General features: G+C 36.1%; 6 protein-coding genes across 9 annotated transcripts; 3 read left to right on the top strand and 3 right to left on the bottom strand.

Annotated features, from left to right (window-relative positions):
• Positions 1–5106: 5106 nt before the first annotated feature.
• On the top strand, positions 5107–9432 carry LOC113296002. 3 transcript variants are annotated; one of them, XM_026544343.1, is made up of 13 exons: positions 5107–5564; positions 5676–5768; positions 6072–6156; positions 6456–6539; positions 6777–6893; positions 7046–7453; positions 7537–7949; positions 8050–8149; positions 8272–8331; positions 8413–8499; positions 8631–8759; positions 8938–9027; positions 9128–9432. In XM_026544343.1, the coding sequence occupies exons 2-13, from the start codon at positions 5692–5694 to the stop codon at positions 9134–9136; spliced, it is 1659 nt and encodes a 552-aa protein (XP_026400128.1). In that variant the 5' UTR covers positions 5107–5564; positions 5676–5691; the 3' UTR covers positions 9137–9432. The 3 variants fall into 3 exon arrangements, with proteins under 3 accessions (XP_026400128.1, XP_026400124.1, XP_026400116.1); XM_026544339.1 differs by having other exon boundaries at positions 6087–6156; positions 8938–9432; XM_026544331.1 differs by having other exon boundaries at positions 8938–9432.
• A 220-nt stretch (positions 9433–9652) lies between these two features.
• Positions 9653–12993, top strand: LOC113295992 (plastid division protein PDV2-like). 2 transcript variants are annotated; one of them, XM_026544323.1, is made up of 3 exons: positions 9653–10048; positions 10896–11563; positions 12552–12993. In XM_026544323.1, the coding sequence occupies exons 1-2, from the start codon at positions 9833–9835 to the stop codon at positions 11553–11555; spliced, it is 876 nt and encodes a 291-aa protein (XP_026400108.1). In that variant the 5' UTR covers positions 9653–9832; the 3' UTR covers positions 11556–11563; positions 12552–12993. The 2 variants fall into 2 exon arrangements, with proteins under 2 accessions (XP_026400108.1, XP_026400103.1); XM_026544318.1 differs by lacking the exon at positions 12552–12993 and having other exon boundaries at positions 10896–11772.
• LOC113348883 lies at positions 12112–12570 on the bottom strand. Its single transcript, XM_026592783.1, has one exon. It carries the CDS (start codon positions 12568–12570, stop codon positions 12112–12114), a length of 459 nt encoding a protein of 152 aa, XP_026448568.1.
• Positions 12994–27946: 14953 nt separating the features above from the next.
• On the bottom strand, positions 27947–28760 carry LOC113331822. The gene has a single exon (XM_026578465.1). The coding sequence runs from the start codon at positions 28650–28652 to the stop codon at positions 28134–28136; it is 519 nt and encodes a 172-aa protein (XP_026434250.1). The 5' UTR covers positions 28653–28760; the 3' UTR covers positions 27947–28133.
• A 15866-nt stretch (positions 28761–44626) lies between these two features.
• On the top strand, positions 44627–46143 carry LOC113348877 (uncharacterized protein K02A2.6-like). Its single transcript, XM_026592776.1, has 3 exons — positions 44627–44736; positions 44833–45319; positions 45670–46143. The coding sequence occupies exons 1-3, from the start codon at positions 44627–44629 to the stop codon at positions 46141–46143; spliced, it is 1071 nt and encodes a 356-aa protein (XP_026448561.1).
• Positions 46144–51851: 5708 nt separating this feature from the next.
• On the bottom strand, positions 51852–53008 carry LOC113331814. The gene has a single exon (XM_026578455.1). The coding sequence runs from the start codon at positions 52756–52758 to the stop codon at positions 51964–51966; it is 795 nt and encodes a 264-aa protein (XP_026434240.1). The 5' UTR covers positions 52759–53008; the 3' UTR covers positions 51852–51963.
• Between the last annotated feature and the right edge of the window lie 19081 nt (positions 53009–72089).

Genomic DNA, 72089 nt, shown 5'->3' with positions numbered 1-72089 from the left:
TTAACAAGACCCCTTTTTCAGATGCTTATGTATTTTGTGTGGAATTTCAAGCAGGTGGGGGGGGGGGGGGGGGGGGGGGGATTGTACAATTTGTACCAAGAGATTTTGCAGGGAAAGTATGATTCAGTTGAAGAACTTGGGAAAACCACAAGTTGGATTGGGGAAGAATTCATGGAGAAGTTGAAGTAACTAGAAGAAGAAGATCTGATTAGCGGACGTGCAGTTAATGCTGTTAGACGTAGAGGGTGGGGGGGGGGGGGGGGGGGGGGGGGGGGATTGTACAATTTGTACCAAGAGATTTTGCAGGGAAAGTATGATTCAGTTGAAGAACTTGGGAATACCACAAGTTGGATTGGGGAAGAATTCATGGAGAAGTTGAAGTAAGTAGAAGAAGAAGATCTGATTAGCGGACGTGCAGTTAATGCTGTTAGACGTAGACAGATTGGAAGACGCAAAAGGCAGAAGTTCCAAGCTTACTTTTCGTAGAAAAAAAGGTGAGCCGGAAGCTCTATAGTTGGTGCTGGAGTCACATTCCAAGATGCCTTGCATCCGCAAAACAACCTTTAGATATAAGGCATTCGCAAAACAACCTTTAGATATATTTTAATTACTTTTGGCTTCACTAGAATATGAAGGTCTGACAAAGTTCCGTATAATGGTGTAATTGTTTAAGAACTAAAATTTATGTTACTGATGGTTTTAACGGCCGGATTTGCCTGGACATATTATGATATATTTACCTTAAAAATATACTGTTTTTCTTATCACCACATTTACACAGATGTTTACTTGCTACTGTATTCAAGAATTTATGGAGAATATTATGTAACTGATATTTACTTACTACTGAAATTTCTCTTTGATTGTACATTATACTGATGATATTAGATTTTTACAAAATCTATATCTCATAGTTGCTTATACTTTTGCTTTTGAAACGCGGAGCTAGTAGTTAGTGCTGAACCTATTATTATGAATGGCAAGCTGCATAACAATACGAAAAAGAAAAGAGCCCTTTGTTCTATTTTTCAGAATATTGGTTGAAGTTGTATAGAAAAAGGTTAGCTAGAGTGGAATTCACACCGGTAATTGTTGTCTTGAAGTATACAAGTTTCCCAGCAATTCTGTCTTCCATATGGGGTGTGTTGATTCTGTAAGGGATATATTGTTCTCATCCATGGATTTGGTGAAGTAATTCCTAACTATGTGCTTTATGAGTGTAAGACTTACAGATATTGCAAAACAGACGAGGCCTAGTATAAGCCTCGTAGAAAGTCCGAGAATATTACAAGCCTCAAAGGAGAATTGTTAGGAGACCTCCTATGCTTCTTTGATTCCGACTATTCTAATACTTATGTAGCTTGGTCTCTCCCACTTCATATCGTGGTGAGTAAACTTCAGATTTGATTATGAAAATGGAAGAAATAGTCGAACCTGGTGTTGCCATGTCGTTGAACACCAGAGTCCATATCTGGAATACCCATCATTGGTTCTTGGTTGCAGTATGCTGCGCTTGTAAGTACTGAAAACAGCGCTCCTAGCATTAATTTGAACTTGACGGTTCATTGCAAGCATTCAAATAGATAGGCAAGTAGGTTGGGGCACAATATATCCCTGAGAAAAACAAATCTCCGAACACTGACCTATAATGTTGACATGCGACTCAACTAACTCATGGCATATTTCAAATCTCAGCAAAAGAATACAAAGCTGAAAACACCTAACATATAAACCCACACAACACATGAACCTCCACAGAAGAAACTTGTCTAGATAAACAGGAATAAACTTACTCTGGTCTTGAAAAAATACCACCGACAACGGAAACAAGCTACAGGCATGAATCTACTGAGGCTGATAATAGAGAGACGGACACTGCCAATTACTGCAAGACAAAATTGGATTCATGCAGAGGTGCGTGGGGATGTCATTCTTTTATCTAAATGCCTTTTCTTTTAAAGTTAAGCTGTTTTATGTCTGATTCTTCCACGAGCGATTCTACCTTTATTCTACTCCATAGTAACGGACGTTTTTTCAGTATATCCATAGCACGACGACCAAGGCATTCTTCTGCTCTCTGACATTTTACTATCTTAGTGCTCTTTTTCTTCACCTTCTAAAAAGATGTACAAAATGTTTTGGATCTTTTTGCTTGAAATTTTGGGTTTGTTTGTTAATGCGGCGTGGTAAAGCTGCCTGTTTTCTTCCGCTATCTTGCATATATCGGTCCGAGAAACCAAGCTATTATGTTTACTGGAAATGTCTGCTTCACTTCTGTTTTCTGTTTCTGTCTTATCTTCATTTTCAGACTCATCCTTCTTTAGCTTTCAAGGGATAAATGACTATACAATCATGATTCCTAAGCAATAACCATACTCATTGCCGCATCATTTTAATTTTGATTTGGGTTCCAGTTTTGACTAAATTGTTTTGCATCAGTGTCAAGATAAAACGATAATCCCAACTTAATGAAAAGCAATGCAGAGACAACATGAGAATGTGTAATCCTAGTCTTGGATTCTTTCCTTGTCTTAATAAAATTGTATTCTTCAGTTTGGCTGCATCTTATGCAGCCATGGATATCCGTGGCTTTGTTTTTATATGCATCTTATAAATTTGTTCTAATAAGCTAATGATATTCAAATTGGAGGTTAGTCGCATGGAGGATTGAACCACACAACAACACAAGCATGTCTGTCAGATTTCATCTTCAACTTGGTTTTTACTCGAGAGTGAGAAATATCAGATTTTTATATTGACAGGGCTGGTTAAGCTAATTCTTGACTACATTTCTCTCTATCTGATTCTCTTTTTCTATGTTTGTCTGCAGAAAAAGTTAAAAATCAAAAAGGGAAGAAGCTTTTGTAGCAGTAGTCGCCATTGGAGACAAAATGAGGGACCAAGTGACTTACCCATCTTACCACACTAAGATTTGTCCTTGTTCTTCATTTCATTGGTTTCTGGTTTGGGAAAAAAGCTGAAACCTTTTAACATTATTTTATTAAGGGGGATTCTAAGACAAACGTTAATCCATTGGACACTGGAAGACAATTCTCACAAAGTCTTGTTAAGTTGGGAGGTGGTGGTGAGTGTGACACTGGAGTGACTGGAGCAACGGCATTAGCCAAGAACAAGCAGCCTAAAACAAACAAATGAAACCCCACAAAAACAAAAACCATGTTTTGATGCAAAAAGCCTTCGATTATTTGTCCCTTAAATCAACTTTCGTCCCTTTTGAGGGAGTAAATTTTTGATTGGGGTATTATGTCGATGGGGTATGGGGGGCGAATAGAGAGGTGCCATTTGTCTTACTTGTTAATTGTTTCTAACCGAACTCAACTTCTCATCGTTCAAAGAAAGGGCATTTTCGTTGTTCACCTCTGCTTCTCTTCCACCATCTCCATATTTTTCACCCAACTTTCATTACCACTTAACTCCTGCTAATATATTTCCACGTCTGTATTCCACGGTTCAAGTCTTGTTCATTGAGAGATCAAAAATAAGTCAACAGTACAATCATAAAGTGGGTTTGAAATGCAGTAGCACATTTTGAATCATAGTTTATTATGATCATCAAGTTTTAGGGTTTCGATTTGTGAAGTAGAAATATATTCGTTATGATTGACCGAGGGTCAATTTTCTAAAATTAAACAAATATGGGTTTGATTCAAATTTGTTGAATTTCTAGGATTTGGGGTTGGATTCTAAATCCTTGAATGGGGTTGAACGTGATTTGGGTCCCTGATTTAGATTCTGTAAAAGATACTATGATCTTTAGTAAACCCTTGATGGGGTTAAACATGATATTTTGATCCTAGGTTCTGTAAAATACTATGATCAGTTAATGGAGAATTATGTTTCAATTTTTTGTTTTGTTTTTGGGAACAACTATAGAACGTGTTTTTGGTTTACAGTGCGAAGATATCATCATCTTTTTCGGCTAGTGATTGGTGTTAGTAGATTCTCTGATAACTCAAGTAGTTCACCGGAGAAGAAATCTAAGATCCGAAAATGTCCTTTCTTTACACGATGAGAAGTTGAGTTCTGTTAGAACAGTTGACAAGTAAGATAGATGGCGCCTTCCTATTCATCCCCATACCCCATCGACATAATGCCCATCAAAAATTTACTCCTTTTGAGGTGGGTTTTTCATTCTCATACAGACCCTAAATATTGTCGGTGGGACCAAACAATGTAATCTATTATCAGTGCTCATACATTCATTTGACACCAAGAGCTCCTGCGCCTTTCTTCCACCGGGAAATCTTACATGATATTATGCGACACTAATACTGTTCGAGTTAAAGTGTAACCAAAGTACAAAAGCCAGGATTTCAGAAAACAGATTATTATCCTAGGAGTACTTGACTGTATGGATAAACTCACACTAACCCATCAATTTGGGATTTTACACAAAATACGCACAAACATTCATTCATCAACGGCAAGCTATTTGGTCAGTACTTGTGTTTGTTGTTGACGTGTGGGACAATGGCTCGTCTACACCTTGAAACGCAGTGCCCAAAACTGCCGGAGAAAGTATAAGATTGTTACTATGTGTGGGACTATAATTTTTTAACTATTAGCTACTGATACAGTGATACTTGGTAGTATCAAGGATTTAAGGGTTCCACAAACATACAGCTATCTAATCTGATGGGCTGATGGGTTGAGAAGAGACAGTCTTGCTATAATGCAAGGAATTTTAAACTTTAAGAAGAAACACTGCATGTAGCCGCTTAATTTATAATCTACCCGGAGCTGGGCAGGCAGTTGCCCCCAATTGCCATATATATTTTCACATAAAAATCCAATAACCTTGAATATTAGCTTTACCAAACAAGCACCTGCTCATATTTATTTTGTGTCAACACCTATCAGGCTGTTTTGTTGTTTGACAAACATTGGAAATGACACTCGATGGATTTTGGCAAATGAGCATTTAAAATGGACAAAAAGAATAAATTAAATCAACAAAAAAAAAATCCCTAAAAAGATAAAAGGAAATTAATATATTATATTAATGTGGGTAAATTGTATACCGAGTGCACTTATAAATTCAGGCAGAAACACAGGAAAGTTTTTGTACTTTTTTTTGTAGTGACATATGGGCAGGGAGGAAGAGAGTGATAATAATTGATAAACAAACAACTCCCACTATAACCTAAAACTAAGCCATCTATGTAGTAGTGAATTTGAGTCAAGAAGATTTGTTTGTTCAACCCATTGTTTTCATCTTCATACCTTTACTAGATCCTCCTCCCTCAACCAAAAAATAAATAAAAAAATAACAACATTTTTTCATTCAACAATCTTTCATTTTTACCATTTAAAGCTCATTCAAACTGGGTTTAATGCACTGAAAAAAGCAGTTACAGAAAAAGAAAAATGAAGAGTTACTCGGAAGAATAAGAAGAGACATTATTCTGAAACTGTATATTTCCATGAAAATGGGGTTGTTTATTCTGTGGATAAAATTTGAGAAACCCAAATATTAGTTATTATTGGATTGGATTGGATTTGCTGGTGTTTGGTTCATTCAAGTCTTCCACCAACCCTTCTTGGTCAGTATATCATTGTTTTCTGTATTTATCTATTCTTGGTTGGTTTTGTTTGGTGTCTTTGATTTTGACACTCTTTTTTTTTTTTAATCATTTTGATGATGATGATCATAGATTGATTTTTTCAACAATGGAGTTTGAAGAAGCCAGTAACATGAAACCTTCTACTTCAATGGGAGGGATTTCAGTACACAATCGTTCTAAGAGGTAATAATAGCATTTATTGACTTTCCACAGTAAAAAATTTATTCAATCTTTTGATAAACCCTGAAAGACTTTTCCTTATTGAACAATCAATTTGTTTCCTCAATTTTGCCATTTTTGCTGGTTGTGGTGTGATTTTTACTTTAATCGAACAAATGTGGTTTTGAGATGAGTTAAAATTAGAGCACTATCAACTTCATAAGAATAATGAAATTAGGTGGTGGTCTAATAGGAGAGATTGGTTATTATATTCTTACTTAAGTAGGTATGTTTGTCTGCTTTATTGTGATACTGATATTTTTTTAGTTTTGGCAATGACAGTGATCATTATGAGATAGTCAAGGAAGATAACTTGAATATCTTACTTGTAGCACCTCATCGTCTTAAGCTGGTAAGTCTCGATGTTCCTTTTCGGTTTGAACCTACTTTCATCTCCCTAAGTTTAGAAACTATATTGAGAAATTTCCATTTGGTTAACCGTTGGTATCAAGTTCTACTGTTTCTGGATTTTTCTTGTAATTGTGTAAGTGGTGTACTAGAGAATACATGGCAATTGTTTTTTATTTAATGCAAACATACATTTCAAGTTCTAATCCTTGTTAATGGTCCCAAAGTAAGCTATGACTGATACTTCTGAAGGAATTTCTTAAGTGTTGCTAATTTTGGCTTCATTTGTTCACGTTTACGAAGGATATGGGACATATGAGGGGAAATTGTGAACCAATGAATAAGGAAACGCCTAACAACAAGCTCCAGATTTCGCTGAAACAAGAGGTAATAATAAGATCTACAAGTTTAATTAAGTTTAGTTTCTTTATAGAGCTTTTGGATAGATGATGGTTTGCGTCTCAAACCCAGCTCTTTCTACTTTTCCAGTTTTTTTTTATTGTTCACCCAGTTGCTGATTTACTTGTTTTTGGTTGAAAGTATTTCATCTAGTCAGAAGCATATGTTGTTTGCTATTCTCAGGAATTTCATAGTTTCGTCTTCTCATTTTTGACTTCTATGCAGATTCTACAGCTTGAGAAACGGCTACAAGACCAATTTGTTGAAAGGAAGGCACTTGAAAAGGCACTTGGATACAAGTCCTCCTCGCAATATACTTTGGATGAATGCTCAATTTCAAAGGTAATTCCTAGCTGTATAGCTTTCATCTTACATGTGCAATCTGAATTTACACTTAATATGTGTTTCTTTCTTAACTTACATTTGCTGTTATTTATTCTTCATAAAACTAACAGTAATCGTACCTACTTTTTAAACTTTCGTTGAGCGGTCAGCCTGCCACTGAGCTGATCAAAGAGATCGCGGTATTAGAACTGGAAGTTGTGTATTTGGAACAGTATCTTCTCACATTGTACCGGAAAGCGTTCGATGAACAATGTTCAATCTTATCTCCATCTACCAAGGACGAAACATTAAAATCACCTAAGGTCTCCAGACTTGGCCTCACACTGAAGATGGAAAATCTAGAGGTTCAATCTAGTCGATTTCGATCACCTCGAGATTCAGTTACCAAATCACAGAGAAATCATGTCGAAGTCACTGAGAAGCTATTAGATTCTGGTATAGACCGCAGCCAATCTTCACTTTCGCAACATTCAACTTTTTCGACTAGAACCTCTCCTCCAAGAAAAAATCATGCCAAATCATTACAATCATGCCATTCACAACCTCTTTATCTTGAGGTATACTAAAGCTCTACAAGTATTTGGTTAAAATTTGTGTAGTTAGCCAACCTAATTTTTTATTTCCGATGTCTTATCTACAGAATGCAGAGACTAAGACTTCAACGTCGAACATTATCACTTTGGCAGAACACCTTGGTACTCGTATTTCTGATCACATTCCTGAAACTCCTAACAGGATCTCAGAAGATATGATTAAGTGCATGTCCACTATATATTGCAAGCTTTCAGATCCTCTTACAATGAATAATGGCGTCTCCTCTTCTCCCATTTCATGTTCATCTCCTATAAGCTCATTTTCTCCTCAGTATCAGTATGATATGTGGAGCCCACGGTGCAGGAAAGACTTTTCTTTCGATTCACGATTAGATAACCCTTTCCATATCGAAGGATTAAAAGAGTTCAGTGGCCCTTACAGCACAATGGTTGAAGTGCCTTGGATTTATGCGGATAGTCAAAGGATGAGTGATATTGATCACTTGCTTCAAAATTATAGGTGCATATTTAGTTCTTATACCGAGTATCAAGTGAATTTTACTTTACTTGAGCATGCATGGTTCAATACTCATGTCTGTTTTTTTTCTTTTCTTTTTCAGGTCACTTGTTACTCGTTTGGAAGATATTGATCTTCGAAAGATGAAGCACGAGGAGAAGCTTGCTTTCTGGATCAACATACATAATGCACTAGTGATGCATGTAACTATTTTTCTCATTTCGAAAATATTTTTTTTTGTTTCATCATGCCCTACCATTCAACCCTTGTTCTTACTTTTTTCTGGTGGATGGTAATTGTTTTTTTGTTTATATTCATGCTTCAGACATTTTTGGTCTATGGGATTCCACAAACTAGTCTGAAAAGAGTATCGTTACTCCTCAAGGTGAGCGGAGTCACATGTATCTCTTTCTGAAAAGAAAATGTTGTTTTCAATTCTTTTCTCATGCACCGCTTTATCATGCAGGCTGCATATAATATTGGGGGTCAAACTATTAGCACAGACATGATTCAGAATGTTATTCTGGGATGTTCGGTGCCTCGTCCTTCACAGGTTGATCCCATTGCTTGAACTTTTGAACTTGGCAAGATCATTTATTATGAAGCTATTTTCTGTTTTATGTATTCTCTCAGAAGCTTGTTTTTGGTCAGTGTGATTTACTGAATTACTAGTTTTGTGTGTAGTGGTTTCGGACATTGTTTTCTCCAAGGACAAAGTTTAAAGCCGGAGATGATCGGAATGCATATGCAGTTGACCAGACAGAACCTCTTTTACACTTTGCACTGTGTTCAGGAAGCCACTCCGATCCCGCAGTATGTTTTTACACCTTTATCTGTTTCTAGCTTGAGAATACTTTATACCGTGTCAAATGAATCTCAACAGCTTAAAAGACTGGGTGTAGATTATTATGATCATATTCTAGTCTTACATACCCATTTATCTTCTACATAGTAAGCGGTCATCTTACTATATTTTTGTCATTTCCATCAGGTCCGTGTGTACACACCCAAGAAGGTGTTTCTTGAGCTAGAATCTGCAAAAGAAGAGTACATTCGTGCTACCTTTGGTGTACGAAGCAAGGTACAGAAAATCCTTCTACCAAAGATCGTAGAATCGTTTACGAAGGATTTAGGTTTATGTCCAGTGGGTTTGTTAGAAATGATCCAAAAATGTATGCCAGATAATTTAAGGAAAACCATGAAGAGGTATCAACAACAAGGAGGGTTCCCTCGCAAGAGCATCGAGTGGATTCCTCATAACTTCACTTTCCGGTATTTGATATCAAAGGAGCTAGCGAAATGATTGAATTTGCACTAATTTATCCTCCACAGTAAACAAAATACCAAGTGATTCTTCATATTTTTCTTCTTTAGTCTCATTTCTGTAAATAAGGTGGATAGAACAGCATCCTGCAGGTTGTATATGTAAAAAAACACAGTTTAAGCGGCTATTTCATCTAATGTGAAGTGTCTATGATTCAGTAAATTTAGAGAGTGAGTTGTTATGCCGCAGTTAGCTTCTGTTTGCAAACCATCTCCATTTCCCTGAATCAACATTCCCCTCTTGAGCTGAGCACAAGAGGCTAGTGTAAGTAGAGTGTAAGCAAACTTTTGGGTAAAATATGTGGTCCCATTTATGTCAGATATCCAAAATTTGGAACCAAGTGTTTTGATTACTGATGATGAGATTACCCAAGCACCTGACTATGTTTTGGCGGGTTATTGAAGACATTTTCAGACATCCAATCCCTTCTTCTTCTATTCAATGGAGCAGTGAGAAATTGAGAAATCCCCAATCCCTATACCCCAGAAAGCTAGCTAGGCTGAGAGAAAGAGAAGCAATAATTTTTCTTTGAAATTGAAGTGTTTCTTCTATCTAAGAACTAATGGAGGGAGATGAAATAGGCATTGTATTAGGTAGAGCTTCTGAACTTAGGTTGAAGATAAGAAAATGTGTGAATAATGCCATAACGAGGCGAACTAACAACAACCAAGAAGAAATAGAAGATAATCTTGGTGGTGGTGGATTTGCTGGAACAGAGAGCCTTCTCAACATTACTGATGCCCTAGAATCACTTGAGGAACAGCTTACTTCCTTTCAGGTTCTTACTCTCTTCTTCTTTTCCCCGGTTAATAACTCTTTCTGCCATGTCTTGTTGAAGTTAATTGAGTGGTTGGGTTGCTCTCTTTTGATTATGGCTTTAAAATAGACCTTCAATTTCACTTTTAGATTGTTGATGAATGTGTTGAGATAGACACTAATCTATACACTCTCAATTTCAAATGTTTCTGCATAGAACATAGGCAAATTGAAAACTCATGGGCATCATTTGTTAGTTATCTGTTCTTTGATAAGAAGCTTAAGGCCTTTGGTGTTGCTAGATACAACACCCACAGAACCAGTTTTTATGTCACTTTTGTGGCAAGGACAATCTTCACTGACCTCTTAAATCTTACTGTTTCACTTCATCTTTTCAATTTTCATTTGGTTTGGTTTGTAATGAAGCCAGGATATGAATGGGATTCTTGGGCATATATATTACTGACTTATAATTTTCACCTAGTAATGGCTTAGTCCCATTGTTGTTTCAGTAAATACACTGTTATAGGGAGAGAAAATTTTCAGCAAAGGGACGGTGTTTTACTTCCTGCAGATGATAAAATTGTTCATATGGGTAGACCGCCTTCACTGTTCAAGTTGAAATGCCTGACACCCCCTTATAGATGCTGTAAATAGGTTCTTTATGGTTGGGCTTTTGCTTATTTTTGTTAGCCTTGGTTGTTTCTCAAGCTATTTTTTTTTTTTGTTTCTTTTTGAAGGTTTTGAAATGTTTAAATTTCTGATTAAGAAAAAAAAAAAAAGCCCCGTTGTTGTTGAGTTATCTTCATCTTGACAATTCATTTTCCTTTTTCTTCACTTAAAATTACAAACTTGTTTGGATATGGCAGGCGCTGCAGCAACAACAAAGGTACGAGAAGGAAGCAGCTCTAGCTCAGATTGATCACAGCCGTGAAATTTTACTTAACAAGCTCAATGAGTACAAAGGGGATGACTCGGAAGTGATACGTGAGATTACTTCCTTTGCTAGTGAAACAGTTGAGCACAATGCAGATCTTGTACATCCTCCATACGGTAGCCGCATTCCCCACACCCTGAGCTTGGGTAATGGTTATCCTTCAAATGTTCCTGCTACGCGTACAAACGGCCTAAATGGAGTTACCAGCATTAACGCAATCCACCGGACTAAGAAGCCGAATAAGTTAGAGAAAAAGCAAAGCCAATCCTCAGTTAAAAACTCACCAACAGGTCTGAGACTTATGTTCAATATGGCAGTAAAGACAGTGCTCACTCTCGTAAGTGTTGCATCTGTTTTAACCTTTGCTGGTTTTGAGCCAAGTATCAGGAAAAGGAACACAGTGCACAAGGTTCTGTATTCCTCACAAAATTCAGCAGCAGAGGAGGAGAAGACAAAACCTACAGGTCATTGCCCACCTGGGAAAGTCATGGTAATGGAAAATGGAAAACCTCGATGCATCGTGAAAGAGAGGGTTGAGATACCCTTCGAACCGGTTGTTACAATGCCAAACGTCAATTATGGGTGTGGATAAACAAATGGTTATGTATCTGTCTCATCACCTAGTACAAGTTTCTGTTTGTTTACCATGATGTGTGTGTCTAAAGTCTCATCGTGGATAATCTTTTCCCTTACATTCAAATGTAATGCACCGATTTCCTAGATTCAGTCTAGTAAGACCAGATACAGATACATTGCTCGTGTTCAACTTGTGATGTTTGGGTATTAGTTTTAGCATTCAACCAGCAAAATCATTAAAGCGAAAACTAGAATAGAATGACATCTTGTAGACGAATATGCATAACCCCTTGAAAAAAAGTGCAGTCCTACATATAAAAATAATTTTCTTGTACAATTAGATCAAAAGGTTGCAACAACTCTCATGAGTTTTGGCTGGTTTCTAGAAGCTGATAGCCAAACTAACAGTTAAATACTCATGGCATGAAAAGTACCTAAATTTTATATAATTATCAGTGATTACATAACATTGCATGTGAAAACCAAGAAAAAGAGATCATATCTGGGTCCTGTCATTCAGACCCATTCGGATTTTATTGTTCTCTCTTTTAACTTATCTGCTGCTTTGATACTCAAGAATTCTTTCCCCTTAGATTACCACGATTCACCCGAGAACCCAATTTAACGTTAGCGTAAATAGCCGGAATCTTGTTACCTCCTGATTTGTGAACTGAAATTAGGTCCAGCTTGGGTCTGGGAAGTACAGAGCTTGCTTTAATGGCTAAGGCACATAATTCTGATATTGTAAGTGGTTGCCTAGAATGAGAGAGTGGCAAGAGAAAGTAGACTTGACCCATTTGTAACTCCTCTGTTTCATCCATCTTTGGAATGATCATGTCGACGTACATAGTTTCAGAACTGCAAAGGAAACAATTTGGATTTTGTGAAAGAATATGTTCTGCTCTGATTGGTTGCTTGAATTCTTGTAATCTGCCATCAGTGTGGATTACTTTTGCTGTTGATTCAGAACTCATAATTCCTCCTCCACTTGGTCTCCTCCTTGTTGTTTCAGATGAAGCACAGACACCCATTAGAGAGAAAATGGTGAAAGTTTGATTGGAGAGAGGGAGATGAAAATTCTGATGCTTTGTTCTGCAATGTAGTTGATTGGGTGCGGCAAATGTTGTGATGCTTCTTAAATATATATAAGCCTGGAGAAAGAAAGTACTCGTCTAGGTCAACAGTCAAGGTCAAGACAAAAATGTCTTTAGAAATTGGTGTGGAAATGAAATCCCCTCAATGTTACTGATAATCAAATCAACAAAGTATAAAGTGCCAAAGGGTTTCCTTTAGGCCAAGAGAAAAATGACTCTGGGAAGTTTACTGAATATGGGTATTTGGTTGGACCCATTAGGTCTCTGATGAGTGAAATGGGTGATGCATTTTCATTCTTTTATTAACGTGTAAACTCGACTTTTCTCTCGCAAGTCTTCTATTCTTTCTTTTTGCCATGAAATTGGAAAGGGAATGTAGGTGTTGTTTAGCACATTAATAGTAATTGATTCAGTTTCCTCCTTGGATACAACTGTATTGAAAGATCACAATGGTTTTAGCCTCACAAGGATCAAATAATAGAGCAGGATAAAACCACTGATGTGGCTGTCCTAACGGTGGTAGTGGATTGCAAAAAGGTCACATCATTATAACCAAAAGTTTCTTGTTCGGACATAATTCCAGTTTATGGACGTAGTTGTGATCAGATCTCATCTACTTATCATTATCAACAACCCCTTATGTTTTTCTTTACGCGGTTTATAAATCAAGCAATCCAATTCAGCTTTGAAACATTCTTCGATCCAAAGCTTTCTTAAAACGACAACCGGCCAACATACGGTGTATTGGCATTCTAAATTCGCATATGGCAGTGGCAAAGTCAATACTAACTAGGTTTTGTTATCTTGTGCACCCGTTCACAAAATTATTAGAAAGGGATTTTAATAAAGTGACACACTTCCAATTTGCAGTTCAAGAAAATGCCACCGTTTTTTTCAGAGTTTATTTAATGCCACACATTTGACTTTTTCCATCCAAAAAAATTGTTACCATCAGTTAATGCATAGGTGGCAGTTATCCAGCTTAGTAAAAGACATATACACCCTCAAATTCTATCCTCCTTACACTCGATCAGCCATAAGAACAATCAACACCATTTTCAGATCAAGCCCATTGCAATGAAAGTGAACTTCGAACACTACTTGCCACCCATTGATTCTCATGTCTTCTAATTCGCAAGAACAACTGCCATTAAACCCAATCTCCGCCACCGTCTCCTGTAATTCATGACCACCATTTGATCAAAACCAAATTGGGCAAAAACCCATCTTCAGATTACATCAAAACCCCCGATTTAATTCCTTGGTTGCTGTTTGAAGAAGTCCTGTATAGGAACGGTAGGCATCCACCATTTGATACTAGCACTCCCTCAATCGACTGAGACTCAGCAGAGAACGACATCCCAATTTATTCAACTCCACGAACTCAAATCATTGCTTCAAATTGAAATCGACCCACCAATCACAACAGCTCAATTCATGTTTAAATCCCGATTCAAACCATCTGCCACACTTGTAAATCCCAATTCAAAAAATTGAAATCGGCCATTGCTTCAAATTGAATCGGGATTTAAACATGAATCGACCAACCAATCACAACAGCTCAATTCATGTTTTTTCTGTGGATACAACTCAATTCTTCAAATTAATACTCAAACCATTGCTTCAAATTGAAATCGACCCACCAATCGGGATTCAAATCAAAGACATCCTAAGTTATCTTTTCTCCACAGAAAAAACCCTAGCTCTTCGATTTATCTTCAAAATGGTTTCAGAACATTAATTAAACTTCAACCCCTTTGTTCTACATCTGACAGCAACCCTAACTTCAGAACTCCTATGTTCGATCTACAGCAGCAACTCATCCTCTTCATCCCGTGCTCAAACAATCACAACAACATCACCGGCAATCAACTCTTAGCGTTTCTCTTAGTTTCGGATATCATAATCACAAAATCTTCTCACGGAAACACGAGAAGAGAAGAACAGGGGAAAGAGGAAGAAGAAAGAACTAACGGGGAAAGATGGTGAACCCATGACTAGTATAATAGGGTTTTCAAGGGTAAATATGTAAATGGCGACAGATTATTTTGACCGAGTCAGCGAAAAAGACCAAGTGTGTGGGTCCTGGCGGAAAAACTAACGGTTGTGGCATTTAATAAACTCTGAAAAAAACGGTGGCATTTTCTTGAATCGGGATTTACAAGTGTGCCAGTTTGTTAAAAATCCCTTATTAGAAAGATAGTGCATTATCTTATAAAGATAAATAAATGTTGATTTGCTGTTTTATCATAATTTGTGCTCAATTAAGTCTTTGGGTTCGTTATAAGTTGCCAATAAAGTGGATGCATCAGCCACACAAATAAAAGAGTAGATAAACATCCTAGTAGGAGTACAGTACATGATCCTTAAAACAAGCAGAAGTAATTCCGGTTATGGTAAACCTCGAATGCCCCGGAAATATGAAAGCAAGCTGTTGCTACTACTCTGAGCTCCAATGACTTTGGTGGCCTCTACTCATCTTAATTATTAGTTAATTGCTAAGTTTAGATCATAAAACCATTAGACTATTCGATTGTCAACTTCACTTGTACTTAAACTTGAAATTCTACTAGTTCACCACAACGCAAATTAGGGAGAGGGAGAAAAAAAAATAACGCGTCTGAATTCTCTTTCCGCTTGTCTAGAGAAAAAAAAAACGCGTCAAAATTGATTATTGATTGTTAGCTACAAGATTACGGTGTGATTAGAAAATAGTACATCTCCTGCATTAGTTTCACGTGTGATTACGTTCGTTTTTTGTTCGCCGATGACATTAATCCAGAGTCCACAATAGCGTGATCTGGAAAGCGTGATCTCCCCGTACCCCATACATTAATCTATACTCGTCAAATCTTTAATTGTACTGGATTATCACATTTTAATAGAAAATGAACTTTGCTTGATTTGTTGTTTTATTATTTTAAAAACAAATGAATGGTGCAGCCAAGTTTTGAATTTTTTGGATGGAATAGGATAATGCCACCAAGGTTCTTGGAGAGGGTCAGTTTTATAATCAATTCTTCTTTCGTACGCTAATAGAAAAAATATGAATTAAGAAAGTCAGGTTATGGCCGATCAAAGAAAGAGACAGGTTATGGCTGATTGCTTGTGAACTTGTTAGAGCAACACTATGATGGTGTATTTTTTGGTTACGTTTCTCACGGTCAAAAACGGAGTAACTAAATACAACTCACAGTCATGTTAAACACAACCCTGACTAAATACAACCCCATAAAATATGTAAATACACCCTAATTAATTGTATAACAGTTTTTTTATATCCAAACCGAACGCTGTTGAATGTTTTAATCAAAAAAATTAGGTCAATTTAGATCGCACCACGTCCTAAACATTACCTCCGCTGACAGCACCATTATCATCGTTGCCATCTCCACCGACAACACAACCACCACCTGAACTCTTCCCTTCACCGTAGACACCACCGTCACAAATCCGCAATTAGAATATACTAAAACCCTAAACTCAATTGTGATTAACTAATTACCTTGATTCAGTGCTTTAAAAAAAACAACCTTGATTCGGTTATGATTAATTTTGAACAACACCGATCTTAATCGAATCAAACAACAAATCAGTAAAATAATTAACCACCCTTTTAATCAAACAAGAAAAAAAAACAGTAACCACCCTTATAATCATAGTGAAGCAACTAAATTCAGAGAAATAATTGATAGTTGTGAGCTTCTGGACCTAGGATTTACTGGTTATACCTATACTGGAACAATCGTAAAAATGGTTTTCATTTCAGAGAACAGAGGTTAGATAGGGCTTTAGTAAACTCTGAATGGAATACTTATTTTCCAAACTCAAATATAACTCATATGAAACCCCTAACCTCTGACCATGTTCCCGTCTGCCTAAACACTCATAATATTTGGAATGATGGTTCAACTCCTTTCAAATACTTTGGAGAGTGGATGGAACATTCCGAATGTAAGCCAATAATCATTTTGGATTGCTATAACACTAATGCGCAGGAATGTCATGCCTTTACTTTTGTAAACAAACTAAGAAATGTTAAACACACTCTCAAACCTTGGAATAAGAGTGCCTTTGAAAATATAAGAACCAATATAAAAGAACACCAAATATGAGTTTGACCAAACCAACAAAAAACTAAATTACTTGGGAAATCCAAATGATTTGGCCAGACTAACAAATGAATTTAAGAAATGGTTCTTAATTCCAGAAAAATTCTGAAAAGATAAAAGCAAAGACTAAAATTTATCTTTAGGAGATCGCAACACTAGATATTTTCATAATTGAGCAAAGCAGAGATTCAGAAGAAATAGAATAGACACTCTTAGATAGGAAAATGGAGAATGAATTAATAGTAGAGATGAAATAACAAACTGCATAACAACATACTTTAAAGATATTGCTACCACTGTGAATTCGTGTATCAATATGATTATGATAGACTTAATTCCTGAATATGTAACTGATGAGGATAACAATATGCTAAGTGAAATTCCAACTATAGAAGAAATCAGGAAAGCCCTTTTTAGCATGGACCCGAACAAAATTCCGGGGCCAGATGGGTTTTCACCCATCTTTTTCCAACAAAACTGGGACATTATAGGGCATGATCTTACTCAAATGATTCAATCTTTCTTCAATACTGGTCACATTCTAAAAGAAATCAATGTAACTTTCATTTATTTTATCCCTAAAACTATCAACCCGATTACGCCGTCTGAATTTCGGCCGATATCAATAGGGAATACTATTTACAAAATCATTTCAAAACTGATGGCCAATAGAATGAAAGGGTTGTTAAGCAAGATAATCTCGCCTTTCCAATCTGCCTTCATTGTTGGAAGGCAGATCTCAGACAATATAATAATAGCCGATGAATTGATTCATACTATGAGAAATTATAAAGATGAAAAGGTCCTAATGGGGTTAAAGATACATATGTCAAAAGCTTTCGATAGAGTAGATGTTAGGAAAACCGTGAGTTTCCTATCTTTGGGCCTTTTTCCCATTGAGTGGGTTTCCTAATATGGGCCATATAGAATTTAGGAAAGAGTTTAGTTTCCTAGTTGGAGACTAATACTTGGTGGCCAAGTTTGTGTTCTCTATATATAGGAGTAGATTTGTAGGTTTGTAGACATTCAACCTAGAAGAGTGGTAAAACGTTGTGCTTAGGTTTTTGGTCTCTTTGGTAGGGAGGGTCGTGTGCTACCGTGAAGGTCAATATCGGTGTGAGAGAAAAAACTTGTAGAGAGAGGATTTTGGTGTTCTAGGGTTTAGGGTTTGGGGTTTTTCCCTAAACCTAGTTTCTAGTGTTTCCATGTTTCTCTTCTGTTACTAGCGACTATGAAGACGGTGTAGAAGAGAAGGCACGAGGCTGGTTTGGAGAATGGTTAGAGAATTGGTTTGTATGGTTTCTTCGATGGTGTTCTCGGTTATGTCTTGTTAACTCTTGGGTCTTGTCTTGGGTTGCGGAAAGAGCATGTAATGGTCTTTGATTTAATGCAAGTTTTCTGGTGGTGTTGGCCGTGGATGTAGCCTGTAAAGGTGAACCACGTATATCTTGAGTTGTGGTTGTGTGTGCTTCTTTATCTTCTGTCTTTCTTATTATTTCTCCCATATTTTGGTCCAAATCACCAATTGCCCTTTGGGATCCTGTGATTCCGCTGCGCTAGGGTGCCAATTTTCCCAACAGTAGAGTGGAACTTCCTTATAGCCATTATGAAATAAATGGGATTCTCTGATTATTGGTGTAATTTGGTTTTACAATGCATTTCTACTACTTCTTTTTCGATTCTTCTTAATGAATCTCCGACTAAATTTTTTAAACCGACAAGAGGTCTTAGGCAAGGAGACCCAATCTCCCCATAACTATTTCTATTTTTTATTGAAGCTTTATCTAGAATTATATTGAAAGCTGAAACCCCAGGGATTGATAAGAGGTATTAAAATCTGTAAAAATGTCTCGTCTGTAAGTGATAGACGCATTTATATGTCTATTTTGTCCTTAATGTTTCGTATTGTTAGTACTCGTTTTCGTCCTTATTATGGTGTTTTGTGTGTTTGTAGGTATTTTTTGGAAATAAATATTGTTGGAAAATTCAGCTCGAAAAGTTGCTCGGAGCACCCCGGAGGACATTTGCTATACGGACCCCCACTTTTGCTATGTGTCACCCACGGCTATGTGTAGCCCATTTGTCCACAACACCCATTTTTGTCCACAGCATCCATTTTTTATTCGGCACCCAGGACGTTGGATAAGGGCTACCCATCTTCTTCATTTTCAAATATGAATTTTGGCGGGAATTTTAAGTCCATCAATGGCAGAACTAGGGTTGGGACTTTAAGCTTGCTGCAGTGAGACTAAAGGGCTATAATCAATTGGGTGTGTTATTATGGACTAGACATGGATGGTATAGGAGTTATTTTCGATCTAGTTTGGCTGGATATTCCGCGAGGAGAAATCAGGACACCAACAAAACATGTTCATGGCAGCGTAATTTAGGGTTTGCATTTTGGTCGTGAAACAAGGAGACTCAATGGCTGGGATTTTTCGGGATGAATTGGACGTACCAAACATGATTGGTATGCCAGCCGGATTCGTCTAAATTTGGCTACAATCTCGCATGGAAGCAAACAGAGTACACAAGTTCTCCATGGGTCTGTGTGTTGATAACATATTCTGTGTGTGTTGGAGTGTGATGAATCGAGACAGAGGCATTGAAGAGTGAAGAAAAGATAGTGTACGAATAATTGACAGCTGCATATGCATGGCGCAGGCAAGAATGGAAAGAAAAAATAGATTTTTGTAATAGTCAATACACCCTGTAACATCTATAAACCGTTGAAAAACTCTATTTTCTTATATAATCATTTTGTAAGCACTTTGTAAGCAATGAAAAATCATTTTGAGCGTATTTCCAACATGATGATGTGTTAATTCTCCCACAACCAAGACAATGAGGAAGCTATTTACGCATGAATAATTGGTAATCATTTATTTTCTCTAATTTATAATTTATAATTCACTCAATCACTGCTTTTGCAGAGTTTTTTATTATTTGCATAATTTTCTTCATTAGTTGTGATTCAATTTGATAGGTTATACTTTGTTTAGATAATCTATGCATAAGGGATACAATTAATATTTGAGAATATGCCTGATTATATGTGAATTAAGAAATAAGGGACTTAAAATATAATTAGATTGTTGGGTTATTTACCATAATTTATTCATGTGTAATAGTGAAATCAGTGTCTTGGTTGTCTTTAATATCTTGAAATCAATCTTGTATTAAGTTTTCTCTATTTTAAGTTTTATTAAGTCTAGAATCTTTTACCTTCACATGCCTCAACGAACCTATTACTACAACAACTTTGAAAAACCATCAATTTTTGGCGTCGCCGACACGGGCTTGTCTTTAGGCTAAAGTTTTTAGATTATTTTTTCTTTCTTTTCTTAGGTTTTTATTTGTTTTTATTTATTTTTTTTGTTCTTCTTTACGTTTTTGGGTTTTTGTCTATTCTTTACAGAATTTGAAATTTGGAGCGAAAGAAAATTTTTCCAAAGCTTTTGGTGAATACTTAAAGACTTGGAGTAAAAGGCAAAGCGAAAGGAGAAGTTTTTTTTTATTTTATAAAAAAAGAGAAAAAAAAAAGAGATATCTTTTTAGATTTTTTTTTAGACTTTCCTTTTATTTTGCACTTTATTTTTGGACTTTGGACTTTAGGCTTTGGGACATTATTTTTAAACCCTACGGAAGGGTAGTTTAAATATAAACTGTGTGCAGAAAAGGACGATGATTACGATATCATCTCGGCCCCTCGGGTTCGTACACTGACATTGGAGTCGGTGGCCCGAGTCGACCTCAACGGTTCATCCCCCGTATGAAACGGGAGGTAAGAATTCTAAACACCCGCGAATCCCCTGTCAGCGGGTTTACTGGATGATTTTGTATGCATATATGTTGAGGACTTTAAATCGGATTTAATTTTCTAGTAAAGGGCAAGGCCTGGCTAAATCAAGATAAGGACTCGGATTTCATCACCGTTTCCTTCTTGCCCGCCTTAGGAACACGTAACCTACGCGAACCTAAGCCTTAAAATTTGGACTAGAACGAGATCGATAGGGTAACGAGCTTAATTGGAAAGTCGTTCGAAAAATATTGGTTACTCTTTTGAGCATACTTTGAAGTTCATAATGGTTTCTGTGAGTTGAATACGCCGCCTTGTAATGCCGGTGAGGCCTTGGGTATCAAAGCTCCACGCAGCTTCCCTCGTCTCTATTCAACTTACTTTAACTCGGATTGATTCCAGAGGGGTTTACTCAGATTGTAACGAATTCCTTTTCGAAAGAATAGAAGCTGGTTTAGAAACAATCTAAGTGGAGCCATCATGCTTTTTGTTTGCTAGATAAAATAGGTTTGTTGTGGTCGAGTCAGCCTTCTTTGTGCTTGTTTAGAATTCCCTTGCAGTTAGGATGTCAAACTGGTATTATAGTAGGCAATACAATGAGTACCCGACTAAGCATCTTGGACAGTATCCTTTTTATGACCATAGTGTGAATAGTGATTGGGAACGCGAAACTTTTGAAGGTTATGGTCCATACCATTGTGATCCCAATTATTATCCACATACCCACAGGTCATACGAGCAAAAAAATCCTTCTCTTTCTCTAGAAGAGTCTCTCAAGAGTTTCAATGAGTCAACACAGAAATTTCAATTATTTATGAAAGAGACTTATAATATTCCGCTCCCAGAAGAGTCCGTGGAGCAGTCAACTAAGATATCTCTAGAAGATTCCCTCAAGCAATTTACTGAGAGTACAAATAGGATTGTAGAAAAATTTGCTCAAGATAGCCTTAAATACCAATATAGTGTTCCCAATACCACCCTTGAAAATAAGGATAGTTTTTATTCACATAATCAATATGACGAGGTTAGAATTGGTAATACTACTTATTTAAATGGGGTTCGATCATTTTTATGTTATTATAATGATGATTATGATGAGGATAGTATCAATGAAGAACATAAAATATGTAGGCATAGTGATCAGGAATTTGTTACTCCGATTGAGCTTTATAATGATAGTGTTGTTTATAGTACAAATCCAAATAATTTTAATAATTATTCACCTATTCAAAAGGATGAGGATTTGACTAGAAATACCCCCGTTTTAGACGATGTAGTATTTCCTTTTCACGAAGCCAACGAAGGTTTAGAGGAACGAGTTTATTTTGAGTCTAACGATTTAGAAACAATAGTTTTAGACAAAGAAAGTGAACTCGTAGAGATGAGTGAGGATGAACCTGATTTAGAAGAATCAATTGACCATTTCTAGGAATCTGATGACCTAGAAATTAGGGAAGTTGTGACTAGTCTTTCTAGAGACACTGAAAACTCTAAGTTTGGGGGTGATTATCATTCTCCATGTGCTTTAACTATTAGAAAGGTCCCTCACTTGGGACTTGATATATGTGCCTCAACCATTGTGCCAGATACCTTCATACTAGATCTCCTGAACCTAATAATGTCCAGGAAGAAGTTCAGTTATTAGAAACCCATCCTCTGGTTGATGTGGTTTACCCAGGAGATAGTACCCAAATTAACTTTGTTTTCCCACCAAATATTTTTCAACCAATTGTGGGAACGTATAAGTTTCAGATGTGTCAATTATTAAGCTTTGAGACTAAACCTAATTACTTTAGGAGGTTAGGGTCGACACATTTGTCTAAGGAAGACCACTACTTTCATCGTGGTCAATTGTGTGAGTCAAAACTGATTGACTTAAAGGATCCGCAATTATTTAGGTTATTTTTATGTGCTTCCAAGTTTTTACTTGAGTTTTTACAGACTCTAATACCTGAATCGGACCTTAGCTACGAGGAAATGCAGTCCATGAAAATATTTTATCTAGACCCAGTTATAGAACCTGAACCTGAACCACAACTAAATGTAGTTGTCTTAAACAGGAAACTAGACAAGGGCGTACTTTATCCGTTAATTTTCTTGGCATGTTGCAGATTCCTTTTACTTGTGATAGCCCTATTTGGTTTTGGTGATCCACAGTTATTTCGGCTATTACTTTATGATTCTATAAGGTGACTAATCCTTTCTTAGTCTGGCTGAAGACTTTAAACTTAACACTTCTTAGGAGGTAACCCGATATTTATGCGACACGATAATATCTTTCCTTATCTCTTTTGCTTCAATTGGTAACAGTTTCTCCTTGTTCATGCTTTTAATTTCATCTTTAGAACATTGAGGACAATGTTAGATTTAAGTTTGGGGGTGGGGAAGAAATTTTTAGTCGCATTTTTGAAACTTCTAGCGTCACATAGTATCCGGTTAGCTAAGTTTACATATTGTTTCTCACCGAAAAGATAGAAATTGGAATGCTAGAGATAACAATCTTTTGAGACATTAGAGAAAAAGACATTGAGATGTTTGAAATTCATGAGAGAACTTGTTCCTTTTAGAGGGTAACCGTGATGGACCTAACCATCCATGATGGAAAGGCAAGTAGGTCAGGAAATGCCAGAAAGACAAAGCAACCTCACAATGTAGTCTTAGTTACTGGATTACGACTCTCTCTCAGTAGAAACTTATCATCATCAACAAGCGGAGCGACATCAAAATCTATGAAGAAAGTTGAAGACGTTTAAGGTTTAGAAGCAACAATAGAAAAGAATAATTCAAAAATCAAAGTTGAAGACTTAGTTACAAGAAGTTATAAGAGCAAATGATATAAGTTGTTGGAATTCATGATACCAAGACATCACAAGTTGCGAAGATCCGAGTTTTTAAAGTCCTTCTCTCATGGTCATGTAAATTTTTGTCTTGTAATTTTTGTTCCAAAAGAAAAAAATAAAAAAATAATAATAATAAAAAATTATTACGTTCTTTTTGTTTTATAATTAGTTTTTTGTTCAATAAGGCCATAGGGAAGTAGAAATTTTTAAGTCAAGCAAGAAATCGAAGAGAAGAGTTAATTGTCAAGGTTCTATGAGGTTCGATAGTTTATCATCAAAGGTTGAAGACCGAAAAAGATGTTGTTCTACTGAGCACTATGAGAGAATCGAAGAAAGATACATTTGGTTGCTTTGTTAGTCCGCTTTCCATCTGGCACAAGATCATTCCAGCACCGGTTCAACTCATCACACGTAATTAGTTCAGTTGTGTAGCAGATGTCCCTCTCATCTTTATCTCTCTTCTAATCTTATCCAGCTGTAAATCAGCGGATGCATCTTACAATATTTATCTAGCTGTGTAGCGGATATCTCTTTATCTAGCAGTGTTGCGGATGTGTCTCCCCTTTTCTTTAGTCAGCTTTAGAGCCGGCACCTTTAATTTCTATGGCATTCAAGTTACTTGGAGATAGGTTGAGAATTTGTATGTCCTCATAGCTCTTTGGATACTTGTGACCAATTAGAAGTCATGGTTTTGTGGGTACGCCTCTGGTAAACTCTCTCGAGATTAACTAGGTTTTGTTTTTTATTAGTTTTGCTCGAGGACTAGCAAATAATAAGTTTGGGGGTATTTGATAGACGCATTTATGTGTCTATTTTGTCCTAAATGTTTCGTATTATTAGTACTCGTTTTCGTCCTTATTGTGGTGTTTTGTATGTTTGTAGGTATTTTTTGGAAATAAATATTATTGGAAAATTCGGCTCGAAAAGTTGCTCGGAGCACCCCGGAGGACATTTGTTATACGGACCCCCACTTTTGCTATGTGTCACCCACGACTATGTGTAGCCCATTTGTACACAACACCCATTTTTGTCCACAACACCCATTTGTTATTCGACACCCAGGACGTTGGATAAGGGCTACCCATTTTCTTCATTTTCAAATATGAATTTTGGCGGGAATTTTAAGTCCATCAATGGCAGAACTAGGGTTGCGACTTTAAGCTTGCTGCAGTGAGACTAAAGGGCTATAATCAATTGGGTGTGTTACTATGGGCTAGACATGGATGGTATAAGAGTTATTTTCGATCCAGTTTGGCTGGATATTCCGCGAGGAGAAATCAGGACACCGACAAAACATGTTCATGGTAGCGTAATTTAGGGTTTGCATTTTGGTTGTGAAACAAGGAGACTCAATGGCTGGGATTTTCCGGGATGAATTGGACGTACCAAACAGGACTGGTATGCCAGCCGGATTCGTCTAAATTTGGCTACAATCTCGCGTGGAAGCAAACAGAGTACACAAATTCTCTACGGGTTTGTGTGTTGATAACATATTATGTGTGTGTTGGAGTGTGATGAATCGAGACAGAGGCATTGAAGAGTGAAGAAAAGATAGTGTACGAATAATTGACAACTGCATATGCACGGCGCAGGCGAGAATGGAAAGAAAAAACAGATTTTTGTAATAGTCAATACACCCTGTAACAGCTATAAACCGTTGCAAAACTCTATGTTCTTATATAACCATTTTGTAAGCACTTTGTAAGCAACGAAAAATCATTTTGAGCGTGTTTCCAACATGATGATGTGCTAATTCTCCTACAACCAAGGCAATGAGGAAGCTATTTACGCATGAATAATTGGTAATCATTTATTTTCTCTAATTTATAATTTATAATTCACTCAATCACTGCTTTTGCAGAGTTTTTTATTGTTTGCATAATTTTCTTCATTAGTTGTGATTCAATTTGATAGGTTATACTTTGTTTAGATAATCTATGCATAAGGGATACAATTAATATTTTAGAATATGCCTGATTATATGTGAATTAAGAAATAAGGGACTTAAAATATAATTAGAGTGTTGAGTTATTTACCATAATTTATTCATGTGTAATAGTGGAATCAGTGTTTTGGTTGTCTTTAATATCTTGAAATCAATCTTGATTTAGGTTTTCTCTATTTTTAAGTTTTATTAAGTCTAGAATCTTTTACTTTCACAAGCCTCAACGAACCTATTACTACAACAACTTTGAAAAACCATCAGTAAGCCATCTCTTGTTTGCAGATGATTGTTTAATTTTCTGTGATGCGAATACTAATACATGTAACAATCTTGTTAAAATGTTTGTTGATTTTGGAAAAGCCTCTGGACAATAAATAAACTTAAAAAATAAAAATCAGGAGTCTTCTTCAGCCGAAAAACTAATCCTAACATCAGAAATGTTATTAAAAATACTAGAAGTTAAGGCAATCTCTCTTCATGAAAGATATTTAGGAGCCCCCTTATTTACTAACAAATTTAAGATAAAATCTTTTGAACCTCTAGTAGAAATAATGAATAGTAGGCTGCTGAGCTGGAATAGTAAGAATTTAGGGTTTATTAAACTAAGAAAGTGTGAATAAATGGGGTTTTCATTGTCAAACCGGATTGGGATTATTAAACTAAGAAAGTGTGCATAACAGGGTGGAAGTCCTAGCGTAATGGCAATCCTTTCCCTTTGTTTTAACTTCGCAGAGACAATCAATATGATGAAGTGGAGTAGCTAAACGCCTAACCTAACAATTTATTATTTATAGATAGATACATCACAATGCACATAGATGTTACGGCGGTTTAATTATAAGCTAGCTAACCAACAAATGAAAGAATAAAAGGATATATTACAAGCAAGCAAGCATCGTAAAATCATCTACGTCGGGATATTTAAAAAGCGGATTTTCATACTCTACAAAGTTGTGGTGAGCTGTGACGTCTAGGTTTGTCTATGTAGTTGTTTTTCTCTTCATTTTCCTCGAAACAAACGAATCATCAGCAACTAGGAGTAGGACCATTCATCCATCTCTTTTGGGAGAGGGACCCAATTAAAAACCCCACCTGAACGGAAGAAAGTTTCGTCGAATGTGAGTGACACACAGACCAAACAGGAGAAATACTTGTTATGGAAGCAAATCCCCCTTTTTATGATGGAGAGTCAGAGAACACAAAGATAAGCTGCATTATTGCCCACTTGGATTCGATTAGGGTTTAATCTAACGGTGGTTTGTAGCTGATCATCACCATGTGGGATAACAGCTGTAACAGTAGGTTGGTGGGTAGACAGTAGTAGAGAAGAAGAGAACAGATACACCAAAGCAAGGAAGCCGGCTCGAAGTCCCAACAGGAGGATCTTTGTATTCTCGCACTGCCCAATTAGTCACACCACTGATGAGCAATGCATGGGCAACTGAATGAAGATCCAATATCTAGTTAAAGAGAAGATCGAGAGACAATCACAAAGCTGACGCCCTAAGATCCCATTCCAATTCATATACTCGTGCATGATTCATCATCATCGTAAACAAATAAATGAAGCACACACCGAATGACTGAACATCGTATCTTTTTTCGATGTACGTATACTCTGACTCGATTGAACTGCCCATCCAGCTGTAGTTGTAAGTATGCTTAGATAATGGTGTACCGTATAGTCGTGTCTGACGCTTAATTTCTCTCTCTCTTTCTTTCTATATCGAGCGTGCGCAAAACCCCATAGGCCCATGCCATCTGCATTCTCAGCCATGCCAGGATTCTCTTGTTTCTCTTTCCAGCTCCCACTAACCAATTGCCATATCCGTGTTAGCTCCCAACAAGCTCTGACACTTTTACAGAAGCCAAACAGATGTATGAAAAATAACAACTACCCCGTATCCATACCATAATTAAGGTTGGTATTTACCCACGTTAGACATTTGCATCACCGACGGGAACCAGAAAAATCCTCTACTTCCCCTTCGTTGAGAAAGCCTGTCTACAGAGGAAATATATTTTTGGCGACATCTACAGCCTGTAGGATTTTTTGGTGCCTTCTTTCTGCGGATTGATGTATGTCTTTTCAACAAATCAACAAGCTGCAAAGTAACGGATACTAAATCGGTAAATCCTTTTAGAGGCACAATGACTAGTCATTTTTAACATTTAGACGAGACAGGCAAACAATATGATATCTAGCAATTAAACATTGATGGATCTTCAATTCTCGACACTCTTAGACAATGCAACCCATCAATTGGCTGCATCCATACCGCGTTCGAAAATACTTAGGCAATCTTAACATTTAGATGAGACAGGCAAACATACTGCTTACGAATATCTAACACCGATGATTGATCGATCCTTTTCTCTTTAGTAGTTAACGACAAACTCGACAATGCAGACCACCACCTAATGTCATTCATTGTATTTTCTTTTGGCCATAGTTGGATGGTGGTGCTCTGCTAAAGACACCAGCTTAATCCCTTCAGCTAATGCGTGTGGGGGCTTATGGCATGTTGTTCAAGATTCATCCATTAATACCCATTTCGCTTTCGCCTTCTTTCCCCTCTGTTAATTATGGTCCGTCTCATGGTGTATCAAGTTCTGGTAACAGAGAAATCCAAGATTCCATTTCAAGAAACAACATTTTTACCCGATTATCACAGATTTCAGATTAAAACCACTACGATTTCATTAAAATGATTAATATAATTCATCCAAAAAATTAACTATTTACATCAATAATTAGTACCAATCAAATTTTTTTCTTCTTCAAAATTAAACCAAAATTTTCTCTATTCCGTTATCACATTCAAATTGGACGTAAAATCACGTCCTCTACTACTAGCTCTTTTATGCTTATTCCCCACAACCACTGCCCTACCATCACCACCACCACCACCACCACTACCCACAGTATTGCTATTTGCAACTCGCATGTTCTTCATTTGATTCGTCACAGAGAATACGAGGGGAGCATTATCTTTTTTGTTACTAGTAGTACTACTCTTCATTAACGCAGAACTTGCCATGACAGCTAATGCTGCTAAATCTTCAGCCTGTATTGGTTGCTTCAATCTACTCAATGGCAGAACAAAATAAAGATGACCCAACTGAAGCTCTTCGTCACCATTTAGGGCAGATACATAATTACCGAAATCCATTTCATCAGAGTTACAAATGAAACAAGATGGGTGTTTCTGCAATACATATGAAACTCTCACTGGGTATGAAAATTCTTGAAGCTGTCCATCTTGATGGATTATCTTTGCTGTTGCTACAGATACCGATTCATATGAACTGCATATACCCATTTTTTTCCCCTCTTCTTCTTGAATGAGTTCTTGAATCGGTTCTTGACTCACTTTGAGTTGAGAAATCTCAAAGCTAGTTCTTTCTTCTTCTTTTTTGTTGCTAAACTGAGGTGGTCGAGGAATGGGAAGACTACTTGTGCTTATATAGAGGTGGTGATAGGGTTCTGATTCTGTGCTTCTCAATGGCTTCAGTTTTAAAGTGTGTACTATTTTGTGGGACCCATAATTGTAATTTTGTCGTTTGTTAGATTTCCACTAATTTTGAAATGAGTGCTTGACCCAAAAGCCAACCTGTTATTTGTTGATGACAGGTTGTCATATTACGAGTACTGTTTGATTACATAAACTGCCCATACAATTTGGTCATGAATTACTTGTAATGGGACTGTAGTGTTTATTCTAGGAGTTTCAAGGTAGGGTCGATTCTGGCGTGGATCATAGATGATCACCGATTTAATTTTGGTAAGTAGTTGGAGTGTGTCAGCCGTTTGATGTGTCAACTTGTATATTAACGGGTATAGTGAGTAGTGATTAGAACACTCTACCTTCTTACTTAAATACAAGTGGACACAATGTCGAATTTTGCTCTTGGGATAGTGCATTCACATTCAATTTTGGGAAAAGATAATGCAATCGGTGGGTTATATATTCTGTTTTGAAAACAACTGTTTGAGGTTGGAGTTCTCAAAAAAAAAAGAAAAGAAGAACATACTCGATAATGGCGATAAATGAGATTAGTTTAATGCTTGGCTGTATACTGCTATGAGTTGTGACCAGGCAATTTAAACTGAGGCATGCAAGACCAAGATCATACACAATGGTGAGCTTTTATAACCTTTTTGCTGTGAATTCCCTCACTATGGGTATGATACACTACATTTTAGCATATATGGTATTTCTAAATGCTAAGCACGGCATATGTGCAAAATATAGTTGGATCATGAGATTTAATATCAAGTGTCTTCTAAATTCTCCGAACTCTGACACAGAGTGAACATATGTCTTTGAACTCTATGGAGAGAACGAATTACTTAATACACACACAACTATACTAAGAGTAAAGTCCTAAATGCCAGCACATTACGGCCTTGTGCCTATCCCAGTTTCAAGGAATGTTCTAGAGAATTGCCCATGTTCTCATAGAAAGCGGACACACTTTCTCATTCACATAGGTGAGTCTATCAAAAGTACTCCTGTAGCTTGGTACCCCACTCTATACATAGCTATAGACTTCATTAAGAGTTAAAGAACTCAATCTTAACCCGTTTCAGGATATCATGCCATGGGAAAGATGCATGATTCTATATCCATATCATTTGTGAATCGTTATTCCCTTTGAACCTATTTCTAGGTGGGTATCCATCACAAAATGACTCAACTTCTAGTGGGCAAAAGTCCCATGCCTTTAAACGTATATAATACCTTTTCCTTATCTAATCATTTCATCAAAGGATCAGCTAAGTTCTCTTCCGACCTAACATGGTCCACACGTACAACACTAGTTGTGAGAAACTCCCTAACTGTGTTGTGCTTTCGACGCATTTGTCGATTCTTACCGTTATAGAAACAGTTATGTACTTTTGCAATTGCCGCTTTATCATCACAATGGATCATAATAGCTGGTACCGGTCTATCCCATACAGGAATTTGAGAAAGCAAGTTTCTCAACCATTCTGCTTCTTCACTATCTAGTGCTAGTGCTATCAAATTCAGACAAAGCATATTCTTAGTTTCTTCAACCACAAACAAGTTTGAACCAAAAATCAGCAAATCATCCACATACAAACAAATCATGATGCATGTATTATTTTCAAACTTAAAGTATATGCATTTGTCACTTTCATTAATTCTGAAACCATGTGAAGTTATCAAGTTATCAAATTTTTCATGTCATTGCTTAGGAGCTTGTTTCAGACCATACAGTGACTTATCTAACTTACACACTTTATATTCTTGACCAGGAACAACAAAACCTTCAGGTTGTTCCATGTAAGTTTCTTCTTCTAATTCACCATTCAAAAAAGTTGTTTTAACATCCATTTGAAGAACAACAAGATTATGCACAACAACAACAACAATCAAAACACGAATAGAAGTCAATCTTGTAACAAGAGAATAAGTATCAAAGAAATCTACATCTTCTCTTTGTCTATATCCTTTAGCTACCAACTTAGCTTTGTGTTTGTCTACTGTACCATCAGGGTTCAACTTCCTTTTAAGTACCCATTTACAACCTATTGGTTTGCAACCAGGGGAGTCCATTTCATTATCTATGGCTTCTTGCCAAAAACTGGATTCAGGAGAATTAAGTGCCTCTTGAAGACTTGAAGGGTCTTCCTCTAGGGTATAGACTTCAAAGTCAGAACCATAATCTGTCGCAATCCTAGTCCTTTTGCTACGCCTAGGTTCAATTTCAGCGTCTCTAGTTTCTGCAGTTCTATGTTCTTCTATTCTAAGTTCAGAACTCGTACTAGGTAGAGAACCCCCACTATTTCTATATTTAAAAGGAAATCTATCTTTAAAGAAATCAATATCAATAGATTCAATAATAACTTTATTATTAAGATCAAAAAATCTATAAGCTTTACTGTTTTGAGCATACCCAACAAAAACACATTCATAAGCTTTACCAGCTAGTTTTGATCTTTTAGGATCAGGAATACGAACATAAGTCAAACAACACCATACTTTAAAATAAGATACATTTGGTTTTCTGTTTTTCCAAAGTTCATATGGTGAAATTTTAGTTTTTGAATTTGTAACACGATTCAAAACGTAACAAACAGTCAACAAAATTTCTCCCCACCAATGAGGGGCAGCACCAGAACTCAACAAACATGCAGTCACAAGAGTAGTAAAAGTACGATTCTTTCTTTCAGCTTTTCCATTCATTTAAGGGTTATAAGGAGCAGTTTTTTCATGTATAATTCCAGAAGATTCATAAATTTCAGTGAATGGTTTAGAATCATATTCAGTTCCTCTGTCACTACGAAATCTCTTAATTTTCCTACCAAATTGACTTTCAACTTCAACAATAAAAACCTTGAATTTTTCAATAGCTTCATTCTTATGACTTAGCAAGTAAACATAGGTATAATTAGAATAATCATCAATGAAAAGTCATCACATATCTTTTTCCATTTCTGGTTAATATACCTTCATATTCACATAAATGCACTAACTCTAAAGGCTCAGATTCTTTAACAACAGATTTATGGGAACTCTTGGTTATTTTTGCTTGATTACAAGATTCACATTTTTCAAAATCATGCATGGAAAGTTTTGGAATAAGACCTTGCTTGCTCATGGTATCTACTGATCTACTGTTCACATGACAGAGTCTAGCATGCCAAACATTAAAAGTACACACCATATAAGAAGAAGATGTAATTTTATTCATTTCAACATTAAGCTTAAACATTCCATCAGCAGCATAACCCTTTCCTACAAACACTCTGTTTTTAGTAATTGTGTAAACATCAGATCCAATAGTTTGATACAACCCAGCCTTGTTGAGAAGATAGCCGGAAACAACATTCTTTCTCATTTCTGGAGTGTGGAGGACATCTTTCAGCATAATTTTCTTCCCAGAAGTAAACTTCAATTCTACCGTATCAGAACCTTTCACATTAGTGGTATGGGAGTCTCCAAACAACACTTTCTTATCCTTGATTTCTGCATAGCTCTTAAATAGGGACCTATCAAAACAACAATGGCGTGACACACCACTGTCTATCCACCACCCATCGGTTCCACCAACCATGTGAATCTCTGGATCGGAAACCATGGAAATTATAACGCTTTCAGCATCATTAGCTTGTGCGTTATTCTTTCCTTTGTTATTCCTGCAATCCCTAGCCATGTGGTTTGGTTTACCGCAGGCATAACAAAGGAACTCAGAATCATAATTCTGAAATCTCTTGGATGGGTATGGGTTCTTGTTTTGATTAGGTTTTCCTTTCCTTTGGTTCTGGTCAGGTTTCATTGGTTTTTTCTTAGGTTTCAAACTCGGTTGAGTCTGATTCTTATTGTTGGAAACGATAAGAATCTCTTCCTTTATGTCTTGTTTCCGTGCTTCCTCTTCAATCCTGAGCTTAGAAATCAAACTTTCAAGAGAAAACTCCTTAGTTTTATGACGCAAAGTATTACGAAAATCTTTCCAAGATGGGGGTAATTTATCAATCAATACAGATATTTGAAATTGTTCATCAGTTTTCATACCTTCCGTCATAATTTCATGAGCTATTTTCTGAAGTTCATGAGCCTGAGAAACGACTGATTTTTCATCCACCGTTTGATATCTCAAGTAGCGGCTTACAACATATTTCTTTGATCAGGCTTCTTCAGTATCGTATTTCTTCTGTAAGGCATCCCACACATCTTTAGCAGTATCAAATGTAGAGTAATATTCGTATAAATCGTCAGACAAAGCATTCAAAATATATTTTTTGCAATCAAAGTCATTATCAATCCATTTTTCATAGGCTTTTTGTTTTTTTTCAGCAGTTTGGGTCTCAACAGGTTCTTCAGTTGGTTGAGGAGTTGCAATTGTTGCGGATGGAGTTGCTTTTTTCGCAGCTTCTGCATCTTGTGGATTAGCTGGTTTGATGGAGTCCGCCATCATGTGCAACTTCATCAGTTTGAGGTAGAAAAACAACTTTCGCTTCCATCTTCTGAAATGAAGCCCTTCAAACTTGAACGGCTTGTTGATATCAGCAACGGTTTTATTTTCAGATTCCATGGCAGAAAGATACGTCTTAAAATTGTTAGAACTATTGTTGAATTCACTTCGGCAAAACAAAGGTTAAACACAAAAACTGGATTGCGGCTGAGTCACGACCAGGTCGCTCTCTTTAAGACGTTTCGTGGCTCTGCCTTGAGTTTTGTGCAAGCAGTCTTTCTTTGTCACAACGTCCCCAGGATAAAACAGACGAGAAAAACTCTCGTCGATCTCTCACGCACACAGTGAGAAATCGATCACTTTCACTCTTTTAATCTTGCTCACTAAAAACTTGGTCTTTTGATTCACAAAAACAGTATATGGAAAACTCTTTTTTTTTTCCTCAAAACTGGCTTATTATAGCCTTCGCAATTAAGACAAAATTAATAGGAATAAATTTTGGTTTTAATTGTTTCCATAAAATCCTATGTAACATTCCAAAAACGGTCAAGTAATTTATGCCAAAATAAATACTATTTAATCTGTAATTAAAACCTGTGAAAACGTTTTGAAAAAAACTTTTTAAAAGGAGCAAAAACTACTTTCCAAATTCAAGATACCTCCCAAGACCCCCAAGGCCCCGCTCCCGGACCAATTTTATATATATACACCCATCAGTAGGGGGAGGGATTCGATCCTGAGACCAATCCCTCCGGGCCCAAAATGCTTAACCACTAGGCCAAGCTCGAATTGTTGATATAAATGTACAAAATAATTATTTTAAAAACATATATCCCAACAAAAAATGTTTGGACTCTGATTTAAGAGTGAGATTTAACATCAAGTGTCTTCTAAAAATGTTTCGAATCTACGTAATTTTGAACATATTTTCGGGTAGCAACAAAAGCAAAGACCAAAGCTCCTCTTAGTAGTATCATCGAGAATTATGATTTCGGTACTGCTTCTCACTCCATTAACAACAACAATTCCAAATACTCGGACACCAAACATTATAAAGACACCAAAGATAGCAATACCGAATTTAAAGAAAATCCTAACTAATCCAAACTAATTCAGTAAAATCATTATCCATTATAATTGTTACTTGTTAACGGTTCTACGAAAAATCACTGACAAAAGGATGAATTGAATCTATGGATTCTATTGTACCTTTGTCACTTATTTTACCGTGATTTTGAAAAAACCCCTGAAAAATAGTTAGCTCTTCGGATTTTAACATCTCTATCTTTCTGTGTAGATGTTATATGGTTTGGGTGTGTTATTTTTAATCTAACCAAGACCATTTAAATTTGTCACGACACCTTGGAATCGGTTAGGATTGGTGAAAACCCCTACTGGGACTATGATGTAAACTGGTAGGATTGTTTTCGTTGTCTGTTTGAAATACTCGAATGTTTTGTAATAGCTGGAGACTGAGTCACTTTTGTAATCACTCCTGAGCTTTTTATGATCAATATAATTGAGGCTTGCCACTTTTCTGAAAAATAAAGTTTTTGATTAGATTCAACGAAAAATTATTGTTACTTCTGCATCAAATTACTTTCACATTTTTTCGAATTGATGTGGAAACTCGTCGACCTACATCCGCTAGGTAAGTCTGAATAAACTGGTATAAATGTTGATCGAATACACATTCCATAATCTTTGGTTTAAGTATGGCTAATAAGAAACAAGGAAACCTATATCTTTTAGCTTCAAAAGGATGATAAAAGAATGTTGCATCCCAAGCTTTTCAAATTGGTTGTTTTTGATGATTAAAATGATAGAACTGAAAAAGGAAATCACATATAACGTACTAACACCGTGCATCTAATGATGAAGTAATAGACCATGCAAAAAATCAAAAATCGTGATCTAATCTTGAAGGATATGATGGTCATACAATAACTAACGTTTATATGTTTTTTTTTTTGGATCAATTTGTATCAACAAGTTATAAACGAATACAAATCTTATCCAAAAACTAACTTCATACATAAAAATTTTGTGAGATTTCTTATTTATAACCTGCTAAATTGGAGCATACGATTCTTAACCCTGTCTAAGGGAGCGAGATATGGGCCGGGTGTCCTAGGGTGTTAAAAAACTGAGTTACTCCTTTACAATCAGCAAGAATACCTGCAAAATACGAACAAAAAAAAAAAACTCAAATATTAAGTTTCAGATTGGGTGTACATACCCGTTCTAAGAATGGGCGTGATCTCATATCCGTTCTCAGACAAAGTATGGTATTGAATGGTATGAAAACCGGAAAATGTTCTTCATTTTTATGGAAAATCGGCAGATTAAAAATGCTTCAACCTGCCGATTATAGGTTATTCAAATCTTCAAAAATCATACATATTGCCAGAATTGGCAGATATTCTTCATTTTTATGGTTGATTGTTCATAATCGACAGATACAAGCATTTATAGTTTTCGATTGGGAAAAAACTGACGGATATGAACATTTATATATGTCAATTAAACTGTAATTGAGATGGTATGTGATGTAGTATACAACATGGCAGAAGCATAGCTATAAGAAAGGGAGGGCTTATAGCTATGCTTGAGATATTTTAGTCTGAATTTGGTATGTTTGGGTTATTTTAGCTAGAGGATAAAGAGTATGTCATTGTTTTTCGCATGAACTTGTATTTGAATAGATTTTTAGTTATCTATGGCTTTATTCTCTAGGTTTTGCTTTATGATTTTGGAAGCCTATATAAAGGCTGTGTCGTTTATGTGTTAAGGATTGATTTGGAGATTAATGAAATTACTTCCAGTAGAGAAGTTTTTATCAAAGTGTGTGTTTCAATCGTTTCCAGTACTAACATCCTATACTTAGTATGTAATTCATACCTTCCGGTTCTAGGAAATTCCGGTTAAGATATTTTCATTATCCCTAACACACAACTGTAACTATATTTTAATACTAGCAAAGTTAATAACTAGAAATAATTAACTAACACTAATTAATCAAGATATAGTTATTGATAAAAATGATCTATTTTGTCTTATCTATTTTGCGCCAATTTAGGCGAAGTATTTGTGTGGATTCGTAAGAATTGGTATAAAAATCATTAAAAAATTTAAATGAACAGTGCATTTTGACAATGCTAAAATAACATAGACATATGACGTGTCACATAATCTAGCCCCCTGAAATCTGGTGGGGAGGGGTCCACCTGATTGTATCTAGGCAGTTTTGAAATCCAACCAATGAACAGTTCGTTTAGAGCTTCTCCAATGGATTGTGTGTGAAGAAAAAAGTCTTCATTCACGTTGGATACACTATCACTTTTCCTAAATTCTTTCTCCAGAGTCCAACCCAAACCTCTTTAGCTAATTTGTGGATGACGTGACATGTATTTGGGTAGACATCCTCTTCTTCAATCTCTTGTTTCAGAGGTTCACCAAGAGAATTTGTTGCCATCGTAGTCATCTTTTTATAAACCAGAAATAAAATTAACCTGTTAAAATTGATTTTTAGTCTAAAAATAAATATTGACTTAACCTTTCTTCTTCTTTTTTAAAAAAGAACGAACACAAATTCTTACTTTCTTTTGATAAAGAACCATTATACCATCTCGATACTACTGTAAATTAATCATACATCAGAACAATACAATATTTGAATCTGAGTAATTCTTCTCTTATATCAATAACTCTTCTCTTATAGTTATAGATTCAAATTATATAAACACCGTTGGAATTTGCAGGAGCACAGAGTAGTCTTGGCAGTTGGCTAGCTTTAAAAGATTATCGTTTCTTCCATATTCACTAGCTTTAGTCCATAAAGTGAAGAGAAGACTACTAAATACAAAATTTAAAGATCAAATAAAAGATTATCGTTTCTTCCATCCATAAAAGTTTTACGGATACAAGAATAATGGAGTTCACGCAGAAGAAGATTGTTACAAATTGATATTTTTCCGGTCAATTAATAAATAAAATATTTTATTTGGTTTGGAAATATGTCCAACTAGGCGTAGAATTGGAAAAAGTATCCATGTGTTGGAGAGGATTCTTTTTCTCCCTAATAATTAGGTAAATCAGTTTCCAAACATGATAAAGGATGTCTTCCCACAATGCCACATATGAAGCTGACCACATTATCATTGGAGAAGCTTTTAGGACTAAAAACCATACATGAGACTCTCTATTCTTTGTCAAGATATGCCACATATCCGGTAAGTAACTTACCAATTACCACCACAATCAAACACGATATTATTAACCTCAGAAAGGTTTGGATGCAAAACCTCCGACTAGTGGCTGTTCTTCATTTTAGTACAGAGGTGTAAGTTGGATCAATTATGTATGTGGTCGTGGCTGGCTAGCCTAGTCACACTAGTCACTACTGGGGGAGATTGTTCGATATTTAGATCCATATGAAGTAAAGCACCGGCATGACATTGTTAGGTTTTTCTAAATTTTGCTTTTCTTATATAAGGTCATGTTTGGTATGACAAAATCCTAACTTTGGTAAACGACATAATTATTAGTAGATATTAAAGTGCACAAACATACCATCTTCCTAATCAACTTGATTAGTCAAATCATATTGATATAAAATGGAATTTCGATAGCATTAAGATGGGTTTGATAATGATTCCTGGAACAAATTCATTAAAAAAACATGTTTAAATTGGAGTTTGGAAGACATTGAGAGCTACTTTCAATTATTTTAAGAATCGGTGCTTGTATCATCATGATTATTATTTTTTTTATCAGTTAATTTAATCAGTAAAAAATCGAAAAATATGTTGACGTCGTATGTTTGGAAAAGAGTCGTTTTACGTGTGGACTAGACGAAGTGTACATTCCTAGAATCACATGACAGTATGACACGTGTCATAAACAATTTTAAAACGAAAATAGAAAGTAAAGTTACCCCATATATGGGACACCGTTATAACCCGATCCGGACAAAAAATGTCTATTCAGATCATTACTATACGTATTCATTCATCCATTCGGTCATGGATATCATTCTTTAAGTTCAAATCATAAACAACTACTACTATAAACCTGACTTTCCAAGAAAGATTTTGTTTTTGTAGTTATTCTCGGGTAGGGAAAAGATACTACCGTATTATTGGTTTTGATAAGAGATTTGCATTTTGAAGGATGTTGTTCATTGGATCCATACTTTTGCCATGTCCCAAATAGCTATAGGGTAGTTTCCTCTTATAGATTACGGTTCGTAGTTTGGAGAATCTAGCAGATTTTCGGTGGGTGGTCTTTCAATTATGGAATCAGTCCTTGAGTAGTTTGAATGCAGCATAGGATTCTACCAGGACAGTCAACTGACCTCACACGACCCTAGTTAGTAATTTGGAGCACCCAAAAACTTTGAGATGGTGAAAAAATTAGAGTATTTCTCACCTCGATGAAATATAAAAAATGATACTCCCTCTATCCCACTATTTACTTTTAGGTTTTATCCTATAATAGATGGCGTATATTACTAAATAAGGAGATATTTATAAAAGAGAGAGGATTCATGGACACTCTTAGATAGACAAGGGCGGACAAGATTTACGCCATTTTCTCCGCAAAACCCAAACGATAATGAATTTAAGTCTAATATTTTGATGGTATATTCTTCTTATAAGACTCTACATTCCTACAAAAAATGAGCACAATTCGAGATGTATAAAACCACCATCTACCCCTTTGAATATCAGTCGTTCAGAATTAACGGTTGAAATTAAGATCGGTAAATGGTCAGGTTTGCTATCTCGAATTGCATTCATTTTTGATAGGAATGTAAAGTCTTATAATAGGAACATATCAATAAAATATTAGACTTAAATTCATTGTCATTTGAGTTTGCCGGAGAAAATGGCGCAAATCTTGTCCGACCTTGTCCATTTAAGAGTGTTCATGGATCCCCCTCTTTACAAAATTATCTTTTTAATTGATTATTGTTAGTATAAGAAATATGCATCATCTAATAGGTATGTTTATATTCGTTTCGTAGGTGTTTTAAAATACTTTTCAATGGTATGAAATTTGCGAACATCCGTGGTGTAGTTTGAGAGATAAATCATTTCAAAATTTCACTAGTTATTATCTAAAAGGATATAATTGTAAAAAATACTTAAAAATACTCTTTTACCTTCCTTTCCTTAAGAATTATGCAAACTTGAACTAGGTCATCTAATAGCGGGACAGAGAGAATATGATTTCCAGATCATAATTAGTAATTCGGTGTTCGGTAAAAATTCAGATCGATAAAAGTGTGCTCATTAATTGCCGAAGAAAAATGCAAATTCGGTCAAACATGCACTCATACGTAATTCGGATTCGTGTTTAATGTATAGAAATGCCGCGCGAAAAATTCGGCACACGTACGTATAATATAGAGCACTTACTACTTCGTTTAATAAGGTTAAATTGGAAGAAGCCGTAGAAAATATGCCACATAATTACCTTAATGTCTTAATTAAGAACGAGCAACTGGGGGACATGGAAATTAATTGAGGGATATAACAATACGATAAAATAGGGATTTAAATAGTAAATCAAGGTCACCCCATATTCATATAATTTATATAATTCTTAATCTTCACTTCATCAATCATGTTTAGTGGTTAATTATAATAGATTAGTTTGATAATGATCAGTATAAATCATAATCACTTCACTTGGTTGAGAGTATAAGGAAAAATTTTGAGGCAACATAAATTTGGTTAATATAAATGCTGATAGTGGACAAAGAGATGTCCCTGAGTCTTCTGAACAAGGGTTGTATGTTGAATCTTCAGCCGATCTTGCATTCGCCATTGTCACACCTGAAAAATAGAGTGCCGGTATAGATGAAGTATGAATACCATACCGGCAACCTTCTTACCAGCAGGGTCTTCATAGTTTTAGCCATGCCGACAAATGTTACAAAACATACAGAAAATAGGTACTCCCAACTTACCGTGACGGTTGTTGAGGGGTGAATATGATTTTGGTTCTACCCGTCCTAGCTACACCAAATGACTAGAGTTTCTAGGAATGGTATGAGAGACCTTGCTTTCCATTGTAATATGTACCTCATTTTATAGACTTTCTCAAAATCCCTTCCTTTTATGACATCATGCCACATGTCCTAAACCTTCTTAATTACCACTAATGCCACTCCTTCTCTAATACAACCTCCTCATTTTTCCTTAATCCCCTCCTTATCCTTTTCTCCTCATGGACACTTCTTAGTGAACTTGGGCCTTAGTCCCCTTTGTTCACATTGGATTTGGCACCCCTCATGTATCAACACCGGCATTGTAAGTCATCTATCGATCATGCCGACACCATTTTCGGTATTGAATACTTGTCAACTAACTATGCCGGCATAGTTTTCCGGCATGGTCTTCATCACTTCCGGCATGGTCTGCATCACTAATACAGTACCGGCGATGTAAAAAAGAACCATTCAAAATGAGGAGCCGGCAGAGAAGGAGAAGAGAATTTGAAAGGGAGTGGGAAAGATTTAGGTTTGATTTAGTTTTTATTTGTATTAAGGGGTAGTTTAGTATTTACATCCCTAAAAAATATCCCTTAGCAGAAACTATTGGATGAGGATATTAATTCATATCCCTCAATTGCGCGTGTACAAAGTAGCGTGGACTACAAAATCACCGTTTTAGGTTGTTAAAGAAACAAATTCTGTTACTCGACCCTTCTATTTAGACTTAATGTAAAAGTAAGTAGGACATATGCACAGATTTTGCGGACAAAATGAACAAGATTAAGGGATATCGTGTTTTATTTTTTCAGTTTTTAAAACTCGGGTTTTTAGTCAGTGCTTTTAACTAAGCGCCTCATTTGATCGTTCCGATCAATACGCCAATATTCACGAATTAATCATCAACTTGGTAACTAGGCTACAAATTGAATTTCTCTTCCCATGATAGATTATGTCATGGACCTGACCAGAGTAGTCTTTAGGCTAGGAGTGGGTGCCCATTGGTATGGTATCCCTTAGCCTAATTAGTGTCTGCTTTATAATTTCTTTTATGCGTGTGTGAGAAGAGATTGAATGATTTGTAAACTGTCAGATGGCATGTATCGGTGGGTAGAATGTCCGGGTCTATTATTGGGTACTAAATGTGTAAGAGAAACATCTTTCCTCTCATGAATAATCAAATAACTTAATTCTTAAGCTGCAATTGCAGAGTTTCTTCTTCTTCGTTCTCTGATCTGCTGATTGTACTGGGTTCAGTACAATTGGTACCAGAGCCATTCCATTCCTGCATCATCATGGGTAGATTTGGTCCTCCAAATGTAAAATATGTTAATGAACATCTCCATAGATTTCAAGAGTCAACGAATACCCAACTTTCTGATCTAAACACGAGAATGAACAATTTCACCACAGAGTTTTCCGTTTTCAAAAAAGACAGTGTTAACAAAGGATACGTTCCTCTAATATATGGATTCTTACTTCGCTCAGAAAGCTAATGGTCAAGGGGGAGAACAAACAGGCGGGACTTCACAAGTGAGATCTCACCGAGGAGGGTTTTCTTTTAATGGTGATGGTGGAGTCGTATTTCATACTACAGGGGGTCGTGATTTTAACTCAAGCTACCGGGTGCCTAAATTAGATTTTCTTAGGTTCGATGAAGACAATCCTAAAGGCTGGATTCAAGTGTGACCGATACTTCCACCTCAACAATATCAGGGATGAATCTCAGAAGGTAATCATGACATCTATGCATTTGGAGGGTAAGGCTGATAAATGGTTATCTAACCTGCAATCATTTAGATCTATTACTTCTTGGTTTGAATTATCGGAACAAGCATGTCTTAGATTCGAAAATCCTATCTTGATAGTATTCTAGGAATTTTTAACAAGTGATCTCAAATAACCACTATCGATGATTACTTTGAGAAATTTGAATATATGAAGGCTTTCCTAGTCAGTACCCCTTCTTGATTGAACATTACTTTGTTATATGAGTTTTATTTTGTGTGTGTGTGCGTGTGTGGTGGTGGTGGTGGTGGTGGGGTGGGGGGGGGTGGTTAAAGGAAGAGATATAACTTTCCGTTCTCATGTTCTATCCTACCACTCTTATGCAAGCATTCTCTCTTTGCTAGAGTGCAAGAGAAAACCCTGGTTAACCAACAAACAGGTACTAAACCAGTTCCAAAACCTTTTTCATAATCATTCTCTTATACTAGACAAATTAACCAACCACAATTTCCTCCAAAACCCCATTCAGTACCACCCTTGAATCATAAATATCCACCTCATTCTACACCCACAACCAGTCCCATCCTCCCTCCCATTAAGTGCCTTACTTGTGAACAGATGAAGGTTCGAAAAGACAATGTGTTGTGTTACAATTATGATGAGGTTTATCGGCAAGGCCATATTTGCAAAACTCAACAATTATCTTGGATAGTTGGTGAAGAGACAAAAGAAAAAACTCAGGAAAAAGAGGAGGTATCTATGGAGGAAGTACTTGCCTCTCCAGTGGAGAGTGACATGGAGATTTCATTACATGCTCTGACTGGTAATAAAAATATTGATACTATTGGAATTCCTAGTTTTCTTAACAAACATGCTATTTGTATACGTATCGACACTGGGAGTACCCGTAGTTTTTTGGACTGTGACTTGACTAAGTCCTTGAAATTGGTTGTTCAACCAACTGCTAGCTTACTTGTTACTGTTTCCAATGGTGACAAGCCAGTCATTTCTGGGTTATGTATTGCTTTACAGTGGCATATGTAGGGCATGATTTTTCTGGAGATCATAGATCATTACCTCTAGGTGGATGTCATATGGTTTTAGGTACTGATTGGTTAATAAGGCTTGGGGATGTCCTATTCAATTTATCCAAATTAATTATCACCTTCATTCATGTTGGAAAAAAGATAACTCTCATTGGGGATAAAGAAAAAGCTTCTATTATGCAGATGAGAAGCAGTGCTGCAGAGGAGTATTTTAAGATGACTTCTTATGGCATTATTGATAACTTATACTCAGTTTCTTCCTCCCCTACACATACTGCTATCCCTGAGGTTATCTCTAACCTTCTTCATTCCTACTCTGATGTATTCAATACCCCATCCATCTTTCCACCTCACAGGTCATTGGATCATACTATTCCTCTTAAACCTAAATCATCCCCACCCAACATAAGACCATATAAATGTCCTTACATCCATAAATATGTTGTAGAATACTTGGTGCAAGAAATGTTGGCTTCTAGCATCATCCAACCAAGCCATAACCCCTTTGCTTCTCCCATTCTGTTGGTTAAGAAGAAAGATAAAACCTGGAGGTTCTGTGTTGATTACAGGAAACTCAATGACATAACCATCAAAGATAAGTTCCCTATCCCTATGATAGATGAGTTATTGGATGAGTTAAACAAGGCTATCAATTTTACTAAGATTGATCTTAAATCTGGCTATCATCAGATTAGGGTGCATCTTTCTGACATTTACAAAATTGCTTTTAGAACTAACTCATCATGGCCATTATGAGTTCAAAGTGATGCCATTTGGCCTCACTAATGCACATGCTACATTTCAAGCATTGCTGAATATTATCTTTCAGCCATAGCTAAGAAAATTCATCCTAGTTTTTTTTTTTGGTGATATCTTAGTGTATAGCCCCAGCTTGGAAGAGCATCTGCAACACCTGGAACTTACACTCCAACTACTTAGACAACACCAGCTTTATGCCAACTTCTCCAAGTATATTTTTGCTCAACCAGAATTAGAGTACCTTGGATACATCATCACAACTCATGTGTGTAGTAGATGATCTTGCTAAGATCTTCAGCATGGTGCAATGGCCAGTTCCTAAAAACGTTAAAGAACTTAGAGGATTTCTGGGCCTTATAGGCTATTACATGAAATTTGTGAAGGGTTATGGTTCCATTTGTAAACCACTAACAAATTTATTGAAGAAAAATGCTTTTTATTGGTCACCTCAGGCTACTGCTACTTTTAACTCCTTGAAGGAAGCAATATCATCTGCACCTGTTCTTGATTTACCTGACTTTACAAAGCCATTTGTACATGAAGCTGATGCTTCTGGCACTGGCATTGGTGCAGTTTTGATGCAAGAAGGGAGATCATTTTTTTTATTTCAGCAATCCTCTAGGGATTAAAGCCAATGCACTTTCTACTTATGAGAAGGAATTGTTTTCCATTGTTCAAGATGTTACTAGACAGAGACACTACTTACAGGGTCATCATTTTATCATCAAGACTAACCAACAGAGCATCAATTTTTTCTTGGAACAAAGAATCACTACTGTGTGCCAGCAAATGTGGTTGATGAAATTATTGGGATTTGATTATGATATCCAATTATAAGAAAGAGGTGGACAATAAGGTAGTTGATGCTCTCTCTAGACTTCCTCATTCTGAAGCTACTTACAATGCTGTCACAGTTTCTTCACCCGCTTGGTGTTAGGATATTTTAGAAAGCTATAAGGAAGATGAAAAGGTACACACACTTATTTCTCAAATTCTGGTCAATCCCAATGGTGTTCCACATTACAGTCTTGTTGAGGGTATACTAAGATATAAAAGTAAATTATACATTGGTGAGGGTAAATGCATTAAACAAGCCATCATGGCCTCAGTCCATTCTTCAGCTGTGGGGGGTCATTCTGGTACTTATGCTACATACACAAGAGCTAAAGCTTATTTTTTCTGGCCTGACATGAAAATAGATATTTTCTGGTTTGTTATCTCTTGTGACATTTGTCAAAAGAACAAGGGAGAACATACCCATCCTCCTGGACTTCTACAACCACTCCCAGTTCCTGAGCAATCTTGGCAACATAAATCAATGGATTTCATTGAAGGATTACCAAAGAGTGACAAGAAGTCTGTTATCTTGGTGGTGGTAGACATATTAACCAAGTACAACCATTTTATTGGGATGTCTCATCCTTATACTGCTATCACTATTGCCATAGCATTCATCAACAATGTTATCAAGCTTCCTGGCCTACCCTCTTCTATAATCTCAGACAGGGACAAGGTGTTCACCAGCAACTTTTAGCAAGACTTTCTTAAAGATTTGAGCACTGAGTTGAAGCTTAGCACAACGTATCACCCTCAGATAGATGAACATACTGAGTAGTTAAATGCTTGTTTAGAGCAGTATCTTAGATGCATGAATGGGTTTCATCCTAGAAAATGGTTTCAATGGCTTCTTTTAGCTGAATGGTGGTATAACACCAATTATCACTTTAGCATTAAGAGGAGTCCATTGCAAAATTTGTATGACTATCATCCACCACATATGGCTTTTCCAGTCCAGGCAACTACATCTGTGGAGGCAGTGGAGACTTATTTGAAATAAATGACAACTATTTTGGAAATTTGAAGGATACATTACACAAATCTCATGAGAGAATGAAAATTTTTGCTGATAGAAAACGAAGTGACAGAGTCTTTGAGGTAGGTGACTGGGTATATATTAAACTTCAGCCGTATAGGCAAACCTCCATTGCTCTGCGTAAAAATTTTAAGCTGTCTGCAAAGTATTATGGTCCATTCCAAGTGTTGCAGAAAGTGGTTGCATTGGATTATAAGTTGCAATTACCCACTAGAATCAGAGTACATCATATTTTTCATGTTTCTCAGTTGAAGAAACAAATTGGTCTCTCTCACACTTCATCTCTACAACTTCCTCTGGTTGATCATGAAGGACAAGTGGTGGTTGATCCAGTTGCTCTTTGGACACTCGACTTATCCTCAGAAATGGTGTGCAGATCCCTCAATTACTCATTCAGTGGCAAATTTTTCGGTGGGGGATGCAACTTGACAGGACACTTCCACTGTTTCTGCTCATTTCCCTGATTTCCATCTTCGAGGACAAGGATTCTTTCATTGGGGGGGGGGGGTATTGTCATGGACCTGACCAGAGTAGTCCTTAGTCCTTAGGCTAGGAGTGGGTGTCCCTTAGTATGGTGGCCCTTAGCCTAATTACTGTCTACTTTATAATTTCTTTTATGCGTGTGAGAGAAGAGATTGAATGGTTAGTAAGCTGCCAGATGGCATGTATTGGATAGAATGTCCGAGTCTTTTATTGGGTATTAAATGTGTAAGAGAAACATCTCTCTTCTCATGAATAATCAAATAACTTAATTCTTAGGCTACAATTCCAGAGTTTCTTCGTTCACTGGTCTTCTAATTGTACCGGGTTCAGTACATATTACAACATTCGCTTTTATTTCAATATCTTCAGAGATTTGTTATCAAATTCTTTTGAACTCACAACCAGTATAAAACAATGATAAAAAAAACTGTCATTTAAAATGCAAATTCTTTTGAACTCATGCATTATATAAAAATGATAAAAAAATCGTTATTTGAAAACGTTTGTATTTTCTTTTTCCTTACTGCTACTTCCTTTGGTTCTTAAGATAAGACCGTTAGCCTTTTCACCTTGGTTCATGACACCAGGTTATGCAGTCGTTACTGATTTTCAAGTTAACTGATTGTTTACTACTATGCCTTTTTCTTATGTTGTATCATCATAACAAAGTAATTTTAATATTAATGATTTAACAACACATATTCTAACTACCATATTAAGCTATGCATGCGTATATACCTTTTAATACATAAATAATTTGCATGTATGCATGTCATTTACCTTCCGAGGTAGGTATCACTATAAGATTTCATTTTCCTAAAGATAGAGATGAATTCTCGGTTTAATAAAAAAATAATTTTCCCCCGTAATAGAGGTAGGACTTAATTATCCGTTTGATATGTATTCAGAATCATTATAGAGTGAATTGGATCATTATACAATCATCAAAGTTAAAATTTCTCCGCCAGTTCTTGAGTTTCACTCAAACCATTTCAATCATTACAACTGAATTATAGTTCAAATAAGGTAAATCCATATCAAATAGCCAAAACTGTTTTGTAGCAAAACAAACTTGCATCGTTACCGAAAAACAACGATGAGATATTTCAATAATCTAACAACATTTTTCAATACTTTGTAAAAAAAATTAACTCAGACTATCAAGAGGCCAAGTCTATTTTTTCAAAAAACATATTTGCATCATTACCAAAAGCAGTGATGGGATTTTTGAATGATCCAACCAGGTTTTCTCCATATAGTAACCTGAAGTAAAGTAACATAAATATCTAAGGTAATAAATATCTTATGGATTGGTCGAAACCAATTGTAGGAGATTTGGATATACTAAAATCGGCTCCAAAGGAGCATATAGGTTTTTCAGCTCCTTTGGTTTTCACCCGCCAAAGAAAATTTTCCAGGAGAGTTCTCCTTGTTCATATATCTATTTTGTTCTCACTTATTGAAATACCTTTAACACGTTATAACACATCATCAATAAGTATCTAGGAGATTTTATTGTTTTATTAGTGTGTTTTATGGTTAACGACCAATTAAATTAGAAAATAGTTCATTAAAAATTACACCTTAGTGATTTAGCTAATGAACCTTGTTATAAGTCCAATGAACAATTACTTACAGATGAATAGGGCTAGCAACGGATAGCCGATATCCGAGATGCGTTTCCGAAAATCCGACATCCTATAGGATTTAATCCGACATATCGGATATCAGATATCGGAATCGGATATTCTATCGGATTTTACCTGATATCAGAATCGGATTAGGCTGCGTCCGTTAGGTTAATATCCGACATACGCTAGCCTAGGGGTGTACTTGTAATTTCCCACCCCTAGGTATTAGATTAGCTAATTTTCTGTTGTAACTATCTCGATACTCCTAAGTTTCTCGCCCGTTTTGGGACAGATTAAGTTTCCTGATTTGAACCATTTTTGAATTGAAACTCGATCGAATGACCAGTTGAGATTATTATTGGGTATGACATAATCTCTAGATAAATTGGGCATAGAAAATCTTCCGAATCCAAACAACTAATCATCGGTCCGGGTTTGCTTCCATGATCAAATATAGATAAATTGTTAGAACTATTTCAGTGTTCGTCTATGGAATCGAAAACCACAACGCGAGAATAAATAACGAAGGCGATCAGATTTCTTAAGAAATCAACCTCTCTGTTTTCTCCCCGAGCTCTTGCAGTACTATTCTCTTCTTCCAAAAACTTAATCTCCTTATTACATTGATTCCAACTTCGAATGTTTAAGTAATCTAAAACCCTTTTTAAATCAGTCGGATTGGGAGAAAACTGGTTCTCGAATTGATTTGATATGGAAGTAACAAAAACTGCAGTTCTTTCATCAGTCAGCTCCACCTCGGATTTCGCTTTCTCGGCTTGTTTAGCAACTAAAACAACAATCTCTTTGACTTCATTTGGTAAATCGATTAAACCAATCGGAAGAACATCTAAAGCTGTTGCGCTGGTTCTACTGAGTACCCTAAACTCATTTGAGACTTGTTTGCATTTCATTAGTATCCATGAATGTGAACTTTCTTGAGAACAATCTTCTAAAAGAAACATAATCTTTTATTAGTTAATCTAATGTCAACAATGGGAATAAAGATAACATCACAGATTCTTCTTGTTCCTACAATTACAAACGAGCGATTCAGTGAGAAAAAGATCAAGCATCCGTGAAGAAAACTTGCCAAAGCTACATACGTTGTACTGATTGATAAAAAAGAAAAAGATTAGTGGATTAGATGTGAAGATTTCGCTGTAAGAAGCAGAAGAATCAGAACGATGTTTTAACGGTCTTGTGCCTATCGGATTTTAACGGATAAAAATCTGATATCCAATAGCTTAACCTTAACCTTATCGAATTGGATTTTTTTATATCCGTCGGAGGTTATCGGATATCGGATATCCGATAACTCTTAACCTTAACCTTATCGGTATGGCCAATATCCGACGGATATTTATCCATTGACAGCCCTACAAATGAACAAGTTAGTTAGGTAGAGTTTCCTCATCTAAAATTGTTCAGCCCAGCCGCTGTTAGTTTTAGGTAAAAGTCCTGATTTGGGGGATAATGAATAAGACAAAATAAGGGTTACTATGAAGTAAAAAATGATTAACCTTACCCATGTATTTTAATAAATGGTGGGATTAATAGGTTAAATTGAGATTTTCATTCTAATTATGTTGTTCAAATCGTGAAATAATTTGGATCTTTTTTTGTTGCCAAAAACATAAACAACAAAAAATTAAAAAAATCTATATGAACCAAAAGTGTTTGGAAATGTTTTCTATTATATTTTGATCTAGGTTGTTGTTTTTTTTTTATTCAAGCAAACTCGAGGTCAACCAGGTTGTCTTTTTAAACCAGACGATCCTTGTTTTTTTCCCTTTATTTTTAGCGAACCTGAAGTTTCACTTGTCTAACTCTGTTTTTAGGAAATGAATAATTTGTAATTTGAGATTCAAAAAGTAATTTAGTCTTTCTTTAGTATTATCTCTTGTCATGTTATTCTGGATAGGTCCCCTCAAATAATGCTATGTATGCCCCAACAAAAAAAATCTATAATTTTGCCAACTTGTCCCTAAGAGGTATCTAAGTATGACCGGCCTAGTCAGTGAAGAGAAATGATGACGATTCATTGCAGTCAGTGGCCTAGACGATGAAGGTACAATATCCGACGATGTATCGCCATGATGACTGAGATAAGAAAGACTATTTGAGGTGAGCAAAATTATACGATAGTATTGCGTATCCTTGATTCAGAGTTATCCCAGCTCAAGGAAGGAAATAAGGATGCAATGCAAGACATGGAATGATTAGGCAATGGCCCAAGCATTGTCCAAGGCTTGGACAATGCATACGAAACAGTGGCGTCACCAAATACGATATTGTTGTCTATTGCTAGGAAAAAAGAATGCAAGTGATGTACTTAAAGTATGAAGCTAATCCAAACAACATATTAAGGCATGATTGGCATGACTTTAGTCGGATGTTGGCATCAATATGATTTAAGTGCATGGCTAGGATGATTATATAGCCCTATGATGGTTGGGAAGTGGCTCAGGCCAAAACATGTATAATGCTATGATGGTTGGATGTTGGCTCATGTTGTCAGTTATAATTTCTATGCGCAAGTAAGGAGTTGGTTTGAGACGGTTATAAAGTAGTTTTATAACAAAGTTTAAAATTCCCTAACCGTCGAGGACAAGTGTAGCATCAATATGCAAACCATCACAAAAGCTAGCAGTTAAAAATCATTGTTACGGTTAGGATAACTGCCTATGGGCAAATAGATGATCATAGGTTGTGCAATTCAGTTGCACATGGATTGGATGGGTTCTTGACACTATAAATAGGCCAGAGAACTTCTACAAGTGCAGGTCTTCAAGTGTAGAGGCACCACAGTGTAATAGATATGAGTTTAAACTTAGTTGGAGAATAAGCTTGTAAGTACATTGCTTGAACATGATTTTTGTAATCTTCCTCTAATCTAATAAAAAGAAGTTTGTTGGATTACGATTGTCTAGGTGTTCTTGATTGATTCATAAGTGCTCCCCATATTCTAGGAAGCATAAGCATGGAATAACCCTTGTTTGTAGTGTGGGCTACAATTGAAGGAAAAGATAAAATCAAGTTAAGTCTTTCGTTCCATAACTTAGTGGAGTGTTGATGTTTGCATAGATGCTAACTTATAAGGCTGAAGTAATGTAAGTGAAGATTAATTCACAGAACTACGTTACTGTCGGGTCATACTCGTGCCAAAAATTGCAAGGTGCATTAGCGGGTGTGACATTAAACAAAGTGCAGGACCAGATCTTTTATATAATGAATTGTATAAGTTCTGCTTTTAAGTAGGGGTAAGGAACGCATGGATGGATGCGAATTTGGTATCACCCGAATCCAGTCCATATAAATGGTGGATTTGAGATTTTCATCCACGTCCGGTCCAATTACCCATCGGATTTGACATCCGTGAATGAGCAGATTGGATGCGGGTGGATTGACGATTGCTTAAAAACTTATCGAAAATAGGTAAATATTTAACAAGAGTAATATAACTTAGTTTACTGAAATTTAAGTAATTCAAACAGAACAAGAGTAACATATAATAATTGGGGATTTCTAACAATTAAAAATAAAATATTCAACGATACAAAGACCAAATTCTAATCAATAAGATACTATATATATTACATATCAAGAGAGCGCAAGGAAGAGAATTGTTGAAATAGGGAAAAAAGATCTCTAAAGAAAAAATATTTAGCTCTAGTCACATCTATAAAACAAACATTGTTCTTAGGGTCGGACGTCCAATGGATGAGTGATGTTCCACTTGCATCCAATCTGTGAAAAATACAGGTTTCAAAAATTCATCCTTGTCCAATCCGCGAGAGGCGATCCGGTGTCCACCCATCAAAATGCAGAGTGGGTTGGATAAAATCCACGGGTTTGGATGTATTGCTCACCTCCAATTTTTATTGGTACTGTCAAAGCCCTGCCAAGAGAAGCCTTTAAAAAAGCAGGCCCAGGTAGTCCCTTCCTTTCCCTGCCTCCGACAGGCTTTGCCTTTGCCTAGAAACATATGGTCCAACTTATGATTATCAATACTTCTCGAAATAGTAAAAAGGATTCTAGTAACCAAGGACAAAGCAAAAGAAAAGAAAAAGTGAAAAACTGATTCATTTCTTGAACAAGGATAATGACACTAATACATCATTGTTGAACTTTTAGTTCCCAACTGATGGACAACATACAACACCAACAGTATTACTTAGACATTAAGGACCCAACAACACCGGCAATCATAACAGTAGGATCACCAAGAACAGCTGATATAATGAACTGAATAGCCATTGCAGCCATCTCGCAACATTTCTTTACTTTATTCCTCTTACTCCTCCGATGATGATTCTGAAGTGTTCCTTTTAAACTAGGAATTCTCGTTTCCAATTTCGCATAATTGTTATTACTACTACAATTCAAGTTCCTACAATTACCAGTAGTGCTAGTATTACAATTACTTTGACTCATATTACTATTGGCACTCCCGTAGTACAATTCATGCCAACTCTCAACTAACATTTCTCTAACACAAGCTACATGTAAATTATACTTCTTACACTTGGAACGGTAACTCCAACTCCGTCCTTTGCGTCCACACTTATGGCAGGAAGCACTCACTTTCCGATAGAGAAAGAGCTTGAAGTCCCCATCGTCAAGAACTGTAGGGAGCTTAGCACAACATGGGTGAAGATCATATCCACATAATTTGCAATGATAAACAAACCCACTAACATCCTTTTGACAAGCATTACAATAACGTGGGATGTTACCTGGTGGTCGAGACATGAATTGGAAAGAACATTTACGGTAGAAAGGATGAATTATAGATTGGGAAGGAAGAGCACAATGGGTATGTAAATCATAATCACAGGTATTGCATTTGTAACGCGAACCAATTCCAACTTCTTTGCAGCCATCACATTTGAACGGTGTTTCTGAATACTCGAATCCTAATTTGTGTTGATGGTGAAAGTGTGTTATGAACTCTCCATATTTCATCCTTTTGTTCGACTCAGGCTTCTACTGCAACGGAAGAACAAAGTGATGGACAGTCGGACCTAGGTTATATAGTAACATTACTTGAGAATGGCTGAGATGACTACATAGCTAGGTTTATCAGTTCATCAGTTCATGACTAAGGATATTTGTTCTTTCTTTTTGGTTGGCTTGTAGTTCAAAGATGTTGGAAGAACTGATGCTAAAAAAAATGGACTAGTATGGGTTCAGGCCCTTGGTGAAAGTGAGATGGCATTTTTTGTGTACTTAAACTTTGTGTATAGTACTTGAGGTCAAGGTGATAATATATATACATCAACGCCTTAATCAATCCATTTATTAGAAAATATCTCAAAGCCTCATTGTCATTTGAATTTTGTTTAACAAATTAACAAACTTAAAAAGAGTGCGCATGTAGGGCAGACATAGAGCATCATCGAATGGGTTCATGTATGGAATTTAGACTTCTCTTGATCTGTAATCATATGATGTCGATCATATCGTGTACGTAGTTGATGCGTGAGAATCCAACTGCAGTAATGTATAGATAATCCTCCAGGTGTATGCCATATGATCAATGATATGATCACATAAAGTTTAAGGATTCTTAGTTTAGAGATTAGTTTCACTGTTAGCATGTTCATTTGTACAAGGGCCTAGTGGCCTACTATACAAGATTAATCGAAGTACTAGCTAGTATTTGCTTTACATATTTTCCTAAGCTATTATTAGACACATCACTAAGAATCGATTCACTTCAACTGAGAATTGATGTTTGCACAATTTAGAAGTTGGTGGATATATAGAATAGAATATAAGGATAAATATACAAATTATTATTCCAGTTTCAAATAGTCATGGTTGGGTGTCTTTTTTTTCCTACATCCAGTACCTCTCTTAGTGAAGTTTTAGCCAGTGGATGTCCATTTCACTATAAACGTATGGGGATTCACTCAACAACAAGATTATGTAGATGCCCTATACTTCATGATATAACTGGAAAAAAAAACAGGAGAATTTCGTTAACAAGGATAAGAACATTTAGGACATTCAAGAGAATAATGATGTGGAGGAATTATTCCTATCTAGCAAAAACTATACAATATTATAGCTTGATTTTATCCATGAATTTTTTTCCCGCATCTTTGTTGGGGAATTGCTTATGTAAAGAAGAATACCTTCTTGATACATATTTCTCGTAGATGGTTTAGAGGGAGAGAACTTATTCCTTCACTACTTTCATAATTTCGTAACCAGAAAACAATTATAGTACTACTGAGTTAGCAGATGCCTCCCCGCGTCAGCTGGAAAGTTGAAACTCTTAAGCACCCTCAATCCTACAGATAATGAAATCCATAGTTTTACTGGTTTAAAGGTAGTTTATCTGCCGTTGTCTTCCCCTTGTAAACTCCCACAGATAATGAACAGTGAAAGTACAGTCAAGTAGTAAAGAGACTAAAGAGTAGCTCAAAATTCTAAAAGTGGGAGGAGATGACATCTAAAGAGAACAGAATAAAATCAACTAGGCTGATTTCAATTCTCAAGCGTTTCCCAAAAGCAACAATATGGAATTTTTAGTAGTAGTCCAAGTGACTGATGCCCAATCTGTAATTGATGAGACCATGTTGTCAATTTGGAATATCTAAATGGTGTCCAGTAGGCAGCAGTATAGTTCTCGCAACCACAACTCAACAAAGGCCAAAAACGGTCATGGTTTGACTTATATATAAAAGAAAAACAACGAACATGGACGCACTAAGCCCGGCATGGATTGATAATCATCCTATCTCGTGCTTCTTTGTGCACTTCTTGTTTTAATAGTTTTACTTTTATCACTTTAGTTCAGAGCTGTGCAAACCCACTCACCCCACCGATCCGACGTGAGTCAGTGAGATTTTATTGGACTGGAAACCCAATTTGTAGATTCTGTACATATTAAAAATCTATTGGATTTCGGTTTGGATGCGAGTGGGTACTATGAAATCTATTAGACCCCCAGCGAAGTCGAAAATAAAAACATTGTTGAAGTAGAATATGAAAGAATAAAAGAAGGAGAACTCTTTTTCATTAGAGATAAGTTACATGTTATATAAGTTTAAGCTTGTATATATAGATTATGAGTTAAACCCTGATTACATTTATATGGGCCCCACACACATACATGGTTCAAGGCCTACAATACTCTCCCTTACGCGGTCCAATATTAGTGGTTCATAGGTAGTGCTTCCCATATAGTGCTTCAGATGCAGTTCTTCAAATTTAGTTCTCTCCTCGATGACCGCCGTATCAACGTCTATTGCCTCATTAAAACCCCGCTAGAAAAATCCAAATGGACAAAACCTGAACTAAGGAAAAAGAGTACAACAGTAAGAAAGCTTAGAGTGCAGTTGGACTCTGCATATGTTGCCTCGTTAAAACGTTGACAAGGGAAAACCCAATGGAATAAAACCTTGAGAAGGGAAAAGAGTACAACGTGATAGTCCTGAAGTATGCCTTTGCCGAATACCCATACATAATACCTTTCTACGTCTCGTGGGTGATTGGTGAAAACTAGCATTGATGTGTAATATTAATATCACTATTACTACTTGACATGTCCTGAAAACTGTTGCGATACTCCTTGTTTTGTTGTGCTGATTCTGAAAGTGGTTTCGCTTGACAAACTATTGTGTTTCATTTTTTTTGATTCTGATATTGTTCAGTAATGTCAATGTGATCCACAGATTTTCAACATTCGGCATGTACCTAGTGTATATGTGTTGTCTTACTAAAAACCTTGTCGAGTAACAAAAACCATATGGGAAAAAACTAATCTCGATCGAAAGAAAAAAGAGTAAAACATAGCTTCACATTTCGGACTAGAATATGTCAACATCATATCCTCAGATCCTCTTGTTGATGTCGACATCTCCCCCTGATTCCATTCAGAGGAGTTTCTAGATAGTTCCTTTAGTCATATACTTTCCAAAAGTTAATATAATTGATGACTTGGTAAATAAGTCGCCCATGTCTCTCCCTGATTACTTTCATGGGTGAACAAGTTATTGCACCTTCACAATCAACAACTTTTAGATTGCGTATGTTTTTGCAGGGATAAAAAAACTCAAGTCAATAGTTTCTTTTAAGTATGTGGTTACATTCATTATATCACATCAAAGACGTTGCGTCGGCACTAAGCTATATCTAGCTAACAAGATCACTGAGGATGAAATATTTGGTCGATTACATTATGTTAAGGACAGAAATACGTCTACGCACGTAGATAGAGGAATTTCATCTCATAACACATCTTCGTCATCTTCCTTTAGACGGTATCAATTGCTTACATTTGAACCTCAACTAATCATGAGAGCGATACCAGGATGCATGTCCTTGTTAAATTGTCGGACAACTTTGGACATATGCAAACTGGTGGAATAATATACCACAAGCTCGTCGTTCAATCGATCTTTCCCCAGATTTTCATCCCAAATTCGAATTTCAATCAACTTATGTTAGAGCATAGCTCGGTTGAACCCACCAAGCATTGGTATGTCAAGTTTGGTTGTCATATTTTAGTGAATCAAAGCTCATTTTAAGAGTCGCTTGATTATGTAGTAGAGTCAACTTTGTATATGTTAGCTTAAAAGTATTAGCATATGAAACATTACAAGTATTGCGAAGACTTGAAGAAGTGAAGAAGTAAGAAGTTACAACAACATCATCATCCTTCCACTTGAGGTTAGTGATATTTGACTTGAACGGTTTCATTCCCTAACGTATCTTTCAAGTCGTGCATATTGAAAACGAAACTGCGAAGCATGAACACTCTAGATAGACATAGTATTAAGGAATACAATATGAAGTTTATTGCTTAACCATTAAACTTTGTAGATAAGACATCAACATAATCGTTTAAATGCTATTGTGATTATGTATAGGTATGAGGTGAGGATTTCGTCCTAGGTAACAATGTTTTACATGTGTTTTAAGGAAGTAAGTTCATAAACTTGTTTATGAATCGAAAAGGAAATCGCCAGGCGTTATTGGGATTGTTATTCATTGCATATCTTGTGAACATCCAATATGTGTGATTTAGTATAACCGCTCACGACTTGTTTGTGTTCTTGGTAAAACTATTCACAAAGACCTGACTTATGTATTGGTATGACTTTTATTAGTGAAACCGATCTTAAGTAATCACCTGAGATGGTATGATCGAGTTTGTGTTTTGTTGAACCGAATCTGGGTACAGGGTAACCGATCCTATGAAGAGGTGCAACACATCACAAAGGGGAATCAATCCTTGTATGAGGTGCAGCAAGTTTGTAGCAGAAAGGGGAAACGATCCTATGGACATGTGTAACACGTTTTTAGGCAAAGGGGAACTGATCCTATGGACATGCACAACACATATAAGTTAGATGCCATATATATGTGGGGAACAGATCCTAGTACCTAGTCAACCGAATTTTGGAAAGCAAGTGTGATTATGCACAGTACTCACATGGAGGTAGAGACGAAACTTGTTTTGGTAGAACCGTTAAACCCGTGATTTGTGATTGAGTGTTTCTAAATCAATCGCATAGTTCTTGAAATTCAAATGAACCAATTCTAAACTTGTTTGGAAGTGTGGAAAATCTGTTTCAAGGTTGTAAGTATGAAAGAGGAATTACAAAGTAAGGATGTCGGCATACTTTAAACACGTACACTAATGTTTATCTTTTATTTGTCAAAGTTATTCCTTAATAGCTACAGGAAGAAAATCCCAGGATCGAAATAAATAAGTTAAGAATCTTTTAATTAGGGTTGTTAATTTTATTTTAGGAAAATGACAATTAGTAATCTTCATTTACTAGTTGAGATTTTCCAAAGAGATTTTCGGTCATTATTTTGGACAGAGCATTTCCAGGAATTATGAAAACCGAATTTGGAATATAGTGAATATTTTTGAGAATATTTTCGGTTTTGGAAATTCCTTGGTGTCCAAACTTCCTTGTCTATGAATACTTGAAGTTTGCATTTCTAGCAAACTAATCCTTCGTGACAGCAAACTTCCTCGGTTGTGTTGTTACTGGTGAAGCCGCCTATTCGGAGAAGAGAGTAACCTAATTAGGCGAAATCTCTTACGACCGCTCATTATAAAGTCTTCTTTGGGATTGATAAGCTCTACGAGTACCGTTGGTGGGAAACTAGATAATTGTGATTTATCTTGTGTTTTCGATTGATTTGATTGACTAACGGTGGTTGAACTTTGATTGCACCTAGTTTTTTTATGCTTGATAATCTTCTCTTCTGATATAAGATTCACTCAAACTAGATCGAAGTTTCGACAAGGATCTTTAGACTGTTGTTAGTGCTAAAAATGATCTTGTGATAATCCATTGTTAACAGACTCCGTTCTGTGCGTGATTGATCACAAGATATTCAAGTTGTTGTGTATTGAAGATCTAAGAATATTTGAAGACAAATAAGATATTGAAGATTTCTGATTTGGGGTTCATAATCTTTGGTGTGCACAATACTTGTTTCGGTATAAGAGGATCCAACTATAATCGGTTTATCCTTGTGGTAGATTAGATTGATTAGTTGTGTAGATCAGCATCAATACAATTCTTTGTGATTAAAAGTATTGATTGCAAAATCTTAACAATTACCTTTGGTGATTGAACATAAGATAGATTTAAGAACCTGACGAATGAGTTTATGTTAAGATAAACAGAAGAGCCTTTGTCTGACTCATATCACTTGGTTGAAGAGAGTTGATACCAAACATATTTGTTGTTCCTTTACTGTTTGGAATACTAACCAAAAGAATTGTTCCAAGTACGTAACTTATTCATAAGTTGGAGGCGTGGGAATACAGACAGAACTAGGTGAACTATAGGTTTACTTACTTGGTCTCAACTATACGAAGTTAGATTTAATTTTGTGTAGCGGCTTAATCCTGAGAGTATTCAATTCTGGACAAGGTCCCGGGGTTTTTCTGCATTTGCGGTTTCCTCGTTAACAAAATCTTGCTGTGTCATTTACTTTATATTTCCGCATTATAATTTTTTTATTATAATTAAAGTAAATTACACAAACGTTAATTCCTATTTACTTGATAAGCAATCCTATTGTGTTTGGTTAAGTCCGAACTTTTTTATTAAGTAAACATACTTCGTTGTTGTATTGTCTCGATCTCATATCCATAGACGATCACACGAAGTGTGCACCGATTAGTTGCATTGTCTCGACTCAGTCCATGGACAATCACTTTCGTAGAAAGCACTGATAGGTAGGAAAAGTTTTAGCTTGAGGTATATTTGGGTACCCTCGCCTTTTCAATTGGTATCAGAGCAGGAGAACACGAAAATATCTAACAATCTGTGTTTGGTGCGATCCAACCTATAAGAAATTGAATCTATGTCTGATTCAGTTAACGTTATGCAAGAGTTTGAATACTCAAAAGTTGAAGATGTTACTACTTCGTTGACTCATGATCCAGGAGTTGCGAAAACATCTGTGTCCATCTCTGATGGAAAGGAAGATGCTGATAAAGAGTTGGTAAAACTCCTAAAGCCTATAAAATATCTGTCTTCTAAAGTGGTGTTATTAAAGACAGAGACAAATCTTCTTAAATAGGAGATCACAGATAAAGACATTCAACTGAATTGTCTGACCAAAGAGAATATGGATCTCACTGTCAAACTAGAAGCTCTTGGTAAATCTCTTACTGATAAAGAGACACATCCTATGACTCTGACAAATGATTCTGTTGTGATTTCTTCTGATACTGAGGAAACTAAAAGTCCTTGCTCGACTTTTACAGACTGTGATAAAAACGATTTAGTCACATCTGAAACAGATCAAGATAATGGTAGATTTCCTAACTACATCAAGTCAGAAGAGGATGAAAAACCAGCTTCTAGATCTACTGATGATCAAACAAAATCTTGTGCAAAGGAAACTTTGAACCGATTCCGTGAAGGTGATCTTAAGGAATACAATTTTCAGTCACTTGACAGGAAAATCATACTTCTTCAACATACGATGGTAAAAATATTGAAGGAAGTTTTTTGTCTTAAAAAACCGAAAGACCATTCCTCAGTAGAAAGACGGATTATACCACTACCCGATAAGATCAATTCAAAAGAATCCGAGGAAAGAGTTGATAATCTCTTCTGGAAGAAGGTTCCTCCACACCCATATCGAAACAATTCTAGTTTTGATGAAGAACGACTCCAGAAGAAAGGGAAAGAGAGAATCTCTGCCAAAAGAAACAATCAGGAGTTTCCGATAATTGTTTCAGATAATCACACTGATTTGAATCATAAGGAAGTCCTTAGAATGAGAAAATCTTATGAAAATCTCATTGAAAGAATTAAGAGAGATTTACCTATCTCCGAAAATTCTCACGTCAGTACAGTTTCTCCACATGATCATATCTCTAGAGTTAGAAAATATCATTGTCTTGGGAGAAAATATTTTAGGCAGAAATTCCCTAAGAGAAACATGAACTATGTTTCTGATATTCATTGTAAGCTAGAAAAATCTTACTCCGATGCAACCTAGTTGTATCAAAATTGTGCATTCTTATCCTCTTTCGTGCTCATGTTTATGGATGGGAAAGGCACAATAAATCTGGAGCACATTTGTTTGTGTAGTTGTTTATCAGAAAAGTTGTGAAACCTTATGGATAGATGCGAATCCATAGTTGTCTAAAAATGTTCATGTTTATCATGATCTTCCAAAAATTAGGTTATATTTGGAAGTTTCGAATTTTAATAAACCTTCCAAGTTGGGAAGTTCGGACAAAGGAAACGTAATATATTGTTAATATTTTTTCAGTTTCTCTGATATCTTTCGGTCCGGAAGTTCTCTCTTTTAAAGGGAAACTATCTCTTGTCTGTATTCTGATAGCCTGATCAATCCTTTATATATATATATATGAGCAAGCATGACTCCAATAACTCGTAGTATCTCAAAGGATAATAAGAAGGAAGCTCAAGAGGTTAAAGATTGTCAAGGAATCAATACAGAGAGGAAGAATAAAATCATAACAAATATCATGTCTAATTATGATTCTGATAGTTCAGTTGGTTCACAAGATGAGTAATGTATGTTGGATTACAATCTGCAAGATCCAACTAAAACCAAGTGGATTCGTTCTGACAGTATGATTGACTATATCCAAAGTTTTGAGGAACTAAGAACCAATCTCATTATAACAGTTCGAAATCAAGATTGGCTCAAAGATAAGATTGAGGAATCAAAAGATGATATTGCTGATGTGGAGATTCAAGTTGAAAAACTTGAGAAACAGGAAGTGGTTGCAGACAAGTCTCTTGAGACATGCTTTAAAAGTTTGTACACTGAAGAAACCTCAGTGAACAACAAGAGCACCACTAGGGATTAAGTTATATGCTGTAATGCTTAATCCAGGAAAATAAACATCAATTTTTGATTTCTTTCAATGATTGTATTAAGTCTATTATGAATAAAATTATTTGATTTATAATTTTTCCTGTGATGGTTTTTGATTTACATAGACGGTGCTTGAATGCTTTATTATTGCTATGGATGTTTATGAGATGTTTGATTTCGGTTTTATTACCTTGATATTCGATCTCATAATATAGTAAACCCTTATGGTTTGGGTGACTTTTTGATTTAGCAGGATTAAGTTCTAGCCCATGTTGGTAGGCTTTATCAAAGGATCATGAGGGGTTCTGGTAGAAACAATATGTGAAAAGGTCACAATATGTTGAATCGGTTTTGGTTTAGCATAAAAGCATATGTTCTTCGACGGTTTTCAACCTTTGCTTGCAATTGTTAAAACCGATTTTCAACCTTTCTCTGGTAAAGGTTGGTTGTTGTTATTCTTTTGTTTTGCATAAGGATGACAACATAATGATATTTCTGTTAGAGCATTGCTCGGTCGAACTCGCATGCGTTGCTATCTCAAGCATGTTTGTCAATGTTAGTGATCAAAACTATAAGTCTTGATTTCTAGCCTACATAGATAAATGTCTCGGACTAGGATAGAAAGTTTAGTTGATATCAAGACTCCATGGAAATCATCATACAAGACGAAGGACTACTCAAGGAACTGGTGGATCTTCATCGACTAAAAGGTATGTGGAGACTTGAACTTATCTGTCACTGAAAAGTCTATCTTTTCTATCTCCTACTCTTGAGACAAAAGTCGTGCTGATGTATAGATTTTCATTGTGCACATTTGGTATTTCGAGCCGAGTATAACTCGCCTATCTATTTCTCGAAATATGTGTTGGTAAGCTTTCGCTTTTGCCAAATTCATCTTTACCTAGTGACGAATGTCATGTTATGTTTCAATCACTTTAGAAATTGCTCTGACGAAAAATGGTCTGTGAATAACGGCTATATAACGTCCTCTGAGAATGTTTCAATGATTGAAATGAGAGTTTAGATTACATAACCATTGGTAGGATAAAAGCATTGTTGTGGAAACACATATATGTATAAGTCCTTATTCCATGAACCAAAGTTTGCGAACTTTGTTGATCAAGAGTAACGGAATGTGGCGTGAGCCAAGTACGCGAACTGGCGGAAGTTCTCGACCCGAGAATTTCTGCTGGAGTTTGTGAACTCCTTCCGTGAGCTTAAGTCCGCGAACTTGAGTAGGTTATATCTAAAACCGGTTGTTCTTGAACTCATGCTTATTTAAATTAAGGAATGCTTTTGCAAACCGTGGCTATAAAGTTCATGAACCGATTCGAGTGAATCAAACCGTTTTTGCTTCGATTGTGTCTTGTGTAGCTACATAAGATCTAAGCAATTTAACAACTCTCTAACTAGTTCATTTGAGTCATTAAAACTAGTTATGGTGAAGAAGAATATGGTGGATATGAAAGTGATCATACGGCTAACCATTTGGTTAACTATTGTTGAACCAACAAATGTTAATGTTTGGGAACGGTTTGTAAACCCAAAAGTGGACATTTCATTTGTGTGTAACAATCTAAGTTTTCGATCCAACGGTTGAGAAATATTAGCTTGAATCTACACAGGTTTTCATCTAACAGTGAATATTGAATGCTTTGTTACCTAGCTAACATTGATTGCAAACCCTGATTTGGAAGACTATATAAAGGAGAACTCTAACAACTGGGAAACCTAATCCCCACACCTTACGTGTGATACTAGTTGCATAGCTAGAGTCGATTCTCCTTTAACCTTTGGTTTCTTCTTCTAAAACCAGGTTAACGACTTAAAGACTTCATTGGGATTGTGAAGACAAACCGATACTACTTTTCTTGTAGTTGTGTGATCTGATCTTGTATCTTCTATTGTTACGAGTACGATTGTAATAATTGGCTCGAGATTTATATCTCTGATAGGCAAGATAGAAAAGTAATCACAAACACTTCGTCTTATCGTTTGTGATTCCACAATATCTTTTTTTCGCTGCGTCGATTAGGATTATTGTGAGATGATTGATAATACTAGGCTGTTCTTCGGGAATATAAGTCCGGTTTATCAATTGGTTCCTGTTCACCTTGATTTATCAAATGATGGAAAAAAACTCATAGGTATATTCGTGGGAGACGAATTTATCTATCACCGTAGACTTTTCTGTGTGATACAGATTTGTTTATTAAAGTCTTCGACTTTGGGTCGTAGCAACTCTTAGTTGTGGGTGAGATCAGCTAAGGGAATCAAGTACGTAGCATCCTGCTGGGATATGAGGCGTAGGAGCATAACTGTACCTTGGATCACTGTGAGATTGATTGGGAGACCGAAGTTAGTTTGGAGTAGGCTAGTGTCTGTAGCGGCTTAATACAATGTATGTTCAATCTGGACTAGGTCCCGGGGTTTTTTCTGCATTTGCGGTTTTCTCGTTAACAAAATTCTGGTGTCTGTGTTACTTCTTTTCCGCATTATATTTTGTTATATAATTGAAATATCACAGGTTGTGCGTTTTTCAATCAATTAGAATATCCGACCTTTTGGTTGTTGATTTAAATTGATTGACACTTGGATATTGATCTTTGGTACCATCCAAGTTATCTCTCTAGTATTTGATAAAGACTCGCAAATTTCTATTTGCTTGAGTATATATCAAATCAAGATATTGAGATATAAACTCTTTGATATACTTTTTATCTAGATTGAGTCTGACTGTCTAGTTGATTCTCTAGAAAGTATATTGGAGTTTGTCCATACAGATTGCTAAGAGAAATATTGGGTATGGTTGTTGTACCCCCACTTTTTCAATTTCGATATAAATTCTTCCTGGAAGAAGATGCAAACATATTGGAGAAGTGGATGCGCAATTTGAGGTAACAATGTTGTTAGTTAATTGTTTTCTTGTTTAAGAAAAGCCTGATTTTTATTTCATATGTATTTTGCTTTTGCTTAACAAAATTTCGGTACAATTGATGTTTTATTCCATTATGTGTGTATGGATGAGTGTGTGATTCAATTGGTTCCGGTTAAGAAAAACTATTGTTATCTTGCTTTATTGTGTGGTATCAATTGTTTAGGCTTACAAAATTTCGGTGCAATTGCGGTGTTTTAATGCTTATGTTGATTCAATTGCTTCCGGTTGAGGTGAACAATTATGCAAGTTGATTTATTTGGTTTGTATGAATTATTTATGGCTTAACGAAAGAAAAGGTTTACGGGATGGATTGCTTAGTCCAATTCGATTCCGGATAAGAGAAGCTAAGTTTATCTTAGTTAAACTTATCAAAGTGGAGGTTTCGGTTATTCAAGTCTAATCGAATGCCTTAACAAGAAATGCTAGTTAACTAACCTAGTAGTTGTCTTGTTTAAAATTGAAAGGTCTAAGTTATATGGATAATTAGAACCTGATGAGAAAAATAGAGTTATCTTTATTTTGGTCTTATCGAATGAAGCGGTTTTATTTGTACAATCGGTTTAGCAAAGGGACTAAGTTGCTTAGTTGATTTTTGGTTTGCTAAACTAAACTAGGAAAATTGCTTCGGGCAATTTTTTCCTTGATAACATATCAAAAAAAAATACTTCGTAGTTTCGGTTTTGATATTGGTTATCAAAAATGGTGTGTGGAACCCTCGTGCTTAACTCTATAGGTTCCAAGTCTATTTTGATATTTGTAAGATTCTTTTCGTGTTGTCCTTTATTTTTTCGTTACTTTGTCATTTTGTGACAAAAACGGGGAGAAATATATGGAGTAAACAAGTGATACTGGTATTGATTGGTATCACTAAGGAAAAGAAAAATTATGCTTAAACATTTATCTAACGAAAGAGTGAAAGCATAGACTAAGGGGGAGTAGCATATCATATTAATTGGTATAACAAAGACGTGCAGATTGATGAAATCTACCTATCTCGCCATTAGGGGGAGTATTAGCTTTGTTATTATAATGTCAACAACGACATTTAAAGGATCGAATGAATGTAGGTTATTGTGTTGTTTTTGAATTCGGGAATCAAGCGTATGTGTAATAAAATTGTTGTAATTTGTTTATCCATATGATTGTAAGAGTTTTGTCACTAAAATTGACAAAGGGGGATATTGTTAGAGCATAGCTCGGTTGAACCCACCAAGCGTTGGTATGTCAAGTTTGGTTCTCAAATTTTAGTGAATGAAAACTCATTCTAAGATTCGCTTGATTATGTACTAGAGTCAACTTCGTATAGGTTAGCTTGAAAGTATTAGGATATGAAACATTACAAGTATTGCGAAGACTTGAAGAAGTGAAGAAGTAAGAAGCTATAACGAGAACATCATCCTTCTACTTGAGGTTAGTGATATTTGACTTGAACTGTTTCATTCCCTACAGTATCTTTCAAGTCGTGCATATTGAAAACGAAACTGCGAAGCATGAACACTCTAGATAGACATAGTATTAAGGAATACAATATGAAGTTTATTGCTTAACCATTAAACTTTCTAGATAAGACATCGACATAATCGTTTAAATGATATTGTGAATATGTATGGGTATGAGGTGAGGATTTCGTCCTAGGAAACAATGTTTCACATGTGTTTTAAGGAAGGAAGTTCATAAACTTGTTTATATATCGAAAAGAAAATCGTCAGGTGTTATTGGGATTGTTATTCATTGCATATCTTGTGAATATCCAATATGTGTGATTTAGTATAACCGCTCACGACTTGTTTGTGTTCTTGGTAAAACTATTCACAAAGGCCTGACTTATGTATTGGTATGACTTTTATTAGTGAAACCGGTCTTAAGTAATCACATGAGATTGTATGATCGAGTTTGTGTTTTGTTGAACCAAATATGGGTAAAGGGGAATCGATCCTATGAAGAGGTGCAACACATCACAAAGGGGAATCGATCCTTGTATGAGGTGCAGCAAGTTTGTAGCAGAAAGGGGAACCGATCCTATGGACACGTGCAACACGTTTTTAGGCAAAGGGGAACCGATGCTATGGATATGTGCAACACATATAAGTTAGATACCATATATATGTGGGGAACCTATCCTAGTACCTAGTCAACCGAATTTTCGAAAGCTAGTGTGACTATGCACAATACTCACATGGAGGTAGAACCGAAACTTTTTTTGGTAGAACCGTTAAACCCATGATTTGTGATTGTGTGTTTCTTAATCAATCGTATAGTTCTTGAAAGTCAGATGAACCAATTCTACACTTGTTTGGAAGTGTGTCAAATCGGTTTCAAGGTTGTAAGTATGAAAGAGGACTTACAAAGTAAGGATGTCGGCATACTTTGAACATGTACAGTAATGTTTATCTTTTATTGTTCAAAGTTATTCCTTAATAGCTACATGAAGAAAATCCCAGGATCGAAGTAAATAAGTTAAGAATCTTTTAATTAAGGTTGTTAATTTTATTTTAGGAAAATGAGAATTTGTAATGTGCATTTACCAGTTGAGATTTTCCAAAGATATTTTCAGTCATTATTTTGGACAGAGCATTTCCAGGAATTATGAAAAACGAATTTGGAATATAGTGAATATCTTTGAGAAGATTTTCGGTTTTGGAAATTCCTTGGTGTCCAAACTTCCTTGTCTATAAATACTTGAAGTTTGAATTTCTAGCAAACTAATCCTTCGTGACATCAAACTTCCTCGGTTGTGTTGTTACTGGTGAAGCCGCCTATTCGGAGAGGAGAGTAACCTAATTAGGCAAAATCTCTTACGACCGCTCAGTATAAAGTATTCTTTGGGATTGATAAGCTCTACGAGTACCGTTGGTGGGAAACTAGATAATTGTGATTTATCTTGTGTTTTCGATTGATTTGATTGACTAACGGTGGTTGAACTTTGATTGCACCTAGTTTTTTTATGCTTGATAATCTTCTCTTCTGATATAAGATTCACTCAAACTAGATCGAAGTTTCGACAGGGATCTTTAGACTGTTGTTAGTGCTAAAGACGATCTTGTGATAATCCATTGTTAACAGACTCCGTTCTGTGCGTGATTGATCACAAGAGATTCAAGTTGTTGTGCATTGAAGATATAAGAAGATTTGAAGACATAGAAGATATTGAAGATTTTTGATTTGGGGTTCATAATCTTTGGTGTGCACAATACTTGTTTCGGTATAAGAGGATCCAACTATAATCGGTTTATCCTTGTGGTAGATTAGATTGATTAGTTGTATAGATCGACATCAATACAATTCTTTGTGATTAAAATTATTGATTGCAAAATATTAACAATTACCTTTGGTGATTGAACATAAGATAGATCTAAGAACCTGACGAAGGAGTTTATGTTAAGATAAATAGAAGAGCCTTTGTCCGACTCATATCACTTGGTTGAAGAGAGTTGATACCAGATAGATCTGTTGTTCCTTTACTATTTGAAATACGAACCAAAGGAATTGTTCTAAGTACGTGACTTATTCATAAGTTGGAGGCGTGGGAATACAGACGGAACTGGGTGAACTATAGGTTTAGTTACTTGGTCTCAACTATAATAAGTTAGGTTTAATTTTGTGTAGCGGCTTAATCTTGAGAGTATTCAATTCTGGACAAGGTCCCGGGATTTTTCTGCATTTGCGGTTTCCTCGTTAACAAAATCTTGCTGTGTCATTTACTTTATATTTCCGCATGATAATTGTTTTATTATAATTAAAATAAATTACACAAACGTTAATTCATATTTACTTGATAAGCAATCCTATTGTGTTTGGTTAAGTCCGAACATTTTTATCAAGTAAACATACTTCGTTGTTGTATTGTCTCGATCTCGTATCCATAGATGACCACACGAAGTGTGAACCGATTAGTTGCATTTTCTCGACTCAGTCCATAGATAATCACTTTCGGAGAAAGGACTTATAGGTAGGAAAAGTTTTAGCTTGAGGTATATTTGGGTACCCTCGCCTTTTCAATTGGTATCAGAGCAGGAAAACACGAAAAGATCTAACAATCTGTGTTTGGTGCGATCCAACCTATAAGAAATTGAATATATGTCTGATTCAGTTAACGTTATGCAAGAGTTTGAATACTCAAAAGTTGAAGATGTTACTACTTCGTTGACTCATGATCCAATATCCAAGTGTTAATCAATTTAATCAATAACCATAGGTTGGATTCACAACTGATTGAACTTACACACAACCTGTGATATTTCAAATATATAAACAAATATAATGCGGAAAAGAAATAACACAGACACCAGAAGTTTTGTTAACGAGAAAATCACAAATGCAGAAAAACCCAGGGACCTAGTCCAGATTTGAATACCACACTGTATAAAGCCGCTACAGACACTAGCCTATTACAAGTTAACTTTGGACTGGAATGTAGTTGAGCCATAACCAAGTTTCACACCGATTAAGGTACAGTCGCGTTCCTTACGCCTCTGAATCCCAGTAGGACTTTACGCACTTTATTCCCATAGCTGATCTCACCCACAACTAAGATTTGATACGACCCGAAGTCGAAGACTTTGTAAACAAATATGTCTCCCAAATAAAAGTCTATTCTGATAGATAAATCTGTCTCCCACAGAAATACCTACGAAGTTTTTGTTCCGTCTTTTGATAAATCAAGGTTAACAGGAACCAATTGATAATACGGTCTTATATTCCCAAAGAACAACCTAGAAATATAAATCACCTCACAATAACTTAACTATATGGTAGTAGAAAAAGTTATTGTGGAATCACAGGTTGTGCGTAGTTCAATCAATTGGTAAATCCGACCTTTGGTTGTTTATTGAAATTGATTGACACTTAAACATTGGTCTTTGGTACCGTTCAAGTTATTTCTCATATCAATCAGGCTCACAGATTTCTATATGTTCGATTGCAGATTGTATTGAGAAATTGAGATATAACTCTTGGATGTTTTTCCTTGATTGAGTCTGACTGTCTAGTTGATTCTCTTGGAACTATATCAGAGTTAGTCCATACAAATTGCCGAACGAAATATTGGATGTGGTTGTTAGACCCCCGCCTTTTCAATTGGTATCAGAGCAGGCAAACACGCTAAGACCTTATGATTCTGTGTTTGAAGCAATCTGGTTATTATGGACGAGTCTATCTCTAATAACGTACCAGGTCAGAAATTACCAGATGATTCTCAAAGCTTGGATTCACCTGAGATAAATGTCACATCTAAGTCAATATTTAAACATTCTCTTGATGTAGAAACGGTTGATAGGGAAACACGCCTAGAAGAACAGTTGGATGAACTTTCCGATGAAGGTGATTCAGATATTGATAGAGATGTTGATGAGGAAGTCTTAGAGTATGTTAATCATTTGAATTCATGGGTGTTTGAGGGCAAAAACTGATTCTGCTATTTTTGGTAAATTTGGGTGTGTTGATGAGAAACAAATTCAAACCCTAAACAAATGCACTTCACGGGAGTACTTTTAGATTCGAGAGATCAATCTGTAAGACTCTGGCCTAAACCAAGAAATGGCCGTTCCAGATTCAATTCGGTCACAAGATGAAGGAGAAGGGTTGATCTTAGGGAGGGAAGCGAAGAAGGTGTTTGAGATCAAAAATGTTGAATTATGAAGGTGTGGTTGTTTATGACTTGTATCAAAAAAATGGTTTTTGGCTACTAGTGTTGATAACACTTGTCCTCTATTTTCGAAATAGATTGAAAACCTATTTATACAAGTCATTGAGCGCACCTTGATCTCTTAGGAAGTGGATGAAGTTAAGTAGTGGAGAAGTGAGTTTTTTCGGAAGGTGGTGATCATCATGTTTTCGTTATGAGGGAAGACTGATCACACGTTCACCCATTACTCTCATTACTATTACCCGTCCGTCTTTCCTGACACTTTCTCGTAAAGGGCGCGTTGCACGCCGCACGTTGTAAACCGCCAGACCAATACCTCAGTGAGTATCCCCCAGTTTGTGACATGTTTGATGTCTCGAGTGAATGGGTCAAGTCATGTGAATTGCCGCTAAAATCACCACATAGTGCTTTTAGGTTAAATGATAAATTATTCGTGAAATCAATATTATAGCATCGCTTATAATTGATGCATATAAAGCATCGCTTTCGAATAAGCAGCTGAAAAATAATCGATGTGATAAAAGCATCGTTGTTTTAGAGATCGATCAAATCAGTCATAAAACAAGCGTCTTAAAAGTAACATGACTGTCCCTTTTTGGGTGATCGTTTGAGGACCTTATTTTTAGAGCATTGCTCAGTCAAACTCGCATGCGTTGCTATCTCAAGCATGTTTGTCAATGTTAGTGATAAAAACTATAAGTCTTGATTTCTAGACTACTATAGCTAAGTCTCGGACTAGGATATAAAGTGTAGTTGAGCTCAAGGACTTCATGGAGATTCATCATACAAGAAGAAGAACTACTCAAGGAACCGGTGGAACTTCTCGACAAAAAGGTATGTGAAGACTTGAACTTATCTATCACTCAAAAGTCTATCTAATATATCTTCTACTTCTTGAGACAAAAAGTCGTATGCTATATATACTTTGATTATACACAGTTGGTATTTCGATCCGAGTATACCTAGCCTATCTATATCTCTAAATATGTGTTGGTAAGATTTTCGCTTCGACCAAGTTTATCTTTACCTAGTGATGAAAGTCATGGTATGTTTCAATCACTTTGAAAATTGCTCTGACGAAAAATGTTTCAATGATTGGAATGAAAGTTTAAATTACATAACCAATGGTGGACATAAGCATTGTTGTGGAAACACATTTATGTATAAGTCCTATTCCTTGAACCAAAGTTTGTGAACTTTGTTGATCAAGAGAACCGGAAGAATGGCGTGAGCCAAGTCCGCGAACTCAGTCCACGAACTGCCGAAGTTCTCAAACCCGAGAATTTCTGCTGGAGTTGACAAAATAATGCGTGAAGCTAAGTCCGCGAACTCAGTCCGCGAACCCATTCCGCGAACCGGCGAAGTTCTCATCCTGAGAATTTCTGCTGGAGTTTGTAAACTTTTCCCGGTAACTTAGTCTGCGAACTTAAGAAGGTTATATATCTGAAGATGATTTCTGAACTTAAACTTAAAAAGACTAAGGAATGCAGTTTACAAACCGTGGATATAAAAAGTTCATGAACTGATTCGAGTGAATCAAATCATCTTTGCTTTAATTGTGTCTTGTGTAGTTACATAAGAATTCGTTACAATTGAACAACTCTCTAACTAGTTCATTTGAGTCATGTGAACTAGTTATGGTGAAGAAGAACATGGTTGATATGAAATGCTCATATGGCTAACCTTTTGGTTAACTATTATTGAACCAACAAGTGCATACGTTTGGATACAGTTAACAAACCTAGAAGCGTGCATTTCAATTGTGTGTAACAAGCTAAGTTTTCGATCTAACGGTTGAGAAATATTAGCTTGAATCTAAATCAGGTTTTCATCTAACAGTGGATATTGATTGCTTTGTTACCAAGGTAACTTAATGGCAAACCCTGATTTGAAAGACTATATAAGAGGACATCTAGCATCAATACAAAACTAATCCCTACACCTGACGTGTGATACTAGTTTGCGTGCTAGAGTCGTTTCTCCTTTAACCTTTGTTTTTCTTCTTCTAAAACCAGGTTAACGACTTAAAGACTTCATTGGGATTGTGAAGCCAGACCGATACTACTTTATCGTAGTTGTGTGATCTGGTCTTATATCTTCTATCGTACGAGTACAATCATATTGATTGGCTTGATATTGATATCTCTGATAGGCAAGATATAAAAAGTAATCACAAACATCTTCGTCTCATCGTTTGTGATTCCGCAACATCTTGTTTAGCTACCATACAATTAAGATTGTTGTGAAGTGATTGATAACTCTAGGCTGTTCTTCGGGAATATAAGACCGGATTATCAATTGGTTCCTGTTCACCTTGATTATTATCAAAAGACCAAACAAAACCTTTTAGGGTTTATCTGTGAG

The sequence above is a fragment of the Papaver somniferum genome, chromosome 1, assembly GCF_003573695.1.
Source record: "Papaver somniferum cultivar HN1 chromosome 1, ASM357369v1, whole genome shotgun sequence".
Lineage (NCBI taxonomy): Eukaryota > Viridiplantae > Streptophyta > Magnoliopsida > Ranunculales > Papaveraceae > Papaver > Papaver somniferum.
The sequence above is the reverse complement of the archived record's forward strand: the minus strand, read 5'-3'. Positions and strand labels throughout refer to the sequence as shown.

Bases quoted from the DNA above. Each gene is read 5' to 3' on its own strand.
- LOC113331814 (XM_026578455.1), bottom strand. From the start codon at position 52,758: ATGAAATATGGAGAGTTCATAACACACTTTCACCATCAACACAAATTA.
- LOC113331822 (XM_026578465.1), bottom strand. From the start codon at position 28,652: ATGGGTATATGCAGTTCATATGAATCGGTATCTGTAGCAACAGCAAAG.
- LOC113295992 (XM_026544323.1), top strand. From the start codon at position 9,833: ATGGAGGGAGATGAAATAGGCATTGTATTAGGTAGAGCTTCTGAACTT. The intron at 10,049-10,895 runs GTTCTTACTCTC...TGGATATGGCAG, and splicing joins AACAGCTTACTTCCTTTCAG to GCGCTGCAGCAACAACAAAG.
- LOC113348877 (XM_026592776.1), top strand. From the start codon at position 44,627: ATGATATCCAATTATAAGAAAGAGGTGGACAATAAGGTAGTTGATGCT. The intron at 44,737-44,832 runs GTGTTAGGATAT...TCCACATTACAG, and splicing joins ACAGTTTCTTCACCCGCTTG to TCTTGTTGAGGGTATACTAA. The intron at 45,320-45,669 runs GTGTTCACCAGC...GGAAATTTGAAG, and splicing joins TAATCTCAGACAGGGACAAG to GATACATTACACAAATCTCA.
- LOC113348883 (XM_026592783.1), bottom strand. From the start codon at position 12,570: ATGGGTGTCTGTGCTTCATCTGAAACAACAAGGAGGAGACCAAGTGGA.
- LOC113296002 (XM_026544331.1), top strand. From the start codon at position 5,692: ATGGAGTTTGAAGAAGCCAGTAACATGAAACCTTCTACTTCAATGGGA. The intron at 8,332-8,412 runs GTGAGCGGAGTC...TTTATCATGCAG, and splicing joins GAGTATCGTTACTCCTCAAG to GCTGCATATAATATTGGGGG. The intron at 8,500-8,630 runs GTTGATCCCATT...TTTTGTGTGTAG, and splicing joins CGGTGCCTCGTCCTTCACAG to TGGTTTCGGACATTGTTTTC.